This window comes from Canis lupus, chromosome 10 (genome assembly GCF_003254725.2).
Source record: "Canis lupus dingo isolate Sandy chromosome 10, ASM325472v2, whole genome shotgun sequence".
Classification (NCBI taxonomy): Eukaryota; Metazoa; Chordata; class Mammalia; order Carnivora; family Canidae; genus Canis; species Canis lupus.
The window spans coordinates 19,060,024-19,130,527 of record NC_064252.1 but is presented as its reverse complement, the minus strand read 5'-3'; the positions used below and the strand labels follow the sequence as shown (position 1 = coordinate 19,130,527).

The 70,504-nt window shown below is 54.5% G+C and overlaps 1 protein-coding gene and 1 long non-coding RNA gene across 7 annotated transcripts; one reads left to right on the top strand and one right to left on the bottom strand.

Moving 5' to 3' along the window:
- Window positions 1-23,129: 23,129 nt before the first annotated feature.
- On the bottom strand, window positions 23,130-58,432 carry LOC118350071 (uncharacterized). Of its 6 annotated transcripts, none has more exons than XM_049115232.1 (7): window positions 58,202-58,432; window positions 46,369-46,427; window positions 44,426-45,130; window positions 40,628-43,803; window positions 37,706-39,628; window positions 24,313-24,604; window positions 23,130-24,195 (listed from the first exon to the last, which is right to left on the bottom strand). In XM_049115232.1, exon 4 carries the CDS (start codon window positions 42,144-42,146, stop codon window positions 41,037-41,039), a length of 1,110 nt encoding a protein of 369 aa, XP_048971189.1. In that variant the 5' UTR covers window positions 42,147-43,803; window positions 44,426-45,130; window positions 46,369-46,427; window positions 58,202-58,432; the 3' UTR covers window positions 23,130-24,195; window positions 24,313-24,604; window positions 37,706-39,628; window positions 40,628-41,036. The 6 variants fall into 6 exon arrangements, 5 of the variants coding, with proteins under 5 accessions (XP_048971189.1, XP_048971186.1, XP_048971185.1 ...); XM_049115229.1 differs by having other exon boundaries at window positions 23,130-24,604; window positions 40,628-43,142; window positions 43,577-43,803; XR_004803218.2 differs by having other exon boundaries at window positions 23,130-24,604; window positions 40,628-41,434; window positions 58,202-58,421.
- LOC118350070 (uncharacterized) lies at window positions 43,033-48,445 on the top strand. The gene is made up of 3 exons (XR_004803217.2): window positions 43,033-43,855; window positions 45,366-45,510; window positions 46,436-48,445. It is a non-coding gene; the product is annotated as an uncharacterized LOC118350070 (long non-coding RNA).
- Window positions 58,433-70,504: the final 12,072 nt, after the last annotated feature.

Here is a 70,504-nt window from a genome sequence, read left to right as displayed (position 1 = left end):
GTTGTCCTCCTCCCCCAGGTGACATCTCACATGTGAGATGCGTGTGAGCTGTGGTCTGGCTGCTGGACTCAGCCCACCCCTCCAGCCTGCTCTGCTTGAAGGATCTCCAGAGCTGCCTGGTGCTCCTGGATGTGCAGAGTCAGCGTCTGCCGCACAGACCCGCAACTCCTCCAGCAGCCCATCCCCTCTCACTGGGAAGCCTCTCCAGGGCCTGCATGCACTCACCTAATCTGCACTCTGAAATGCAAACACAAGCCAAGTCCAGTCTGGTCAGCGAACTCGAAGGTGCCCCTTTGTCCACAGAATAAATCCCAACTTAATCAGCAGATCTCCCCATTTTCTAGTCCTCGGAGGGGTAGCCTCAGATCCCAGGCCTCCCTCTTCATGTGCAGGGGTTTACAGCCTCATATGTGGTTGGCAGTCAGACCACTGGTGTAGACAACACCTGACAGCATCTGCGTGGACGAGGAAGGAGATGCAGTCTTGTCCATCACAGGGTGGTTTCTGACTCACGAGTGTGGCTTATAGTCACTGAGTTTGCACAAGATGCTCTTTGGTGTCTGCAGAACATCCTTTGTTTCCCAAACTCCCTCCCTCCTAAGGGCACCTGGTTTGACCTCCCTCCTGTGGCCACAGGGTGCACTGAGGGAAGGGAACACCTCCCTCCTCTGAGCCAGGTTGTGCTACACCCTAAAGATGGTCCAGGCCAGTGTTGGGTGAGGTCTGGATCCATGAAGAAACAGCCCCACATGCCCAGAAGATGCTCACTGATGAGACAGGACACAGAAAAGCAGGAGATACAGAGGGCTGGAGACAGGAGGCCCCTGAGGCAGGCACCCACGGAGGGAGAGGGATCCAGGTGCCCACTGCTGTGCTTCCCTGCTCATGAGTGAAATTCCCAGTGGTACTTTGGCATAGGGGAGAGCGCCAGACTTCAGGGAACCTTATTGCCTCTGGAACCCCCTGTCCCCCCAGTGCTGGGCAGTCCTAGACCCGGGAATGCTCTAGCCTGGAGCTGCCATCCTCTGCGAAGGCTTCTGGGCCCCTGAGTGGGGACTGGATGTGAGGACTGGACATCACCCTAATAAACCAGGAGGAAGTATGGTCATTGAGCCAGGGTTGGAGCTTGGGAACACCTGATGGCCCACCTCAAGCTCTTCTGCTAACAGGGCATCTACGTCCTCTCTACACTTTGACCATGACTCTCATCCCACTGATGGGCCAGGAAAGGCAGCAACGTGGTCCGTGCAGGGACCATATCCAGGACTGCTCTGCAGGCTTCCCACATCTATGGGCTTTTTTGTTCTTGGAAAATTCACCCAAATGCAAATGTGGTGTATTAAACAGCTGAACAATCCTAAGTAAACAAGACCCATCCCCAAATGCTTAGCCAGGGCCAACTCTCCCTGCACAAGATCAAAGACCTGCAGATTTCTCACATGTCAAGAATGACATTTCAGGTGAGTTGTAAGAAGATAATAATAATAAAAAAAATACTAGGGAAATAAAACTCCCCCCTCAGCATGTTTACCTCTTCTAAACTAGGTAGAAACCATATGCAAACACAACAAACTATCACCTTCGGTTTCCTGTAAGACGGCTATCGAGCCTCACGTGGTGCTCACGCAGTGCAATCCCACACACTCTGTGCACCCACTATGAGCCCCCAGCAGCTTTGGGCCTTGAGGAAGATGATTTGTAAAAAGACAAAAATGCCCTGGGAATTCATGAAATGACAACAGCAGCCAGGACGGGCACGTTCAAATGAGCGTTGCCTTTCAAAGTCCTCCCTTGAGGAAGGCAGGATCCCTCCTTGCTTGGGGGTCAAGCCAGCATCCGCAGCTAATTCTGTTCAGTGCTCTTCGCCTTCCACATGGAGTCCAGAGCCACTGACCTGTGGGCTGATGCTGAAGGTCTTTCCAAAGAGAAGATCCTGGAGCCCCTTGGCCAACTCCTTCCCTCAGCCCTGGGGCAAGTGCGATAACACTCACCAATGCCTTGCGCAGATCCAGGAGAGCCTGCACTCCCCAGCCCCTGCAGCAAAGGGTACAAAGGGTCTGCCTTTGACTGATGGGCTGTACCTGGAGGTAACAGGTGCACTTACTGCAAATATGCTATTGTCTAAACTCACCCCCACCTCGTTCTGGTAGGGGAGACGACACTCTGCTTGGCCCAGCCCCAGAAAGATGGATTTTCCATCAGCCTGGGGCCCTGAGAGATGTTGTGGAGCAGAGTCCCTCCAAATCATGAGGAAAAACAGTCACCTGTGTGTGTGTGTGTGTGTGTGTGTGTGTGTTGTGTGTGTGAGAGAGACACTGGTTATTCCATGGTTAATTTGTTATTGCAAATAATAAATTTAACACATCCTAGCTGATCCATCCCCCAATACTCTCTACCTACATTTACTAAATGGAAATCCACCCGTCAGCTCTTGCCACATGCAGGGAGAGCTGAAACGTACCTGTAGGGGAATTGGGGCTGGTGGTCTAGTGAGGCTGGCTTGTTTTTAATTGAGTTTGTAGACGTTGTCCTAAGAAAGATGTGGAATAGGGCTAAGCCATCTGTAGAAACATCCCTGTGTAGGGAGTCTGTGCCGCCTTGAGAGTACATGAAACACCATTGCCTCACACGGTCTGAACCGGACACACTCCCATGACATGGGAGACAAGGAGCAGTGGAGGACCATTCCAGATCCAAGGAGGGTAAAGGGTGTGACAGCTGCTGGATCCTGGGCTGAATTCTGAGCCAGAGAAAAATATCATAAAAGGCACGATCGAGACACGGGGTGAATTAGAATCTGGGCTGTCGTAGATTATTTAATCTGGACAAATTTCTGACTGTGATGTCAGCACTGTGATTATTTAAGGGAATATCCTCAATCTTGAGAAACACCCTGAAGTATAAAGGATGAGGGGCCCGGTGTGCATGGTGCGTGGAGTGCTCACCAGGTGTTCAGGCAACAACCGTGGGAATAGTAACGTATAGAGAGAGTGCAAAGCAGACCACACAAAATCCTGCAAGTGGACGAGCCTGAGTAATGGAGGACCCGTCAGGGCTCATTACGCTACCCTTTCCATGTTTCTAAGTGACATTATTTCCAAATAAATAAATAAATAAATAATGTATAATATATAAACGAAATAAATAATTAAAAATAATAAAATAAATCATTTTTCTAAAAAAAGAGACACTGAAGGTAAGGACCCACCTGCTGCAGTCACTGTGGACTGGAGGGGTCTGGGATCGGGAGCCCTCAGCGTGCCCCAGGGTGACATCAGCCCCCAAGGGGGCCACGCTGGGTACGGGGAGGCTGGGCAGTGGGGACCTTGCATCGGAGCGTCGGAGCATCCGAGGGCAGGGCAAGTAGAGCTGGATGGGATTTTAGGAGCCCTTCACATGCAGGTGATGAAGTCCCAGGGATCCTGAAGAAGATGATAGATGGGTGGCACAGAAGGTGTGGTCTAGGTGCCCAGTGGAATCTTCCAACACCATCAGAAAAGACAAATACCTACATTTACATCGACGTGGAGGGACCTGGAGGGTATGATGCTGAGTGAAGTAAGTCCATCGGAGAAAGACAATCATGTGGTTTCACTCGTACGTGGACTATAAGGAACAGTGCAAGAGACCACAGGGAAGGGGGGGAAGGTAATGGGAAAAAAAACGAGAGAGGAAGATAAACTGTGAGAGACTCCCAATCACAGGAAACAAACTGAGGGTCCCTTCCCTGGAGAGGAGGGAGGGGGGCCGGGGCCCCTGGGTGACGGGCCCCGAGGAGGGCACGAGGTGGGATGAGCCCTGGGTGGGATACTGTATGTTGGCAAATTGAATTTAAATAAAAATTAATAAATAAATAAAAAATGAAAAATAATTTTAAAAGAAACAAACTTTAAAAATTCCTGAAGAAGACGAACCCCAGGTCTGTCCTCGCTTCCGTTTTCTTTCTCAAGTGAGAAGCCGCGTGGTGGGGCGGCGGGGGGGGACAAGGCGTGGATGGCAGAGCCGGTCTGAGGCTGGCTCTGGGCTCTCCCGTCTGCGCCTCCGTGACACGAGGGCGCTGACACCCCCCGGCCGCCGTGCTGGCTGGGGGACCCGCGGTGGCGCACCCGTGACCCCGACCGGCCCGTGTCACTCCCCCGCAGCCCCACGCTGTGGCCCACGGCGCGCAGGTCGGGGCCATGTCCTGAGAGGGTCGCGGTGACCTTGGCAGACGGAGAGCGGGTGGGTGCGGGACGGAAGCCTCCGTGGGGCAGGGAGGCCGCTGGCTTCTCCCAAGACCGAGCCTCTCATCATCGCAAGCTCTCCCAGGAAATGTGCTCATATTCACAAAATGCATCAAATAGAATAAAACTATCTAAACAAGCGTGACTCAAAAGCTCGCTCCTGACTTAGGCAAATGGATTTCGGTTTGCAGCCTGCAAATTCTTCCCTGGAGTTATATTTTGGAGTCACTTTGCACAGTCTTGCTCTTAGAATAGTTTTCAAAGAGAGAAAATGCCTAAAGCAAAAATTCTCAGTTCAACATCCTCTTCCCTTGCTCACCCTCAGCCTGGCTCCCACGGCGGGGAGGTGCTGCTCGGTGCTCTGCTCCCGTCTCCAGCCGGCTCTGCACGCGGAGGGACTGAGGGGCTCCCGCGGGGCAGCAGGACGCTCAAGCGACGGCCACCCAGGGGGCCCCGGCTGTGCACGCGGCCTGCACATATGGATGCCAGGGGCGCACGTGGCACGCGGCACACAGGATGCGGGATGCGGGACGCTGGCTGAGGACACGTGTTTGCTCCTTGTTTTAGGCACAGGTGCTTGACTGGTCCTGGCAGGGTCAGAGCGGCGGGGTGGCAGCGCCGAGTGCCTTACAAGCGCGGCCAGCGCCTCTGCCCACACCCGGCCTGCCCTTCCGGCCCCTTGTGGACTCTCGTGCTCTCAGAGTGAGGACCACCCCCGACACCACGGGCTTGGGGTTTTTGCACGAGTTTTGCACTGTCACCACCCCTGGTCCCGTGTGTTCGCATTCCCTGTTTGAGTTGACAGGTGCTTGCTGCAGGTTCAGGGCACGCACGTTACCCCCACGCTGGAGTGAGGCGGGAGGCATCGAGTGGGGTGCAGAGGGGGGTCTCCCACCAGCACGTGGTCCCACGACTATCCTGCCCCACTCCCAGCCGACACTGGACTCCATCCAGCTCCATCTCAAAATGCTCCTTCCTCTGCCTCCTGCGAGCTGTCCCTTTGTCCCTTCCATCCTCCCCTGGCCCCCCGAAGCGCGACCTCAAGCACGACCTCTGCTGACCCTCACCTGGACATCTCACCCCCTCCCCGGGTTCCCATCCCGGGCTCCCGTCTGCATCGGCGTCTTCCCTCCATCCCCTCCCTCCTTCCCGTCGCCCCGTATTCACAACCAACACCCCACATCTCCAAGGCTCCCTACGACCCTCACTCTCTACTTCTCAAAACCCACTTCTCCGCCATCCTCCCTCTTCTGCAAATGGGAGCTTCTTCTTTCAGCCTCCCGGCCCAAGTCCTGGGGACCCCACCCTTGACTGAATCACCTCCCGAGGGCCCGCTGCCTGAGACCGTCATGTCCGGAACATTCCACATGGATGGGGGGACGGGTGATGCAGCCACGCAGACCAGGGCTGGGACCCTTCAGGGATCTGCCCGGAATATCAGTTCTCATTTATAACAAGAGCTGCCTCTCCCCCAGGGACCCGAGCTCCCCCACCCCCCGCATTTGCATCCCGTGCTCGGAGGTACTCCCCGGAGGGACGCTGAACAGGTACGAGGATGCCACGAGCAACTCCACGCCCCCTAACACCCAGACCTTGCCTCCCGCCCCCGCCACTCATGAGACGTTTGTTGAATGAATGCGTGAGGGCATGTGAGACGTGTGTCCCGAATGTTTCACGGAGACCCGTCGTGCACATGCGTTCTGAAGGGAGGGACGGGGGAGGATCAACGCAGGGGTCCCCCAGGGTGTTAGAATTTGGGGAAGGAAGCAAGAAAGGAGGGAGGGGGGATTTGCTCCCAAGAGACTGTCAACTCCACGGGAGCAAGGATGCGACCATCCCCTTCCTGCCGTGTTGGGCTGGCAGGCGGGACCATATTCCCGGGGTGAGGGCCTAGCTGGGGGGAGGCTGCAGGGAGGATCCCCCTTCCCTGCTGCTCCTCCCCTGCCTCCCCCCATCATATGGAATCAGAGTCTGAGGACCCCAGCGATGGAAGGGACTTTCCTGAGTCCACGTTTGGCTTCAACCCCAGAACCATCTAAGTATTAACCTTCCCGAAGACGCCTCGGCCTCTCTCCGGGAGACATTGCCTCGGGCACATGGGTCCCTTGGGAATTACAGCCCTGGGTGCATGAATGTGTCTCCCCTTGGGAAATAGGCCAACACGGTGGTGGGGGAGGGTTGCTGCGGGGTGTCAGAGCTCAGCCCTGAAATATTCTCATTTAAAGCCCCCTGGCCACCGGCCATTGGAAGGTGTACCTCTTACCCCGGGGACGGTGAGCGCTTACCGTCCCCGCCATCAGGAGGGCGCATCAGGCAGGGCGAGCGGCGGGGACGGGGAGGGGGGGTCACAGTTTTCGGGTTGGCGGTTCAGGAATCGTGGATTTCACGCTGCTGCTGGGAGGGGTGCAACCAAAACCCCTGGAGCAAGGCGGTGAGGGGGCCCGTGCCCAGGTCCCCACCGGCCACCAACCCACAAAGCTGCCTCTGAGCCCACAGGGGTGAGCGGGGGGGCGGGGGGGGCAAGGCACCTTCCTGCATAACCAGCGAGTTCATTTGAAGTTGCATTAGATATGCAATAAATACGTGTATAAATAACCAAATAAAAAAAGAATAGATGATAGTATAAATGCAACCTACAGACACCAGCCCCGGCCCTTACTAGCCGTAGGATCGGGCAACTCTCTCCCTTCTGCAAGCCTCGGTGGGCCTCGCCGAATAATCTGGATTGGCTCCTGATGTTGCCCAGGGAATTCAGTGTTTGTCCTGTGAATACAGTTGTCCCTGCAAGCCACGGCAGACGTCTGCTCTGGAAGCACAGGCAGCGCAGGTAAGGGTGGGTTTGGGGAGATTGCCGGGGTTCGCCCCAGAGCACACCCTCTGACTTGCCCAGAGCTGAGTGCAATGTGCGTCTGCGCCTCGATGCACCTGCTGCCGGGAAGGGAGGCTGGTGTCCCCTGAACAGAGACTGGTGTTCCCTGAACGGAGGCTGGTGTCCCCTGATCAGAGGCTGGTGTCCTCTGAATGGAGGCTGGTGAGCCCTGATCGGAGGCTGAAGTCCTACGCCTTCGGGTCGAGGACGCCCTGCCGCAGCGCTGCCGGCCGGCCCCGCGCCACGACTTCCGCAATCAGGAGCTGGAAGTGTCTGGGCTTCGCATGGGCTATGACAGGGACGGACACCCAGCACCGGCGATCCTCGGCGCTCTGCCCGGGTTGCTTCACTGAAGGCAAACCTCTTACAATAAACAAGCCAGCTGAATCTACGAAGACGCTTTCCCACAGACCCCACTCCGTGGGTTTGCCGCTTTTCCCCCAGCAGCGAACCTTCCGGATTCTGCTCGGCCTGCGAGCCTGCGGCATCTTCCCGTGACTGCGGCCGAGTCAGCACGGCGTCCGCCCGGGGCCCGCACATGGCCTGTGCCCACGACGGAGGCCGGGCCTCCCCTGGCTTCCTCCTCTTCGCTGCCCCACAGCAGCTGCCGGTGGACACCTGGACCCAGAAGCCCCCAGGCCCCTTGGGCCCAGCTTCTTGCTTCTGGCACCAGCTTGTCTTAACCCTGATGAGGCAGGGCCTCCCTGGAGCAGCTGGCCTTCCGGGGGGCGCCAGACAACACCAGGCTCCCTCTCCGGGGAGCCCAGGACACTGCTAAACTCAAGGGAGGGAGAAAAGAGAGATCTTATCCAACCTCAAGAGGCCTGGGCTGGCAGGCCGCAGCTCACTCTGTCTTAGGAACTGCAAATGTGGGGCCATATGTGAAATAACCCTGCCGGCCTGGCCCGAGGTCCACGTGGCACAAGGACCCCGGGATGACAGCTCGGCGGCTGCTGCTGCTGCTGCTAGAACGACGGACGGGCGTCAGCGACCTCAGCCAATACCCCTTTCCTTCGGGGCAGGGCCTGGGACAAGCGGGGACCACACGCAGACCGAGGGGCCAGCCGGGGTGAGGAGGGCGAAGGGAGCCCCGGAGCAAGGGCAAGCCTCACCGTCCAGCCTCCCCCAAGGCCGTCCGTGCAGACTGACCCTGGACAGGAAGGTCTTGGGTGATGGGATTAAAGAACACAGAAGCCTCGGGACCGTGGATGCTGGAATCTGACGCTGGGGAGCACAGCGAGGCAAATGTATGGTGTTAAGCTTTAAACCCTGAGCTGCTTCCCCGGGGGAGACAGGGTCCTGTGGCCAGCGAGGGGCAAGGCAGGTGTCGCCAATGCCCTCGCCTGGAGGATGAGCCGTGAGGTCCCAGAAGCACCAAGGACAAGCACCCCAGCCGGGTCCCCTCTGTGACTCTCCTGCTTCTAGGGGGGGTGGGGAGCAGATCTTAGGAGCTGCACCTCCTCCTGGCCCGTCCGGTGCCGCCACTGCTCCCGTGCAAATCACGGCCTCTCGGACCCTCTTGCTCCTTCTTTAGACCTGACCTGGATGAGGTGACCGCCGACGGCACCCAGCGCCCCACGCTTCTCCCCTCACCGAACGCGGGGATCCTCTCACGTATCGTTACATTAAACATCTGAGTAACCAGCTCGGGTCTGCGTGCGGTTGGTTAGGGTTCTCCCAGAACCACGGACGCCCACGTGTTCCAAACCCAACGTTTGCACAAATCTGACTCGTATGGGAGATGTTGTGTGCGCTGTTTCCATGGCAACCTCCTCCCCCACCCTACCGTCACCCGCCACTCCCTTGGTTTTAAGCTTAATTCTGTAAAAACATGCAATTCAGCTGGCAGGAGCTTTCAGATTTAAATATAGAGATTGGATTAAATGCGAGTTGAAGCTGTGTTTGAATCCATAGCGCACGGAAGGAATAAAATCCGATAATGTTATGGAATGTGGGGGGGAAAACTGAGATGGGGAGGTAGGGCCCCGTCAGACGTTTCTTCAATGTCAAATTATGCTTGATTTAGCTTTCCTTCTCGGTATCTCGTTAACATGTGTGCGAAGACATCTTTAAGGGGGAAATTTAGTTTGGGTTTTTTTTTTTTCTTCTTTTAAGTGAGACTCTGCATCCTGTTTGCATAACTCGTTTTTTTCCGTTTCGGTGTGCGGTGGGACGCCCGAGTGAAGGCTGCAGCTCCCGCCGTCCTCGGCCCTGAAAGGTGAGTGAGTCGGCCTCGGGATACGCTGGCCGGGGGCAGAGGGGGACAGACGTGCAAACCTCGGCCTGGTGTCGTGAAGCCATGCAGGTTTCGGTTCTTACTTTGGGAAACCCACAAGCACCCCCCGCATGTGAGTGAGCTCCCGCTACCTCCAGGGCCAGAAGGGGACTGAGGCCCAGCTGGGCCGCAGTCCTGTGAGGAGACCCTCAACCGTCAGCCCACCGCGGATGCCTACATTAACCGGGCAGGCCCACGAGATGTGCCGAGCGGAGCCCAGCCCCCAAGCCCATGAGCTGCCCAAACGTTTGATCTTCTGACATTGAGTTCTGCGGCGTTTTGTGCAACAAAAGCTAGCCGCTACTCTGTCCAACAATAAAGCATTCGACTGTCTTGGTTGCATGGGAATAGACTTTTTTTTTAATCCCTGCTATTCCTGCTTTTTAATGTGGCGTGTTGAGTGGCTTCTTGGTGAAGAGGGAGCCTTGATCCTCACGCAACCCTGCGGCGTGCTGATCCTCTGATCCTCCACGCGCCGGCTTGCTCCATCCCAGCAGACATGTGGGGCCTCGAGCCAAGGCCTCCAGGGCCAAGCTACTCAGGGCTCCAGCTGCCGCCCAGCCCTTTTGCTGATCTCAACCTGAAGTGGAAATGGACCACAGGTCACATTTAGGAACATTTCTCCAGATCCTTTTGTACAGGCTGCTACGGTCGTGGACCTGCTTGCACGGGGCTTTGGAAGCCACAAAATAGCAGCAAAATGACAATTGCAGGCACACGTGGCACTTCGTAGAGACCCGGCTGTGGGCACATGCTGGGCACAAGCAGAAGGAAGCTGGGGATCAGAAAGCGTTCCAGGTCCTGGTCCTACTGCCCGTGACCGCCGGGGTGTGGGTCGGCCTCGGTGTCCGGGCACGTGCGTGATGGCCGACAGTCCCTGCACCGCCTGGGCACGTGGGGTCGTCATAAGCACTTTGCAAAAGTCACTCAGTGTGGGAGAGGCAGTTTTAAACACTAAAGACAGTTAGGATCCCTTCAGGAGTTTGACTTTTGCGAGCAGCCCCGGCATCTGCGCAGGATTACAAACGTTCTCATGGTGCGGTGTTCCCATCACACACTCGAGTTACACACGGCTCATCCACACCTCCGCTCCGCATCATATTTTATATTTTATGTCTTTCCCATGGAAATGAGCCACTCTGTGGGCAAGAAAGCAGGCAAACAGCCAGGGCCTGCTCCTGCGGGCTGCTGCCTTTTAGAGACGCTCGGATGGACAATTTGGCTCCGGTATTAACCGTTTTTACTGTTCTGAGTACGGAGGGCATCAGACATTTCATATTTGTATGGATCCGCCCAACAACCCTGCGAGGCAGATGGCATTATCCTATTGTAAAGATTAAGACACGGAGGCTCAGAAAGGATGACGCCCTGCCAAGGTCACAAGGCAGGAGGGGGAGGAGGCGAGATGGGAACCCGGCAGGGGGAGCCCAGCCGCGTACCAGCAGTGCCCGGTCTGTGGGTCGGTTTGCTGCCGAGCCTGCCTCCTTTCCAGAGGAGCCTGACCCTCTGTGACATCCTTTCCAAAGTACCGAGGAGCCTCCAGCTCAGAGAGGACACATCCCGTTTGCATGTGTCTTGAAAAGCAGCCATTTGCGGTTGTGCAAAGAATTTAGGATCCAAACAGGCGTCTCAACATGATTTGGTAAAGCACATTCGTGACAATCCAAACTGCTTCCTCAGGATGGATGCGTTGGGCGAGTGTTCAGGGGCGACCATAGACCATCTGCCACGGGGGCGCCTGTGCCAGCTCGTATCCTTGACAGGCCCGTGAACGCCGCGGCAGGGAAATGTCCCAGCACAGTCCCGCAGCATCTCCTTCCTGTACGTTGCACGTTCCTGCGCCGGCCACCAAAACGTCGAAATGTTTCTCTCACCAAATTCCAGGAAGGGATCCAGACTCACCAAAGCACGTTGGATTCACGTGGGCAACTCCCACATTCCGGTTATTTTTATAAGGCTAAGATATTATTACCAAGCGGCGGAACAGCCAGCGCTAATTATCCCCCGGCTGACTTGCCTGCCTTTGTCATTAAGGCAGGAGCGACATCTTGCTAATTCTATGTTTAATTCCAAGAAGCATCCCCATTGCACCTGCTCCCTCTCAGGAAGCCCGGCTCCGCGAAGAGGCGGGACGTCCTCCAACCTCACGTGGGCAACGGCAACGAGCCTACTGTGCGTGTGTCGCTGTGGGGCCGCCCGAAACCCTCGCCGCTTCCTCACCCTCTCGTGCGCGCACCCCAGGGAGGGCTGTCCTACCAGGTGACACGGAGACAAGCAACCCGAGGCGGGTGAGACTCCTTCAAGGGAGCATTCGGCGCAGCATGATGTCATAACCTCGTGGTGCATCATCGAGGCCTCGCACTAAGGGCAGGCGTGTGGGAGCTCGTGGTGATGATGCCCTGCACCCCGAACGAGGGACGGGGTAAACCAAGTGGAGGCACCCAGTCAGGCCTCCAGGTCACGGATGGGTCGTCCTCCCCCTCGGCCTCCCTCCCCCTCCTCCCTGCCTCTCCCACTCCTCACCAGGAGTGGCAGGCAGGCTGCAGAGCTGGCTGCCCCGGTTCCTCCCCTGCTGACACGCTCCTGGGCCCGTCAAGACATAGACCCTTCCTTGATTCCGGGCTGGCCTTCGTGACTTCGTCGCCCTCCCCGTCTGCCGCCGTCTGCAATGCCAGCAGGAGTCCCCTCCCCGGCTGCTGGTGTAGAGCCCCTGGGCCGTCCTGATGGAGGGCTGTCCTCAGGGGCTCCGTGTGCAGACGGGCAGGCAGTGGCCGGGCCCAGTGCTGGCCCCGTCACCCCCTGCTCTGACCCTTTGACCTCCCAGGACTCAGTTTCCCCCCTTACAGAACGGAGGCACTCATGGCTCAGGCTGAGGCAGCTCTGGTGGGGACTCCATGAGGGAAGTGAGGGTGGAAGACACGGCCTCCGCGATGGTGTTTGATGGGGCACGTGGGACCGAGGGGGCATGGGGACACTTTCCGTACTCAGGGGACGGCCGGGGGGTGGGCTGGGAGGGAGCTGCGGGACATAGGGCCTTGCCCATCCCATCTACACCCCACACGGGATGTGGATCTCCCGAGCAGGGAGACGAAACAGGCGACATTTCGTGCTCGGTGGCCCTCCAGGCGACATTTATTCTCCCCAGTCCTGCTTGTTTTCCTCCAACGGCCCAGCAGGTGGTGTGACCCAAGGGCCCCAGGACCCGTGCAGTTGACCCGGAGTGGACCTGTGAACCCGTCCCCGCCTCCCGAGGGCCGGCCTGCTTCTAGCGGCTGGAGGGACACCCGCGCTCAGGACCGTCCTCGGGACACGCAGGGCGTGCACTGTCCAGGCCGTGGGCCGCCGCCGGGGACCCCAGGGCAAGGCCATGTCCCTCAAGGAACAGAGCGTAGTCTGAAGCACAGATATAAAAGTGGCACCTGCTGGCTCTTCTAGCTCTGCACGGAGTGCCCACCCATGGGGGCCTGACCACCGCAGGCGTCCCGGCCGCAGGCCCCAAGGTGCCTGGACGTGGCCTTTCTGATGGAGCTAGAACCTGTCCATTCTTCACTCAAAGGGGGAACAAGAGTCGAGGCAAAGGGAGGCCCTGGGAGCAGGTGACAAGCAGAGCCCAGAGCATCCTGCATGCAGCACAGTGGGGTTGCCAGAAATGCCAAAAATGCAAGCGTGCCTGCCCCGGGCGGGACGCTGTAAGCCGGGAGTCGTGGCTGACATGTGTATGCTCTGGGTAATAGCAGAACTTTATACTTGTCGAACACTCAAGTGGGTTTGAGTATTGTCATAAAGTGCAGGGAAATAAAGGAATACTTGATTCTTCATTAAATCCTAGAATGGTCTGACTCTGGGGTAAGTGATTTTAGGACAAATAAAATCAACCATCCAACCAACAAATATTTTCTATGTAGAGATGAGGAAAGTGGGCAATTGGGTGAATTCAACCCAATTAAGCAATTATATCCAAAGGCGTAGACGTGTAAATTGAGCTCAGACCTACTGTAGAATGAATCCTAATAACACCGTCCGAGGTTTTGCCTAATAAATGCCTTTTGCATGAGCAGAGAAGTAAACGGACAGGGAGCTGATGGCCAGTAGAGAAGGGGATGCGTGGTGCATGCCGGTCGGGTGTGCAGGGGAGGGAGCACGCACACATCACGGGATGAGCCAATGAGAACCAGGCCACCTCAGGAGCAGGGACCTTTGGAGGAGCTGACATTGAGGCGGAGTGGATGTAAAGATTGAAGCTCGAGGGGATCCCTGGGTGGCTCAGCGGTTTAGCACCTCCTTCTGCCCAGGGCGCAATCCTGGAGTCCCGGGATCGAGTCCCGCGTCGGGCTCCCTGCATGGAGCCTGCTTCTCCCTCCTCCTGTGTCTCTGCCTCTCTCTCTCTGTGTCTATCATAAATAAATAAATAAATCTTTTTTAAAAAAAAAAGATTGAAGCTCAGGTCTGGACACGGTTAGAGCTTGCCTGCGATATGACGGGGCACTGGACGCCTTTCCGGCGTCAGGGGCCCGGGAGGCATCCGTGGCTGCAGACGCAGTGGGAGCCGGCGGTGCGGCCACATGGACACACACACACACGTGCACCAGGGGCCCGGGTGAGCTCCGCTCCTGCCTGCACGGGTGAAGGTCGGTGGACACCGCGTCTCTCCTTGTTCGCAAGGGGAATCCAGCGGGAGGAACTTCCACTCCCAGAAGGAATCTTTCTATTTCCAGCCGGAGCAGAGGCTGTCTTGCTCCACATCTCAAGGGAGGCAACCGTCTGAAGGAGGAAAACGCTCTTCTTGGTCTTGGAGACATCCACGCGGGAGGACGGGAGAGGAACAAGGCAGTCCACTGACATTTCAGGGGGGAACCACATCTGTGGCCTCTTTGTTTCGATTTCCGGCTGGAAGCGTGAAGCCGGCCTGCCCACGGCACAGGGTAAGGACATGTGTGTGGGCCGTGGTCACCACGAAGATTCGGCCCCAACGGGAGTGCGCTAGTGTCTTGAGCCCAGGTGTTCCTCAGCACCGTCGGGGAGCCCACGCTGACATCTGCCGACGACACCCCGGGGTCACGGCAAAGGTGCCGCGAGGGCCAACGCCCCGTGCTAGTGTGGCGACCATGGGGCATCGCCGACACGCCACTGCTTTGGGACCTTCACAGATAACAGTTCCATAAACCTCAGACCCAGGAGAACGTAAGGGAGCCGAGATCCAGGCTTAGGTTTCCTGAATATAAAGCTTAATTCTTTTTTTTTTTTTTAAGATTTTATTTATTCACTCATGAGAGACCCAGAGAGAGAGAGGCAGAGACACGGGCAGAGGGAGAAGCAGGCTCCATGCAGGGAGCCCGACGTGGGACTCGATCCTGGGTCTCCAGGATCACGCCCTGGGCTGAGGGCAGACGCTCAACCGCTGAGCCACCCAGGGATCCTCTTAAAGCTTAATTCTTGAGGAGGAGATGACTAATCCTCTGGGGAGCCAACTGGGATTGTTTCCCTCCCTCCCTCCCTCCATGTGCCCTTGGGGTGCCTCAGACACATTGTGTTGCCCTAGTTGGGCCGCAGGCGTGGGACAGGCAGGCGCAAGCTCTGAAGGGGACACTGGCACTGGGGTGGCCGTGACCTGGCGGGGCCTGCCGCTCCCCTGACAAGGGGCGCCCCCACTGCTGTGACTCCTCAAGTCGGCCTCCCTCACGTCGTCAAACGTTTGCACTACTAACCCCACAGTTCTTACCCGTGATCACGCCGCCTACAGGTGGGAAGCGGGGGGTCACTGCCCCGCAGTCGAGAACTGAAGGAGGCGGATGTGTGCCCGCGCCCATCTGGCTCCCAGACGGCACATTCCTTGTCCGCCTTCCACGCGGCCTCCCGACCCGCGGGCCAGGCTCCCTGGTGACCGCAGCGTGCTCCCACCGAGAGGAGCCGGACGCTCACCGCCCCGCCACCCACCCACCGGTGGGGTGCCACGTGGAAGCTCCTGGAGGCCCTGGACCCGGAGGGGTGTGCAAGGCTCAGCCAACTCCAAACACAGACCTATCACGTGCGTTTCATCCATTTTCCTGCCCCCCACACAGTCCTTCTTTCAAAAGACTCAGCTGCGACTGTTTCCCGCGATCGTGACTGACCTTATTGCATCTCCGTGATGCCCCAAAGTGGAGCAGAGCCTCCCGGAACGACCTCCTTGCAAAACAGGCAAGTGATATTCCCCCATCTGACACGCAATTCCACGTGCGATCTGTGTCAGGACCGTGATAATAGTTGGCACCACCCTGGGAGGGGGCCCAGCAGCGCCGGGCGAGCCAGACCTGGCGGGTGTATGGGTGACGACCCCCCCGGCTGCTTGCTGGTAAAGGACTCACAAACGGGCAAATGCAATCTGGACGGGACCCAGGGGGGCGGGGGTGGGGGTCAGATCCTGTGAGGGTCGTTAGGGTCGCAGGGAGCCACGACGTCCCAACGCGGCCCTGTGCCGCCCACCCCGGGAGCATCCCCAGCTGCGGCTCCCTCGTCCTCACGGCCAAGCCATAGAAGAGCCTCTGCCCGGGGTGCCGGGCGCACAGCACGGTCACGATTGTCGGTCATGGTGGCCTTGTTCTTCTCTATTAATCTTGGTTGCAAGGATGACTGACTGTCCGGTCGGTAGGTCAGGCCCGACGGAGCTCTCTGCTGAAGTATCTGGCCTTCAGGACACCAAGGGCGCATCTCCTGTCACACGCTGGGCCAGGTGGCCACCCCTGCCGGCTTCCTCTCAACGCGCTCACCGGCGGGGAGCCGAGTCCACAAAGCGTCCCTGCCCGGCCCTGCGCCCACCCCACGGAGCCACAGTGCAGGGCCCCTCACAGAACCATTCCTGTCTCCCCAAAGGTCCTCGGACCTGGTCCTGGCCCCCAATACCCTGCCAAACGCATTCATCACGGGAATTAGAGACGAGGTGCTGCAGACGCCTTTTCGCTCACCGCTCACGCTCTGTTGAAAGCAGGACCCTGGGGGCAGGGGGAGCGTCACCCTGGCCTGGTGGCCAAAGGGGTGAGCGCAGGGGGGTGGGCAGAGAGAAAGGAGCCTGAGGGAGCCGTGGCTATGTCCCTTCCCTATTATTCAGGGCTCTCTGCGCAGAGAGGGGCCTGCTCAGGGCTTCAGGCAGAGCCGGGAGGGCGGGTTCCCGGAGTCCCGGGTCAGGTCCACGCCATATGGACCCGTTTCCACGAAGAAGCTTCCATCACATCCTGCAGCCTGCCCCTGAGCGTCTCCCCAAGGATGGCAGGTGGGGGCGTCCCCACGGGCAGTGCCCTCCAAGGGGCGGCTGAGGCCTCTGCTCAGGGCCTGTCTCCTCGTTCCCCCGAGGCTCCCACTAGGCAGGATTTCTCCTCCCTCCTAGCAAGGGTTCTGCTCACGGGGCAGGCTTTCCCCAACCCGGAAGGCTCTGCAGAAGCGTCCCTCAGGGTCCTCATCACTTTAGAATCCAACAGGGGCCCCCGGGGGGCTCAGCGGTAGAGCGTCTACCTTTGGCCCAGGCCTTGACCCTGGGGTCCTGGGATCGAGTCCTGCATCGGGCTCCCTGCAGGGAGCCTGCTTCTCCCTCTGCCTGTGTCTCTGCCTCTCTCTGTGTCTCTTATGAATAAATAAAATCTTTTTAAAAAATTTAAAAAATAGAACTCACCAAGAGAAAGAGGTGCAGGTGGGTATCACCCCCCAAACTCCAACACACAGCGTATTTCCTGCAAACACTTGGTCATGACACCTGACAAATAGCCTGAGTTTCGGAAACAAGAGTATCAAGGAGGCCGCACGACCTGTGGCACAGGCAGGGGGCAGGGAGCGCGTGTGGCGCTGGCTGGGAGGGACACGAGGCGGCTGCCCTAACCCTGCTCCTCCTGGCCTTGTTTGGAAAATTGTCAGGATCCAGAGACGGGGATGGGGCGGGGATGACGTCTTACCGCACAGACTCCTGAGGTGCCTCCTGCTGCACAGTCTCAAGGAGGCCCCGAGAGCCTGGCAAGTGCTCGACTGAGGGGCTGGGGGACCCCAGGAGGGGCCCTTGCATCCGGGATGTGGTTTGCTCTGGTCCAAAGCCCCGGCTGAGAGCCATCTACCCGCAGGCCAGCAGGCTGAGGGAGAGAGAACCTCGGAGGCAGGTGAGGACATGGCCGGGAGTCCAGGTGAGCAGGGGAAGGCTTCGGCCCTGGCGTCGGGCTCTGAGGGATGAGAGGGCCCCTCACCAGCAAAACTGGGCAGAACGAGGATGGAACGGCACAGGTCAATTCCCTTAAAGCTGGGGCGGGGAAGGGCTGTATCTTCACGGCACGTAGGACTGAAATAGTCTTCCCCCGTCGCAAGGAATCGACCTTATGGGAAAGCACCCCGGACACGGCATGGCCCAGAGCCACCCTCAGATGTTGGACATGCAGGACGATAGCCCGTGGCCTCCTGACAACAGGGGAAGGGGCTCCCGGGCACGCTGGCCACGCGGCTGGGCGGCAGGTGCAGCACGATCCCCGTGCACGGGCCGGGAGGGTGGGCGTGGGGGGCAGAAACACCCCAGAGGGGAGCCCTGCAGGCGGGGGCCACTGCGGGCGCGAGTGGGGTCTACAAAGGTGCTCTTAGGGCCCCGTGAGCAAAGGACAGGCAGCTGTGTGAACCCCGGGGGCTTGGGGCAGACCGGGCTCTGGGGGGCATGTCTGTCGATGCAGCAGAGCCAAGGGCAGAAGCCAGGGAACCCGCGGGAACAGGCTCAAGAGCAGGCGCAAAGGAAGAAGGCCTAGGACCCAACACCTTGGCCTCCGCAAGGGAGAGGACAAAGGGGATTTCACGGCAGGTCAAGGTGAGCAGCTCAGTTTCGTGGCTGAAGAACAGGAGCAAAGAGAGGCGGTGGGGCTGCCAGCAAAGATACCTGATCCGTTCCCTGGAGCCCAGCGACCGGGGGGCAGGGGGGGCGGATAGCAAGAGCTCGCCGAGGAGGGATGGAGCCCGGGGCCTCGGGGGCAGCGGCGAAGGTGGGGTGGGAGGCAGGGCCTCTGGGCAGAGACCAGCGTGGGACGCAGTGACAGCGGCCTGAGCGACTCCAGAGCATCAGCGACTGGTAGGCCACCCTGGGCCCGCAGCACGGCGGCCACGAGGAAGGAGGAGGCTGTCGGGCACCAGGAACTGGGAAGCTTCAGTTCAGGGGACCCACGGAGAGGCAGCTTACACAAGTGGAGGCTGAGAAGCTCACCTTGCGGATTTTTACCCAAGTGGACTCTGCTCTGTCCCTCCCCTCGGACAGGGTGACAGCTGTGATGTCACAGCCACCTTCCTGCAGGAAGGTCTATTCCAGCCACTCGGGCTCCCCACAGCTGGACGCCAGGGTCAGCACCCGTCGAGGCCGGGCCCGGAGCACGTTGCTCTGTCCTGTGTCCAGCCACCAGTGAGCCGCCTGGTCAGCCCCGCTGCGACTCTGCTTGGGACACCTGGTGATCTGCCTGGAGCTCCCCAGGTTCCAGGAGCGTGGGGTGGGCTCTCGCCGTGAGTGTGTCTCTCTCTGCTCATATTTCCACTTCTCAGGAGGACACCAGTCTTGGGGGGCAGGGCTCACCCAGTGGCCTCCTCTTAACTTACCCCCGATTCCAAATAAGGTCACGTCCCACCTAAGAACTTGGCACAGCTCAGCTGTGACGAGGACCCAGCCCAGGATGAAGGGGAGCCCTCAGCTGTGGAAGAGATGTCCCGGGTAAGAAGCCAGGACAGCCGAACCCTCCGCACACGAGCATCGCCCCCCCCTCCCCGGGGCCACCACCAGCGCAGGGAGCAGCAGACACCCCTCTGGATGAGGGACGCCCCTGGGACCTTCATGCCCACCCACAGCAAACCTTGTCCGCCCGCGCTTACAAGCCAAGACCGTGTGGACGCGGACGCTTCCCAGGCTATGCTCCCCTGGTCCCCCAAAGGCTGCTCCCAGGTTTTTAATTGAATGTTCTCAAATTTTGTACTCGAGACCGGAGGCACTGAGCTCTCAGAGGGCATGATTTTACAAATTGGAGAAAAAATAAAATAAAATAAACGGAAGGTCTTCTGTTCCCTCCCTGCCCCCGCTTACACCTTACGGCGAGTCCAGTGTGGGCAGGCCAAGCCCCAGAAGCCTGTGACCTGGTGTACGAGCCCAGAGGCGCCACGTGGGGCCTTGGCATCCCCACAGCATGCTCACTTCTCGTGCAGGCATCAGGGTGCCCGAGTGGGGCCAGGGACCCCCAGGACCCAGCATCCTGACCCCCGCCTTCCCCCTTCCCCGAGGCTGGGTGCGTTTGCCAGAGGCTGGGCTGACTTGCTTTAAGTGTGTGTGACTCATGCCCGAGGGCGGAAGGGCTGCCGTCAGCAGGCCGTGCCGAATCTGGGTGCCTGGCTCATGGTGTGGACGGCCAGGCCTCTGCCCAACACACGCACGGGACGGACGAGGCTTTGGCGCGCTCCCCTCTGCGAGCTGTCAGATCCGCCCCGCACTCACTCCCCAGCCCCCGAGGGCCCAACCAGACCCACCTGACACCTCTAGGGTCTCCCAACTGGGTCTCGCGGAGTTGCAAAGATGCAAAGGAAAGCTCGGACCTGCTTGCTGCCTCAGTGTCCCGCGTGGAGGAAGCCCGGCGCTGCCCACCCACCTCCTTCCCTGAAACGCTTGATGCGTAGCCTTCTCGGAGACCCAGGTCTCGAGCGGGGTGGGGACTCGCGGTGGGGATGCTGGACGTCAGCCAGTCACACATGCCAGTGGACAGAAGGTCGTAATGTCTTTAAGAGGACCCCCCGCCCCCGTTTGGACCGCGGGCCTTGCTGTTTGCAGCTTGTGCCTTTAAGCCGAGCAAAGGACACACTCTGGTCCTGACCGCCTGTACCCCGGTGGTTTCTCCTTTATTAAAACCACAGGTGCACCCGTATCTGGCGGTGCCCCCTTCCACTCCATGCAGCCCGGCGGGAGTCTGTGCTCGCTGGAGTGGCCGAGTGCGTGGGTGGGGACCACGAGGCCCCTCCAGACTCTGAGAAAGTGGACCCGATCCCGAGTGAAGGGGTGACACGTGGCACCATTGTTCCCCTCTTTGACAAGTAAGAGATCCCGTGAGCCTGGGAGCTTTATTAGAATACAGGGAAGGAGTTAGCTCCATCCCACCCGTCAGGGCTGGTGAGGAGGCACCTCCTCTGGTCTCCTCTGTGAAGTCCTGTGATGAGGCCGCGTTTAACCACAGTCTCTTGTAAGCGCGAGGCAAGAGCAAACGAGAATAGAAGTGACACGAGTCGGTGGGTGGGCAGGAAACCTACCTGCACATGGCACCTCGCAGCAAAGACAGGTCAAAGCCCTGCGGCGACCCTGGGCGAGTCCCTGGGGTCGGGGTCCTCATCCGCACTAGATGGAAACTTCAGACGAGGCGCTGGATTTAACAGACCCGCAGCCACAGAGGATGGACAAGGGGTCCGTGAGAACCACAGCCTTCTTCCCGAGCCTCACGGACACTCGTGTCCCTTGTGACGTTAAAGTGATACCCAAACTAAACCTGCACATGCATGCTTACGGTGACACCATTCTCCACATCCCAGAGGTGGACACAACCCAGAAGATGCTCAGATGATGAGTAGAGAAACAAAATAGGCGCTTGCCATGCAACAGAGCATGTGGCACCGACAAGGGCTACAATGAGGGGAACCTTGAAAACGTGGAGTTCGGTGAAAGGACCCAGTCACTAGAGACAGCGCGTCCCACGATTCCTCTGATAAGCGGTGTTCAGAGGTGGCAAATCCATGGACCCGGAGAGTGGGTTCATGTCCGCCAGAGGCTGGGGAGGCAGCGAATGGTTGCCAGAGTGTAGGTGCAGGTTTCTGTCTGGGGCGATGAAGTGTGGAAGCAGACAATGGTGATAGTCGTGTGACCTTGTGAATGCACCACCTGTCACTACTCGTACACGTCCCATTGTGTGTATTTTACCACGACCAAAGTGACTCCTATACCCAAGCGTCCATGGATAGAAGAATGGGTGAATGGGTAAAGAAGATGTGCTGACCGCTCAGCCATAATGTAGAACGGGATCCTGCCGTTGACAGCCACAGGAATGGACCTCTAGGGCATTATGCTAAGTGAAATAAGTCAGACGAGAAGGAAAATACTGAATGATCTCACTTCCAAGAGGAATCCAAAAAAAAAAAAAAAGCAAGTAGCAAAGTTCACAGACACAGCACAGACTAGTGATGCCAGGGGGGGGAGGGGGGGAAGCAAAAGAGGTGAAAGAAGCGGCCAAAGGTATAAACTTCCAGTTATAAAATCACCAAGTCAGGAGGATAGGAGGGATGTGCAGCATGGCGACTGCGGCTAACACCGTGTCGTGTATTTGAAAGTTGCCAGGAGGTAAAGTCTTGAAAGTTGTCATCACAAGAAAAAAATGTCTGCAACTATGTAGGGTGACAGGTGTTAATTAGATTCACCATGGTGCTCATTGTGCAGTGTATACGAATATGAAGCATCCCGTTGTACCCCTAAGTAATGCAGCGTTAGATGCCAATCGTACCTCAATAAAAATAAATAAACAACAAATAAAAATGGAGACTAATATACGGGTGTTATTTGTCGAGTCTGTCCACACCGGGCGCTGTGCTGAATGCTGTTGTGCTTTCTCTTTTTATGTCCCTGAGATCCTATCCCTGTTTCATAAATGAAGATGCAGGGCAGTGAAGCTGTCTGCTTGGTAGGAAACAGACCCCGGATTCTAGCCCAGGTCTATGCAACACCCAAATCCAGTGTCACCCACTAGGTGATGTGTTTCAGTCCTGAACACAGAAGGGCTTCATGGTCAACTAATTTGGGGAAGCCTTCGTTACATGGGTTAGTTAGCCTGATGGACCCATTTTAGAGCCTTAGAAGTGCTAAGGAGCATTTCGAATCTCCAAGAGAAAGACCTAAGGCACTATTTTTGTTATTTCTCAGGCCACCTGTCACTACCTGAGGGGCGTTTGGCAAACACTGGTCTCAGCCCTGCTTTGCTTGATTGCACCACGGAAGGAGAGGACGGACCTGAGTCCAAGGTGACAACCAGTAGAAAGGAGCAGGTGCTTAGTCAGGAAGTGGATGTGGAGAGGACAGAGACAAAGGACCCCCTAGGGAGCCACATCAAGTTATTCAAGATCAAAAAGCTGCAGAAATAATGCAGTGAAGGAGGCAGATCTTAGCAGGCAGATTCCATCATTGAATGAAACCTTGGAGGCCATCTAGTCCAACAATATCCATCCACCTTCCCATGCACCCACTCACTTACCCACCTGTCTACCCACTCACCACTCATTCATTCATCCATCCACTTATCCATTCATCTAGCCTTCCTTTGATCCACCTGCCTACTTATCCATCATCCATCCATCTATTCGTCATCACCCACCTACTGATCCATCCATCCATTCACTCACCCACTCATTCATCCATCCATCTATCCATCGATCTATCCATCCATTCATCCACCAGCCTACTTATCCGTCACCCATCCATCCACCCATCCACTCACCCAACCACCTAGCCATCAGTCCATCCATTGATTTATCCATCATCTATCCATATATGCATCCATCCACCTACCTGTCCATCTGTTCCTTCACAACATGTTATTTGAGGGCCTTCAATGCATGCATCATAGTTCGAGTAACTGGAGTTTTAGTAGTGAAAAAAGAAATTCTTTCCCTCTACAAGGAAAGAAAGACAAAAATAAAGACACACACGTGTATAATATATTGGAGGTATCCAAACTGTGAAGCAAAATAACCAGTGATAGGAACCAGAAAGTGATGATAAAACTCTTGCTTTTAATCAGTCATTCCCAGTGGAAATCCTTCTTAATTGAAAGTTGTCCTTTTTTTTAAGATTTTATTTATTAATTCATGAGAGACACAGAGAGAGGCAGAGACACAGGCAGAGGGAGAAGCAGGCTCTCTGCAAGGACTCCGATGCAGGACTCCATCCCAGGTCCATGGGATCACGCCCTGAGCTGAAGGCAGACACTCAACCGCTGAGCCACCCGAGTGTCCCGAAAGTCTTCCTTAATGGAACCGAAATCAATCTACTCTAGGTTTTCGCTCTTGGTGCAAACTTTGCTCTCTGAGATGCTCCTCTATCCTTTGCCAGGTATCCAGGAATCTGATTGGAACCTCAGTGAGCCTTCTCTGGCCTGCATGAGGTTCATGACCTCTGCTCTCCCTGACTGCTCACCACTCACTCAGTGTTCAATCTACGTTCACTGGATGACTCCTGGGACCAGATTCTGTGTGAAGGCTTCACTGTACAAAATTGAGTGAGGCAGAGACCTTGGTTTTGAATTGTTCAGAGTCACAGGAGGAAGAGAAATAATTACAACAAAATGTACAATGGACATATGTAGGCATGCTCTACCCAAGACTCCATTGCTGCATCAGCCTCCAATTAGCCTCCCAGACTCCAACTGGGCCTTCCCAAAGGCCCTGTCCAGTGGAGGATCCAGAAGGTTCTTTTTCGAACATGAGCCAATAGACAAGAGCACGTCAATGGTGTGTTTGTGGGAGGGTGGAGCAGAAAGTAAGTAAATTATGACAAATCTACTTGACGGGCTATTAGGCAGCATTTACAGTCATTGTGAAAAGTTCCATGTAATAAAACAAAAAGGGCTTTTCATATAACATTGAGTACAAACATAAATTGCCAAATTGAGTGTGTACAGTAGCATGACAGTGTAGGGTCTGTGTCTGTCTGTTTGTGGAAGGAGCTGGGGTTTGCTTACACTGAACGTGGCACATGAGAACAGGTCCAGAGTGCAGAGGCACCCCATGTCCGTGTTCAGGGGCCAGGAGCAACCTCCCATGTGCAGCATCTGAAGACACTAAGGAGATCCCGGGCACAGCATGAGTTCTCCAGTTGAAGAAGAAGTCACGTTTACCCCAAAGATAACCCCACTGCCCAAAGTCCATTGGGAACAGGCTGCCATTTGCAAACTCACCAAGTAAGGGCTGGGGCTGGGCTGGAGCTCCGTGCAGGAGCAGGTCTCTCATCCGAGGTCAGGAAGACTCATAGGGAGACACAGGTGCCTTCCAGGCTTCTGCTGTGCGGCATGGTCACTTCCTCCTTCAAGTGGGCTGGGGGTCCCGCTCAGTGTTGAGTCCTGTGTGCTGAGGCGACCACGTGCTCTGCAAGGGCAACCCTGGAGCATCTAAGTCACCGAGGTGCTGCTACTTCCCAGGGTCTAAACAGCACAGAGGAACTCTGGCCACAGGAACTGCTCCAATTGGGGGCTGCATGGAATAGAAATAAAGCCAAGCACGGGAGAAAGGACATGTATGCAGCTCTGGCTGGATCTTGAACGAAGCAGATGATTCCTTGTCTCTGAAGAGCTTTTGCCATGGATGGGATGGGGTTGAGGGCTCAAAGAAACAAGAGACAGCCTTCTGTCACCAACAAACGCACAGCCTAATGAGGATGGCAAGAATGACAGCAGCCAAGCCGGTCCCTCTGGGTGTTGACTGGCACCGGCCCCTGTGCTGTGGGCCCGAGGAAATGGCAGACTGGGGCAGGACCACCCCAGGAGGACCTCAGAGGAGCACCACGTGACTTGAATTCCAAGAGATCTTCATCACCTGAGTGACAAGGCAGGTGCATCAAGGGCCGACTCTGAAAACCAAGGACAGGGAGCCTGCCCTGGGGAAGACAGTCACTGGGCCCTGGGCGCTGGAGGATGCTAGGAGGGGTGGATGAGGCGCCCAAGGGCAAGGACAGGGGTGTTAGGGGTAGGGTCTCAGGGTCAATGTGGGAGGCTTGCCGGTGAGAACACCAGCCTGGGCCTACACCTCCCTGGAGTGGCGGCTCTCCATTCTCCACTGAGACATGCAGTGCGATGGGAGCATGCACACGCACACGCACACACACATGTACACACTCATGCACACACAGCCACAGACACAGGTACACACATGCACAAACATGAACACATGTGCACACATAGTCACACACATACCCAGATGCATACACTTACTCATACACATGAATTCACATGTGTGTACAAATGTGCAAACACACACATAAACTCACACAAATGCATACACTTTTGTGCATGTGCACATGCGTGTGGATATATACATCCTCTTGTGTGTGCACATGCACATGGATGCTCAAACGTGTGTATGCACGTACATACTTTTGTGCTTACACATACTCGCAAATATGCACATGCACACATATGCTCACACACTCACACATATGTATACTCACATGCACACACACACACACACACTGAACCTCAGGCTGACGAGGAGAAGGGCACCTGCCCTGTTGGTGTGAGCCGTGGAAGCAGCCCGGCCTGGCAGCCCGCAGTCAGAGCTCAAGCCCCTGCACCTGGGTGTCACAGCATGAATCATCACCTATGTGACTGGCTGCCAGGGGACAGGCAGTGTCGGACACACGAGGACACTTTGGCATGCTCCCTTTTTGTAGTGAGCCTGACCGCAGAGAGCCGCTAGGGAAGCCTTCTGGTCTGGGAGGGAGAGGAAGGGGCAGCTGGGGGAGGGAGGAAGAGAAGGAGGGGAGCCTCTCCTCCCTGGCTCTGGCCCTAGCTCCTGCCCTCCAGCCCCTGGGCCTGGACACGGGGACCCCAGCGTCCTGCGCAGCCACTCACTCTCGATCAGTCCCATCAGCTACATGAGCGAAGCGACTCTCTCTCCTTAACAGCTGAGGCCCGGCACTGGGCGGGAATTGGGGGGTGGGCAGCTCACCAAAGGGGAGCAAAATGGAGCCCAAAGTGGAGCATGAGGGATCCCTGGGTGGCGCAGCGGTTTGGCGCCTGCCTTTGGCCCAGGGCGCGATCCTGGAGACCCGGGATCGAATCCCACGTCAGGCTCCCGGTGCATGGAGCCTGCTTCTCCCTCTGCCTGTGTCTCTGCCTCTCTCTCTCTCACTGTGTGCCTATCATGAATAAAAAAAAAAAAAAAAAAAAAAAAAAAAAACAAAGTGGAGCATGAGATCATCTGGGATCCACCCCCAAGTTGGTCCTGGGAGGGAAGAAGTTTCTGGAATAGACCGCTGGGGGTTGCTGTGGACCAGGCCCGGCGGCTCGGTGGCAACTTCATCCCTGCCCGCAGAGAGCGGGGTGGGCAGGCCCCAGCTGGCTCCCTCTGAAAGCAGCTGCCCGATTCCCAGGCCAGCCTGGACACGGAGCTCCTTCTCCAGGGGCCTCCTGCCCAGGGCCGGGCGCCCAGGGATTATCCCGCTTGCAAAGGGCCTCACGGGTGTTGGCGGCTTTGGCAGTTACTGAAAAGGAAGCATGGTTACTATTCATGTCTTGTGTTGAGAAATCTCTATAAAGTTTTACAGCCGCAAATGTAAAAGGGGTTTTTATCAGCTCGACATCCTTCCCTACTTTCCTGCCCCCACCCAGAACCTCGCCTTTTGTCTCCAGCCGCCCGAGAGTGGGGGTCTTCAGACAGCTGCCGCTGTGCCCGGGGAGGTGTGGAAGCACCTGCAGGGAATGTGGAGCCGATCTGCGAATCCCACCCAGCAATCCCACCCGAACCTGTGTGGTCTTGTCCTTCATCCACTTCCAGCCCCACAAAGGAGGCCAGTGTCTCTGCCAGCTTCATTCCCAAGCTGGACAAGTGCACTTGGAAGGCCAGGTGCTCAGAACACAGATGTGAGCGTGATGGACATTTATTTTCTGCGCGAAAATAGAAAGATGCAATAAGAAAGCAAATCAATGCACATACAGGGAGCGGGTCTGGCTCAAGAGGACCCCGTGCTGGGCTTCGTGCTCTGCGGTGCGGTCTTGAGATGTGTCATAAATGTGAACACGCTCTCTTCTTGCATGAGGCCTGACAGGGTGAGGAGCAGTGTGAGGGCTGGGGCGTCGGGCTGGGGAGGACAGCGGTACTCCCCGCAGGGTGGTGGGGAGGCAGCTCGAAGAGGGAGGTCCCTGCAGAGAGCCAGCATGCATGCACGGCAGGACCAGAGGAGCTTGCAGAGTTTGAGGAGAAGCAGAGAGGCCACATGGCTGGAACAGGGCCGTCCAGCGGGTGAGCCCACGGGGGCCCAGGAGGAAGGACCAGAGAGGCCCAGGACTCGCCAGCCAGGGCCAGGGCCCGGGGCTTTAGTTTAGGGATAGCGCAAGCTCCAGAGGTGTGGAGCAGGTGAACAGCAGTATCTGATCTTTTCTCTTACAGACCAGCCTGGCTGCAGAGCAGGAAACAGAGTGGGAGGGCGGGCGGGGCAGGGAGCTGTGCAGACGGCGGGCTCTGCAGGTTGGAGAGCGTGCAACTCTGAATGTGTGGGTGCAGAGCAGGAGGCATGAGGAGTGAGGGAAAGGAGCCCGCGGAGGCCTGCTCACAGCACTCAGATCAAAGTCACAGCTCTCGGCCCTCACGCCCACCCGCAGTCCACCTGCAGAGCCAGCGTGCCATCCTGACTCTTCCACTTCCCATCACACACGTTAGGTCACAGACAGACACAGCCAGGACAGGTCCTACAGCCTTGAACTAGGGCAAGCACGTGGCTCAGCTGAGGAATCCTGGGACAGAATTCTACCTACAGAAAGTCTCAGCACGAGGCCATATTCCAACCAGACCTTGCAATGCCATCCGCCTCTTGTGCTCATGGCGGCCTGTCTCCACTGTGCCATGGGGCCAGGAAGGAAGGAGGGTGGAAGGCAAGTCAGCAGCAAGGAACCTGGCGCCAGCGGTGAGCATCTCTCTCCCACTGGGGGGGGGCCGTAGTGAAGCACCTGCCAGGGTGCTGGGATCCCACTGGAAAAATACAGTTCATCTCCAGCATGAAAAGAGCTTAAGGATCGTCACTCCTATCTTCACAATATGAAAATACAATGAGCAAATTGAAAATCAACAACTTAGGTCTATCAGAGAATTGAGGCCCCACGGCACAGTGCCGCCCTGACAACCGAAGAGAGAAACAGGGAGGCAGAGAATCACAGCTGAGGCTGGCTTCCTGGGAGCAGGAGCTGCGGGCCAGGATCCGGTAGGACATTCATGCAAGGATGGATGCAAGTCTGGAGGCTGCCCCTGGAGGGCTGAAAACTGCTGGGGGCCCAGGTTTTGTGGCATTTCTCTCAGCTGGGTCTCAGGGTGAAAGTCCTAAGACGAGTGCACTAAGGAAGGACGGGGCAGGGGAGTGGGGGGAGTGGCCAGCTATGCCTGAGGGGTTCTGTTCTCCCTAACGAAGCCTGCCTGTCCTCAAGGGAAGCTACTTTCCCAGAGCCTGACCTGACTTCTAGCACTCTTATCTCAGTAAGGGGAGAATAAACAGATAAAAAGCACATCTGAAGGTCATAGCTCAAGAACTCAGGCCCACTAAGAAAAAAAAAATTAAACATGGGGTGCCTGGTGGCTTAGTCAGTGAAGCATCCACCTTCAGTTCAGGTCATGATCCCAGGGTCCTGGAATCGAGTCCCAGGTCAGGCTCCCTGCTCAACGAAGACTCTGCTTCTCCTCTCCCTCTACCTCTCTCCACCCCCACTCATTCTCTCTCTCTCTCTCATTCTCAAATAAATAAATAAATAAATAAATAAAATCTTTAATTTTTTTTTTAATTTAAAAGTCAAATGTAATCATAAAACCATGAAACACTTGCCTTCCTCAATACCTTATTACCAATCAGGCTCCAGTATGATGGTGGAGGGGGGAGGGTGGTTAAAGAAGAAGGAGCGTCAAGATACAGACTCTATTTAAGAAGGAAGTGTTAGGGAAACCCAGAAGCAATGGGGGCGGGGGGCGGCAAACGAACAAAGGAACTGGAGCCTCTGGCACATGAGCAACCACCAAACACAGTCCCACTCTCCGGCAGAACAACTTAAAACCTCACTCTAAAAGCCTGATTTCCTCAGTTCCTATTACCAGATATGCCATTTCCAGCTTTCAAGAAAAAATATTAAAAGGCATGCCAAAAGGCAGACAAAACCACAGTCTGAAGAAACAAAGCAGACTCAGACACTGCACAGATGCTGGAATTATCAACCTGGGAATTTAACACATCTATGATTAATATGCCAAGGGCTCAGTGGAAAGAAGACAACATTCAAGAACAGATGGGTAATTTAATGATAGAGATGAAAACTCAAAGAAAAAAAATCAAAGGGAAATTACATAAATCAAAAACAATTTAACAGAAATGAAGAAATGCCTTTGATAGGCTATCAAAGTAGACCAGACATGGCCAAAAAAATAAATAAATAAATCAGTGATCTTAAAGATACATCAATAAAAATTTGCAAAATGAGGGCAGCCCAGGTGGCTCAGTGGTTTAGCACCACCTTCAGCCTAGGGCCTGATCCTGGAGACCTGGGATCAAGTCCCATGTTGGGCTCCCTGCATGGAGCCTGCTTCTCCCTCTCACTGTGTCTCTGCCTCTCTCTCTGCCTCTATCTCTCTCTATGTCTCTCAGGAATGAAATATTTTTGAAATTAAAAAATAATAAAAATAAAATAAAATAAATAAAAATAAAAATTTGCAAAATGAAATAGAAATAAGAAAACAACGTGGAACAGAATACTCAAAAACTACAGAATAATTACAAAAGAAGTTGTATATGGGTAATGGAATACCAGAAAGATAAGAGAGAGGAAGGCCAGAGAATATGCAATATTTGAGGTAATCATGGCTAAGAATCTACCAAAATTAATCACAGAAACCAAACCACAGATTCCAGAAGCTCAGAAAACACCAAGCATAATAAGCAACCAAACTCTATCTATAGGCTTATTATATTCACACTGCAGGAAACCAAAGACAAAAAGAAACCTTGAAAGAAACAAACCAGAGGAAAAAGCTTACCCTTCATGCAACAAGGATAAGAATTACATTATTAGATTCCTCTCTAAAAACCATGAAAGTAAGAAGAGATTGGAGTCAAATATTTAAAGAGTTGAAAGCAAAATGCACCGATCTGGATGTCTGTATTCAGCACAGTTAGCCTTCAAAAGTGAAGAAGTACTTTCTCAGACAAATAAAAACTGAGGACACTTGCCGACAGAAGACCTGCTCTTCAAGAAATGATAAAAGACATTCTTCAGAGAAAAGGAAAATTATATAGATGAAAACTCAGATCTACAGAAAGAAATGAAGAGCACCAGAGAAAGAAGAAAAGTCTAATAAAATATTTTATTTTGCTTATTCTTAATTTAATAGATAACTGTTCAAAGTAATAATAACAATAAGGTACTAGGTGATTAGAATATATTAATGAGTGAAAGGAATGACAGCAATATTATAAGGAGTGGAGGGGGGAGATCCAGAATACTCTGCTATCCCTACACCACCTGCAACCTGACTACACGGTGTCATTTGAAGATAGATAAGTTGTGAATGCATATTGCAAAGGCTAGGGAGATATATACGTATAAATGTATACTAACAGAGGACAGAAATGGAATGATAAGATGCTCAATTAAAACTAGAGAAAGCAGAAAAAGAGAGGAATTTTTTTTAATGTCAATAACTGGCAAGTGTAATGAATAGAAAACAGTTAGAACCATGGTAAGTAGTGATCCACCTCTACCTATAATTACTTTAAAGGTGAATAGTCTGAATACACCCAAGGAAAGGCAGTTACTGTCAAAGTGGATGACAAAGAAACTATAGGTTATGTATAAGAAACCCTTTTTCAATTCAAAGACACAGATACATTGAATCAAGAGGTGGAGAAAGATATACCATGTCAATACCGATCAAAAGAAAACTTAGGGGACTTCATTAATTTCAGACAAAGCACCCTTCAAAATAGGGAAAATTATCAGGAATAAAGAGGAGCATTACATCATGATAAAAGGATCAATTACCCACAGATACATAAGAGTCTTTAACGTGAACTCACCTAACAAGTGTCAAAATATGTGGGGCAAATAACTGAGAGAAATACAAGGAGAAACAGACAAATCCACTATTGGAGTTGAAAACTTCAACACCCCCCATTAGTAATTGACAGATCCAGCAGACACGAAATCAGTAAGGACATAGTTGAACCGAACAGCACTATCAATCAACTGGATATAATTGACATTTATAGAATTCTTCACTCAACAACAGCAGAACACATGCTCTTCCTAATCTCACATGGGACGTTAACCAAAATAGACATTCTTAGCCATAAAACACACCTTCACAAATTTAAAAGAATATAAATCATAGAAAGTATTCTTGCATACCACAACAGAATTAAACTTGAAATCAATAACAGAAAACAAGTTGGAAAATCTCAAAATGCTTGGAAAGTAAACTACACACTGCTAAATAACACATGGATCAAAAAATATCTCAAGAGAATTTTTAAGATATATTTAATTAAATGAAAATGAAAGCCCAATCTATCAAAATTTGTGAGATGCATCAAGAACAAGGCTTAGAGGGAAATTTATAGCATTGAGTGCATCTATCAGAAAAGAAGAAAGACAGAAAATCAATATTCTACCTTAAGAAACTCTTAAAAGAAGAGCAAATTAAAGTAAGTAGAATAAAATAAATAATAAAAATTGGAGCAGAAACAAAAATTGGCAATCAATTGAGATCAATGAAACTAAAAGCTGGTTCTTCAAAAAGATCAATAAATGTGATAAACTTCTAGCTGCACTAAGCAAGAACTAAGTATAGACACAAATTACTGATCAGAAATCAAAGCATGATCATCACTGATTCCATAGACATTAAAAAGATAATAAAGGAACTCATGAGCAACTCTGCCCACTACTATTTATCAGATGTAGTCTATCACCACTTCTATTCAAATCATCCTAGATGTCCTAGCTAATGCAATAAGACAAGAAAAAAAAAAGCTATACAGATACAGATAGGGAAAGAAGAAATAAAGTGGTTCTTGTTTACAGATGACATAATTGTCTTGCAGAAAATCCTAAAAAATACACACACACACACACACACACACACACACACACACACACACCACCTTAGAAGTAATAAGTTATAAAGCAAGGTTGCAGGATACAGGGTCAGTATATAAAAGTCAATTGCTTTTATGAGCAACGAACAATTAGAATTTGAAATTAGAAACACAATATCACTTACGTTAGCAAAAAAAAGTAAATACTTACATATAAATCTAACTATATCTATACAAGATATACATGAGGAAACTAACAAAATTGATGAGAAGAATCAAAGAAGACCAAAATAAATGGAGACCTTTTCATCTTCATGGATTGTTAATATGTCAATTCCTTTCAACTGGATCTATAAAGCCAAGGCAACCACAAAATTCTACCGTGTTAGTTTGTGGATATGGAAAATCGATTCTAAATTTTATCTGAAAAAGCAAAGATCCATAATAACCAACCTAATATGAAGAAAAACAAAGTCAGAGGACTGATAATACTTGACTTCAAGATTTATTATAAAGCTTCAGTAATCAAGAAAATACTGTATTAGAAAGAAAAGAATAAAAAAAAATAGATTAGAGCACCTAGATGGCTCAGTTGGCTGAGTCTCTGACTCTTCATTTTGCTTCAGATAATGATCTTGGGATCATGGGATCAAGTCCCAAGTTGGGCTCTATGCTGGGTATAAAGCCTGCTTGGGATTCTCTCTCTCCCTCTGTCTCTGCCTCTCCCTACTGCCTTTTCTCTCTCTCTCTCTCTCTCTCTCAAAAAAATCAATAGAACAGAATATAAAGCCCAGAACAGAACTACACAAATATAAGCAATTGATCTTTTCAAATGAGCAAAGGCAATTTAAAGGAGAATAGTCTTTTCAAGAAATAATGTTGAACATTTGCACATCTATACACAAGAAAAATAAATTTAGACACAAATCTACTTCACACACACACACACCTAACTCAAAATGGATCATGAACCTAATTTTAAAATACAAAACTACAATTTTGTTTTTTTTAAAGATGTTATTTATTCATGAGAGACAGAGAGAGACAGAGGAGGCAGAGACAGAGATAGAGACAGAGACAGAGACAGAGACAGAGGGAGAAACAGGCTCCATGCAGGGAACCCAATGTGAGACTTGATCCCGGGACTCCAGGACCATGTCCTGAGCAAAAGGCAGACACTCAACTACTGAGCCACCCAGGCGTTCCAAACTACAAAATTTCTAAAAGATAACATAGGAGAAAATCTAGGTTACAGGGTTTAGAGATGACTATTTAGATACTACATCAAAAGCATTATCCATGAAAAAATTGACAGGTTGGATTTCACTGAAATTAACATTTTCTACTCTGCCAAAGATACTGTTAAGAGAATGAGGACAAGCCACAGACTGAGAGATAGTTGTTGCAAACTACATATGTCATAAAGTACTCATATCTAAAATACACAAAGAAGTTGTTAACACTAAGTTTCTCAAACTTATTAAAACAACAGTAAGAAAACAACCAACCAAGTTTTTAAAAATGAAGAAAAGATCTGAACAGAAATCCCACCAAAGAAGATTTACAGATAGCAAATGAGCATTTTAAAATATATTCAACATTGTATGTCAGAAAATTGCTAACTAAATCAACAAGATACCACCAGACACCTATTAGAATGGCAAAATTCCAGGACACTGACATTCTGGTGAGGATGTGAAGCAACAAGAACTCTTATTCATGGATGGTGTGGGAATGCAGAATAGTACAGCCTCCGTTGGCAGTTGGGCAGTTTCTTACAAAACCAAACATACTCTTACCAAGAGATCAGTAATTGTGCTTTTAGGTATTTACCCAACTGATTGGAAAACATGTCTATAATAACAACAATGACAACAACAACAAAATCTAATAAATGTTTGATGTGATCTTATTCAGTTTCCAGTCCCCCCCCCCAAAAAAAAAAACAGAAGAAACTAAGATTTTCTTCAGTAGATGAAGGGATAAAAAAACTGTAATACAGCTGTATATCGTAATGCTATTCAGCAATTTAAAACAAATGAGTGATCAAGCCATGAAAAGACACTGAAGAACCCTAAATGGACATTGCTAAGTGAACATAGCCTCTCTGAAAAGGTCCCATAATATATTATTTCAATGATGTGGCATTATAAGAAAGGCAAAGCTATGGAGGCAGTAGGGAGAGATGTGTAGGTGAAGCACAGGTGATTTGCAGAGTGGAGGAAGTATTCTGAAGAAAAGTGTAATGGTGGGTGATGACATTATGCATTTGTTAAAACTCAGAGAACTTTACAACACAAAGAGTGAACCAAAGTGTAAACTATGGACTTTAGTTAATAATAATATATCAATATTGGTTCATTAATTGTAACAAATGTACCACACTAATGCAAGATGTTAATAATAGAGGAAAGTGTATGGAGATGGAGCCATATGGGAGCTCTATGTGCTATCTGTTCAATTTTTCTGTAAATCTAAAACTCTAAAAATTAAGTCTATTAATTAAAAATGTGTATACTGAGAGACTGTCAGGTTTATGAAGATGAAACAATTAAGCAGACACAGCCACCGCCTTTAACGACTCACTGTCTGGTGGAAGAGACAGCAACATAAGTCAGCAATTATGGAGTGTGGATGGATGTAAAACAGGAAATGTAGGAGATGGGGGGTACCAAGGATAAAACAATTAGGTCTGTGGAGAAAAAGAGGTCAATGAAAGGCTTCTATAAGCTATAAAGGGCTGTAAAATATAAATCTGTTATTATTGTGGTGGTTGTTATTAGTCTTATGGCATTTCATTTACTTTCTCAGACAAACAAAACAGAGAGAATTCATCACCTACAAACCTGCTCTGCAAGAAAGGTTTAAAAATGTATTTCAAGGAGAAGGTAAATGACATAGGTCAAAAACTTGGATCTACATTTAAAGAGGAAGAGTAACAGAGAAGAAAAAAATGAAGGTAAAAGTCTTTTTTTATTCTTAATGGATCTAAAAGATAATCAATTTCTTGAAATAATAACAATATATTGAGTGATAATAGCATATGGAGAGTTAAAATAAATGACAGCAGTGCCATAGTGATGGGAAGGAGAAAGTGATACCATAAGCACAATGTATGTAAAGCAGTATAGTATTACTGGAGATGGACCCCAAATATTCAACTTTATATTAGAAACTCCAGGACAACCACTAAAGAGTATAATCATTTACTAAGAAATGAGAGGAAATTCAATCATATAAAATGCCCAATTAAAACCATAATAGGCAGAAGAAAAAAGAGAAAAGAAATGAAAAACAAATGCAATAAATAGAAAATAATTACAAACATGGTAGAAACTAATCCGACTACACCAATAATCACTCTTAATGGGAATGGTCCAAATATACCAAAACCAGAATGTCATAGTAAATAAGAAAAAAGAGGGAGATCTAACTATAAGCAGTCTCCTAGAAACCCACTTTAAATATAAAGACACAGAGAGGCTAGAAGTAAAGGGATAAAGAAAGCTATATCAAACTAACAATAATAAAAATAAAGTTGGAATAACTACAAAATTTTAGATGCATCCAACTTCAGAACAAGGTAAAGGGGTCAATTCTCCACAAACATATAACATTCCTAAACATGTATGCACCTACCAACAGAACATCAAAATACACAAAGCAAAATCTGATAGAATCACAAGGATAAATAGACAAATCCACTATGACTGTTGGAGACTCCAACACTCTTCTGACCCAGCATATTAGTGGGGACATAGTTGAACTGAGAAGCACCACTGATCAACTTGATTTAATTGACATTCATAGAATATTTCATCCAACAATAGTTCAATGCATATTCTTCTCAAGTTTTCCTGAGACTCAGCAAGACAGACCACATTTTGGCCCATAAAACACAGCTTAACAAATTTTTTAAAATAGAAATCAGACAGAGTATGTTCCCAGACCACAACAAAGTTAAAAATAAAATGCAGAAAAGTAGCTGGAAAATCCCAAATGACTTTGAGATGGAATAACACACTTTTAAATAACACATGGGTTAAAGAAAAAGACTCCAGAAAAGTTAAAGCCAACTAAATGAAAATTAAAATACAACAAATTAAAGGACATCCCGTAAAAGACCTGATTAGTATTCTTCAAAACTGCCAAGGTCATTGAAAACAAGAAATGTCTGAAAAACCACCACATCCAACAGGAGCTAAATATAATGTGGGATCCTAGGACATTGGTTAACAACAGAGAAAATCTGAGTAAAGTACAGATTTTAGGTAACAATACTGTATCAACATGGGTTAGTTAGTAGTAATAAATGGACCACATTAATGTATATGGTTAAAAATAAAGGAATTGGGATGTGGGATATATGGGTCCTCTTTGTATCTGTGATTTTCCTGTAAAACTAAAACTGCCCTAAGATTTTAAAAGTTTATTTAATAAAAATGTACAATCAGAATCTGCGTTACACAGTGAATAAAGTGCTTTGAGGGAAATTTATAGCTATTAGTGTATATATTACAAAAGAAAAAAATCTAAATTCAGCAAGTTACTTTCAACCTTAGGAAACTGGAGAGAGCAGAGTAATTAAAACTCAAACAGGAAAAAAATAATAAAAATTAGAGCAGATCAATTAAGTCAAAGAGTAGAAATCAGCAGAGAAAAATCAATGAAACCAAAAATAGATTCTTTTAAAAAAATCAATAAAATTGAAAACCCTTAGCTAGTCTAACCAAGAAAATAAAGGAGAGGACATCAATTATTAATATCAGAAACAAAAGAGGATCCATCATCCCTGATCTCATGGATGTTAAAAAGAAAATAAAAGAATCCTACGAACAAGTTTATGCCCACAAATTTGATAACTTAAATTCAATAGACCAATTAATTCCTCGACAGACACAAACTACCAAAACATCCATAAGGAGAAATAGATCATCTGAATGGTTTATATCTATTGAGAAAATTGAATAAATAGTTAATTCATGTTACAAAAAAAAAAAAAAGCAGGAAACAAAAAACACAGCACCAGTCCAATTGTTTCACTGGTAAATTCTGTCAAACATTTAAGAAAGAAATTATACTGGGGCCCCTGGGTGGCTCAGAGGTTGAGTGTCTGCCTTCGGCTCAGGGCGTGATCCTGGGGTCCTGGGATCGAGTCCCGCGTTGGGCTCCCTGCATGGAGCCTGCTTCTCCCTCTGCCTGTGTCTCTGCCTCTCTCTCTCTGTGTCTCTCATGAATAAATAAAATCTTTAAAAAAAATTGCCAATTCTTCACATCCCTACCAGAAATTAGAAGCAGAGGAAATATTTCCAACCCATTCCATGAGGTCCGCGTGACCTTGATATCAACACCAGCCAGACAGTATGAGAAAGGAAAGCTACAGACCAGTGTCTCTCACGAGTGTAGACGCGACCCTCCCCTGGACCTGGTCAATGCAACAGCACATCGCGCTCCAACCTTCAGCCTCCATTTCCCCGCCTCCCCGGCTGATGGAGCAGGGGACAGCCCACCTGGCATGGTGTTGCTGCCATCTGGCAGATGGGGCCTCCAGCAGACCCCGGGGCCCTTGTTGGAGCAGCGGCCTGGGACACGGGGAGCACATCTGCCCTCAAACAGCGGTCTCCGTCGCTGGCGTAGCTGAGCGTGGGCCTGGCTCTGGTGGTCACCCCAGGTGTCAGCTGTGGCTTCAGCACCCCAGCCGGGACGGGCTCCCCAGGAATGCCCGGGGCCCCAGCAGGACCTAGACGGGGCCTTCTGTGATCTGCTCTGCTCAGGCAGCATCAGCGGAGCCACCAAGTCTGGTCCCCATCATCCCTGTGCACCTGCTGGTACCTGTTCCCAGTCCCCAGCCCTGGACGTGCAGCCGGCAGCTTTGAGAGCCTCCACACCGTTTGCACGCTCCTGAGGACAAAGCATCTCCAGCTTACACGACACCCACTGGGAGGGATCGTCCTGGGCACCCGGTGTCGCCCCCACATTCCCCTCCTGGAGCCCCCCACCCCACGGCCCGGCGTTGGTGCTCCCTCTGCAGACACCGCACTTAGGGCTGATCTTGCTTGTGCACTTATTTACTAGCTTGTTGTCTGTGGTTAGACGCACACACCCACACACACACCACAGCACATATGGTGCACACAGCACACCACGCACGTGAACATAAGCTCCTGCTTGCAGGGGGCTTTGCTCATCTTGCACACTCGTGTTGACTCCACGCCCAGCTCAGCACCTGGACAAAGAAGGAATGAATGATGAGTGAGTGAATGAATGAGGTGGGAGGCACCCCTGTCTGCAGGGAGGGGTGTAGGGTTTGCAGCCAGCTGGACCTGTGTCCAAATCCTGGCTCCATAATTTAGCAGCTGCATTGACAGGGACAAGGCCGCCATCGGAGATTTGTGTGCGGAGCAGGGGGAGAGACACCTGCCACTCCTGTGACCCCGCGGGTGCAGATGCCATCAAGGCAAACCAGCCGCTCCGTCCGACTGTCATCACGTGATGGAGGAAGTCCCCTGGTCTGTCCTAACCTGAAATGCCACCAAGAAATAAAGTGTTCCCCGCCACCTTGCTGACCACTGAGAGCGTTTGGAAAGACCCGGAATACCCAGCCATGGGGGGACGGGGCACCCAGGTCATAAACACGTTCACAAAGAGTTGAGCCCAAAGACACACTTCGTGTGTGGCCGCCCTTCTGTTGTGGGAAAGCGCTGGGCCAGGCAGTGACCAAGGCTCCGTCTGCGCAGTAGGGACCCCGGGCTCCTGTTCCTGCTCAGCCCGACTCCAGGGTGCTGGATCGCTGGGCAGCTCTCCCCCAGTAGGACTCCACGTGGTGGGGGTTCCACAGCTGCTGGAGGGAGCAGGGGACACGGTCTGTGGGGCACTCAGAATAGGGCCTGGCCCGCGGCCCCATCAGCTCTTCCAGTTTAGAGTTTGGAGACAAAGGAAAGGTCCAGAAGGAAACAGAAAAAAAAAGGGGGGGGGAAGAAGAAAAAAGAAAAGAAAGAAGAAAGAAAGAAAGAAAGAAAGAAAGAAAGAAAGAAAGAAAGAAAGAAAGAAAGAAAGAAAGAAAGAAAGAACAAAAAAAGAAACCTGGAAAAAAAAAGAAAAAGGTAGTAATAGCTTTTGCTTGAGTGACTGGATTAGGATTATTTTCTTTTCACTCTTCTCTGTTTTCTATAGTGTGCATGTAATGCTTTTGGAGGGAAAAATACCACTTAAATGGAAGTGAAGTGCCCCGGAGCTGGTGGCCGGCCGGGCGGGCGGGCGGGCGGGCAGGGGGTGCAGGCGCCTGCTGAGAACATCCTTCCTCTTGAGACAAATCCACTTGGAACCACTTCATCCCCGCGTAGAGCGGATTGCAGCTGAGACCAGCCGGAGGACGCGCCAGTTCCTGCAACACCTTTCTGGAACACGCCGCCCGCCCGGCGCTGCTCGGCAGCCTGGGGAAGACAGGCAAGCGGCTGGCTCGCTGGCTCAGGCTCTGAATCTCTTTGTTAGTTGAAGCCAAAAAAGATTGTCTTCCCCAGACATTGTTCTAATCAAGCTCCTGGAGGGTTGGGGGGGGGGCTCTCCAGGTGCAGAGCCTGGGACTCCCTCATGGGGGTCACCCAAGTCCACCCGGCATGTCCCTCCCGCGGCTCCACAGATGCACAGACGGGACCCCGACAGCCTCTCCAGTCGGAGAGCCAGGGCCCCGGGAGGGCAGAGGCGTCCTCTGGCCGCGAGCTGCTGGCCGGCCCGGGGGGCCTGTGCCCAAGGGGCTGCTGGGCAAGTGTTTTCAGTGCCCTATGCCTTCGGATGCAATTTTCTGACACTGAGTCACGAAAGATTCGGCGCCCTTCGTAGGTGCCAGCCTCGGAGAAAGACACCGTGGACTATTTTTAAATGTGCAAGACAGGGCCCTTCCTTTGAGGAGCTGGTGGTGGTCATCCACGGATGTGCGTGAGAAGCGAGACACCGCCCCGTATCACGAAGGCCCCTCCATGGGCCGGCCTGAGGCTACCCCGGCCTGACCCCTCCGCTCAGCCCAGGAGCACTCGCTGGGTGCTTGTCTGCACCGGCTTTGGGCACAAAGCAGGCCACGAGTGTCCCCAGCCCCGCTGGCTAAGCATTTGGCACCCGTGCGAAGCCACAGAGCTAGTGAGTACGGAGACCCGAGGCGGGGAGGGCTGCCCGCCAGCAAGGAAGGGGTCGGAGCACCGTAGGACTTAGCTCGATGTCACAGAGGGGACAGTTGTAGTGGGCTGGACACGGTGCAGATGGGAGGTGAGTGGGCACAGCCCCAGCTGCCTCACGTCCTCCATGCCCTGCCCGACCCCGTCAGGATAGGCCTGATGTCCAGAGCCCTCAGGAGCCCACGCGCCACCCCCTGTCCCCCCGGAATCCAGGAAGGGACTTCTGGAGGCTGAAGCCCCTGAAGTGTCCCAGCGTGGACTCACCCGGGGAAGCCAGCAGGGCTCCTGCCGTCACCGCCGCACCCAGCACCTGCGGCCTCAGAGCGGGGCGCGTGCACTGCTGCCCAGGACTCGCTGAGCTGGGGAGCACAGGTCCACAGAGGGGACGGAGCACCATCGGGGCTTGCACACAGGGTGTCAGCGAAGTCACAAGCGGTCAGAGACACACGTGGATGGCATGATACGATTGGCGCTGACGTAGGGGACCTGGGGAGTGGCGGAGGCATGCCCGTGTACGTCAGCACGATGGGAGGGCTGAAGACCACCCCCGCTCAGGCTGCGGGGCCGGGCGAGGCCGGTGAGGGTGCAGGGCCAGCGTCCCTGGTTCTAACTATTTGCGTTTATTTTCACAAACAGGGACCCGAACTGCAAGACTAGCGACGGCGACCCCGTGTTAAAGCCACACAGTGTTGCCCGGCAGCTTATCGGCCATGGAGACTGGACATTTCCTACACCCCAGGCCAGAAGGTTCTGCAGGCTGCTCCTCGGGCTCCAGCAGACCCAGGGCAGGGCGCAGGTGCTGCGTGTGCCCCGGGCGTGCACTGCACGGATAGCGGGTAAGCCGGAAGTCTGTGACGCAGGGGCTGGACGGTGAGGGGCTCACGTGGCAGACGGGGACGCAGAGACGTCGGGGACCGCGGTTCCTCCTCACGAAGCACAGTTCCTCGGCAGGAAGGTGCTGGCTCTTGGCCCGAGGCTCTCGTGTGCATGACTCCACGGCAGAGCAGGGGCGGGCGGGGGTTCGAGAAAGCAGAGGCCGGGACGCGAGCTCCCGGGGCCCCCTGGCCCGACCTGCGGACGTGGGACACGGGAGTGGGAAGTCGTGGCACAGCCACCCGGCCGCAGGCGTGGCAGAGGGACAAGTGCCTGGGAGGCAGACGGGGACAGCGCTGAAGCCCTCCTGACCCCGACGGGAGACAACGGTGCTGCGTCCCCATGAGCGCACCTCCCTGGTCCGCACCGGGTCCGGCCGGCTTCGGGCTCCCGCCCCACAGGCCCCACACACAGGCCCCCGGCTCCGCCCCGAGGAGGGCCCCGCGCGTGCAGCCCTCACGGTCGCCCTGGAGGAGACCCTGCCCCCGCCCGGCCGAGCAGACACGGGGGGCGGCCGCAGGCCCGGGAGGAGGGACAGGTGTCCGAGTCCAGAAAGCACCTGCGGGCAGATCTGGGCGAGCACCGCCCAGGGCCTCGGAGTCCTGGCGCCCTCCTGAGTGGCCGGTCCCGATGCTGTGTCGTGGGTCAGGAGGTGGCGCCGGGGCCAGCGCAGGTGCGGCAAAGGGCGAGCGGCAAGGGCGTGAGCCCCGGGGGGTCCTTCCCTAGGAACCTGCCGACCACCTACCTCGGGGCCACACAGAATCGGGGCCAGCGCCCCACAGCTGCTGCCAGGAGCCCAGCATGAGGCACGTGCCTGGAACCCTCCCCGGTCACCCGGCCAAGCCCACGGAGAGGCCAGCTCCCTCCCTGACACCTCGTCTGCATCCTCCTCGAGCACCCGCGATGGCATTCAGAGCCTACAGCCACCCCCGTTCCTCTCCGTGTCTCCCTGTGTCCTCCCCGTATCTCTCTGTCTCTCTGTGTCCTCCCCGTGTCTCTCAGTGTCTCCCTGTGTCTCTCTGTGTCTCTCTGTGTCCTCCCCATGGCCTCCCGGTGTCCTCCCTGTGTCTCCCCGTGTCTCCCCGTGTCCTCCCCGTATCTCTCAGTGTCCCCCTGTGTCTCTCTGTGTCTCCCCGTGTCTCCCTGTGTCTCTCAGTGTCTCCCTGTGTCTCTGTCTCTCCGTGTCCTCCCCATGTCCTCCCCATGTCTCCCTGTGTCTCCCCATATCTCTTAGTGTCTCCTCGTGTCTCTCTGTGTCTCTCCATGTCCTCCCCATGTCTCCCTGTGTGTCTCTGTGTTTGCCTGTGTCCTCCCCGTGTCTCCCCGTATCTCTCAGTGTCTCCCTGTGCCCAGCAGGGCCGCCGGATGGAGGCGAGTGGGGACAGGTCACAGACACAGGCCACGGCCAGGCCGCAGCCTAAAGGGAGTCGGAGCCGCACACCCCTCACCAGAGCAGCACACGGTCTCTGCCCCCCAGTTCTGAGAGCTTCCCGGTCCCCGTGGAAACAGAGGGACCCCCAGACGCGTGTTCATAGAGCGACACCCTCCTCCCGGGGTGTCCGCGTTAAACGGACGATCATTCTCGAGAAACTGAGAGACCGTCCTGCTGGTGGATTTCTGCAGCCACGGCGCAGGCAGCCCTTTTGTGGATACACGGTTAGGAACTGTTTTTCCATAAATTAGCACAAGAGAAAAACCCATAAAATTTGTCAGGAGGCTTCAGAATTGTGCTATTTTCACAGAGTACACATTGGGGCGTGCGGGGAGCCATATGGCATCTCAGGGCTGGGAAGGCGGGCGGCCCACAGACCCTGCCCTCAGCCCCGCGGCGCCGCCCGCAGAGGGACTGGCGGTCATCGCTCACCACGCGGTCCAGCATCGCTGGGGTCCCACCTGCTCCTCCCAGCTGTAGGGAACATTAGATAATGGAACAGACACCACAGCGCGAGTGTTAACTAGGTGCCAGGTGCCGGGCGAGGTCCCCACGCGTGTCCCCGGTGCAGGCAGCAGGTGCATCATGACCTCTTGGGCTGGACAAGCCCAGTGGGGGCAGCAGCTGGGAGTGTCCCTGACAGTCAGGGGACAGACACCAATGGGATCAGTGCCAGTGGTGACCTGCGCCCCCGACCTCCCCCGACCGCTTCTCTCTGCAGCCATGAAGGGTAGGCACGTGCCCATCTGGGGCTGGTAAGCCACGCACAGAGGAGTGGGACCCGGTGCTCGCAGGACACCTGCTCCATCCCGACGGCCAGCTTGACTCCCAGGCAGACCCCTGAGGTTGGGAACATCATTACCACGTTCCGCACAATTGAGTGCTAAAGCTCAGAGAGGTTAGGTCACCTGCCCAGGGTCACATGGCTCGTGGGTGGCAGAGTGGATCCATAGCCACTGCGTCCCAGCAGGCCGGCTGGGTTGCACGGTCCACTCGATTCCTCGCTGGCCTGCAGGCTGCGGCCTCCTACGAGGGCAGGCTTCTCCAGGGTCCCCGGCTCATCGAACAGACTCTCAGCGGAGGGATGAAGGACAGAGGGAAGGCCACTCGCCGTGTTGTGCTGGGTTCCCAAGGACTGTGCCAGACAACAGGGGCTCCAGTGACCCCACCCTCAGTCCAGGATGAAGGTTGGAGGGGATAGGAGGAGGGGAGAGGAGAGGGGAGGGCAGCAGGGGTGGGGAGGAGGGAGAGGAGGGAGAGGAGGGAGAGGGAGGAGGGGAGGAGGGGAGGGAGGAGGGAGGGAAGAGTAGGGGAGAAAGTTGGAAGGAGGGGGAAGAGAAGGAGGAAGAAAGGCAGAGGGGGGAGGAGGGGGAAAGGAGGAGGGTGAAGGGAGGAGGGAGGGTGCAGGGAGGAGGGAGGGAGGGGGCAAGGGGGAAGGGGTAGGAGGAGGGAGGTGACAGAGAGAGGAGGGAAAACAGAGAGGAGGAGGGAGGAGAAGGAAGGAGAGAGGGGAGGAGGGGAGAGGAGGGAAGGAGGGGAGGAGGGAGGGAGGGGAGGAGGAAGAAAGAGGAGGAGGGAAGGGGTGTTTCCAGAGGACCCGTTCCCATACATGTAGCTTCCCGGGCCCCTTCTGGAGCGTGATCTCCAGCCCCGCAGCTGACGGCGCGCAGGGTCCCCGAGCCCCCGGAGCCCCTGAGCCCCCCAAGCCCCCCTAGCACAAAGGCTCTGCCCCCCCACCCCGCAACCTCGCTCCTCACCTGTGCACGTCCAGGGGCTCGCGGCCATCGGGCCCACCCCACCCGGCCGCCGCGGCCGCCCCTCCATCCAGGCCCGGGCCCCTCGGCCCACGGGAGGGAGTGCGCCGCCGGCGAGCACAGGAGCTGGCGGGTGTCGGCCCGGCCGGCCTCCGCCCGCCCCTGGGTGTCTGCTGGAGGAATGAGCAATCCCGGATGAGAACTTGACAGTGGAATTTGAAATGATGTTTCCTCACAAATGAATTCTAAAATAAACACTGGAGCCGGCGTACATTTCCTGCGCCCCGCTTCTCCGCAGCCCAGATTCACTGACGGTCTTGTCGGTTATAAATTGCAGCCTGCATTCCTCATATCAAAATGCACAGCTAGTGATATTTAACTCTAAAGAAATATATCCTCCGGCAATGAATACAGTCAGAAATTACTCACTGAATTTAACCAAGGGGAGAACGATGCCGTCGAGATGTACTGCATAAATTCAGAAATGTGGGACAATGGCCGTCATTTATTAACATTTTATCTCCTCCTGGGAATGTTTGACCTTGCTTCAGCAGTTTTATTGGGAGCAAAAGCTCTGGAAGCTCCCATGTCCCCTTTTCGGAAAGCAACCTGTGCCGTTCAAAGTAGTGGAAACCACCCAAGTTGTCTTGTTCATTCCTGATGTTTTCGTTAACCTGGAAGTGGTGGGGGGGAGCAAAGCCCTCTCCCCTAAAAAAAAAAAAAAAAAAAAAAAAAAAAAAAGCGGCCTTTGGATGCACCGTGTGGAAATTCAGGTCCTTTAAACATGCTTCAGTTCATAAAGGGAAATGAAAGCAATTTAATTGTGATAGGCAGGGTTTGTGGCAAGAGCCGGGCCCCCCCGAGGATGGCCGGTTGGAGGCAGAGAGTGGGGGGCCGTGCACCAGGCGGGCACGGCCAGATTGAAGCTGGTCGTTCCTGCCAGGGCCGCACGCGAACACGGGTGCTGCGAGGTGCCAAGGGCAGCGCACCAGGCTCTCAGACACGTGGAGGGACGGCGGTGGCTCCTGGCCTCTGCTGCCAGCTGTCTAGGGCAGAGGCAATGTAGGTGGGCAGCCGGTGGCCAGGAGGTAAGCATCACATTTCAGGGGGTGTGCAATGTGCCAAGATGGGGACCACGGCGGTGCCCCGGGCACTCAGTCCATCCTTCGCCCACCCCCTGCTTCACACACACACCTGCCCGGAGGTCCTCTCAGCCCACCTCCTCCCTAGTGTGCACAAGTGCACGGGGCATGGGGAGGCAGCCCAAGGGGTTGGGGACCTGATGGGGACCACAGGGCCCTTCATCCCCATAATTTGCTGAGGTGAAGATGGGGGACGCACTCGGCCACTGTAGACTTTCACCCCACATCCCAACATCCTGAACACGGCGGACGAGAGTTCATCAGGCAGGTGCTGAGTGCCCAGCAGGTCCCGCGATGGCTTGAGGTGCTGCGCCCACCACCCAGACCCCCTGCCCCAGACACACTGCAGGGAGGGGCAAATGCAGCTCCTCTGTTTCTACATCGAGTGACCACACAGGTTTTGCAAATGTAATATTCGCTTATGGTAAAGAACTAGAGCTACTCCAAACGTATGAAGAAGAAAGCACACGGGGGCACCTGGGTGGCTCAGTGGTTGAGCGTCTGCCTTCGACTCAGGTCATGATCCCGGGGTCCTGGGATCAAGTCCCACATCGAGCTCCCTGCAGGGAGCCTGCTTCTCCCTCGGCCTGTGTCTCTGCCTCTCTGTGTGTCTCTCATGAATAAATAAATGAAATCTTAAAAAAAAAAAAAAAAGAAGAAGAAGAAAGCAACCAATCACTGCAAACCCTTTCACCCAGAAACACCAGGCGGGGATAAAAACTCCAGATGGCTCTTGATAGAGAGACAGGAGATGCAGAGACGGAGACGAGCAGACAGGCAGCTATGGGATGGAAATAACCATACCTCCCAAGATGAGGGTCCTGATGGCATCGGCAGCAAGATCGTGATTTTCCTTTACTTCCCTTAAAAGGATAAGAGAGAAGAGAAGAGGGATTGAAGAAACCGCTGAACTTAGCTGTTCCTTGACCACCGGCATTATTATCCTGTTACCTCCAAGAAGAAGGAAAACAAGCACATTGAAACCTTAGGTGGACCTTGTTCCTTTTCCCTCTGCACATTTTCGTTTGCACATTTTCACTTCATGCTGTACCCATGGCCCCTCACAGGGGGCCACCCTGTCCTCACCTCCAGCTCCCCTGACGTTTCTTCAACCCTGCCTTTCATTCTTGCAGAGGTCGATGTTGTTCCAAGACAATAGTTCATGCAGTAGTTTTTGTTTCGTGATAATTTTTAAAGGGCTGTGTGTTCACTTCCTGTCCCTGGACCTCCCCCCACTTCCTGCCCACTCCCACCCCCACCCTGCCACCCCCGTCTCCAGAACCATGTTATTCAACTGGACTCTCTAGCAGGTGTTTTATCCATGTCTCCTTCCAGGGCTCCCGTGTTGGGGAGGTCATGGAGGGATTGGACACAGGGAGACAATTTAGCTGGGTATAATAGTTCCGCTCGATGCATCTTCCCCCGGGGATGACTGATTCATGTCTGTGGGCCCCTCCCCTGGGCTCTCAGGGAGGCTATCCTTGAATGTTAATGGATCAGCAAAACTTCAGTGCACGGGCTCCCCTTCTGCCCCGAGTCCACGTTGTACATCTGCTTCGTTAAACAAAAATATGTGAAAAGGAGCATTCTGAATGCAAGATAAAGAAGGAACCAATGTCCTTGGTTCCCATGAGATTAAAGTCATGCAATCCTGCATATCCTACAAACTTAAAGGCCTGCAACCTTCTAATAATCTGTAACTTTTTATGTAAAAACTGTGCATGACCTTCACCAGACGCCCCCTTCCCAGAGCAGTCTTCTTCACGAAGACTCTGTATCCAGACAGCCATCCTGACTTGGGCTGGAATAAAATGCTTCCCTTGTTTCAGGAATTCTGAAAGCTCTGTTCATTTTGTGTCCAAATAACTGACATCCGTTCTCCTGGGTTGGTAGACCCTGAGTTGAATTGGGTGTCTTCATTTTCCTTCTTTTGATTTGCCCAAATTATGTATTTTTTTCTGATTATATATATTTTTTTCAAGAAGCCGTCCTTGGTCACCTGTTCCCTGTGTTCATTCGTGCTTGAGCACAGCTGACTCTCATATTTCTATTTCAAAGAAAAACATAAATATAAAATTCTGTATGTAAATGATAACACGCTCAGGTCACAGTGAGTCCCCTGGAGATGCCACAGGCACGCAGATCCCAGTGTCTGACTCCCTGAAGGCAGAGACCTGGGTTCTGCGCTTCACCCACCGTGCTGGGGCCTGGTACTTGTGTCTGGTAGGTGACAGCGCTGTTCCGTTCCTGCCGGCACATCCAGAGAATTATCTTGTCATGTCTCTAAAGCCCAATAACCTAATCGAGATTCATCTCGAGCTGTTTCTGTGTCAGATTTTCGGATAACGCTGTCCACTCACTCAGCCCTGGGGGGCTTCATCTCCCTGGCGTTCCATGCCAGTGCCCGGTGCGCTTGCCTCAGCCTCTGTTCCAGGGCCCCCGGTTCATCAGATGTCTTCCGTGGCTAGCACCGATGGCCTCATTATCCTGCCTGCATCTTCCCCACGTGCTGCTCTGATGATCTGGAGCTCTGCCTTATGCCGGTAATTCCAGGGAAGCCAGCCTCGCCCGTCCTTGTCACTTCTGATTTATCTCCTGGGTCTCTGTGAGTGTTGTGTTCCTCGCCATGCCCTCGGCCTTCCCTCCTGGATGCAGCTTCCCTGTTTGCTCTCATTGTTCTTAGGAATCTTTTCCCAAATGATCACGAAATGCACCCCGTGCTTAGGACGCCCGGATGGCTCAGCTGTTGAGCATCTGCCTTGGGCTCAAGTCGTGATCCCAGGATCCCGGGATCAAGTCCCACATCGGGCTTCCAGCAGGGAGTCTGCTTCTCCCTCTGCCTGTGTCTCTCCCTCTCTCTGTGTCTCCATGAATAAGTAAATAAAGTCTTAAAAAATAAAATAAAATAATTCTGCCCCATGCTAAGGTTCTCTATGGAGCGGAGCTGCAGAACTGTCCCTGGCTGCAGATCTAGCTCCCCTGCAGGGTCTCCACATGCTCTTCCTTGCTGCTCCCGCTCTTGCTCAGGAGGGGAGGGACACCTGTCCACCGCCCTTTACACCTTAAGAGCAAGTGCCTTCCCTTGAGCTCCACCTGAGGCCTGCGGCTGCCGGGCCCACTCCATCAGAGCTGGGCTGTGGTTTTGTAAGACCTGGTGGTCCTCTGGGATGGTCTGCTCTTAATGGTGCTTCTCACCAGGCACTGTGTCCCATCCAGGCCTGGGGATGCCCTCAGGCTAAGGTCACTCTGTCCATCCAGACAATCAAGGTCCCAATGTTCGCTTCCCAACAACAGCTTATAAACAAAACATTAAGGTAAAAAGAGCCACTCGGATGACCCATTAGAGAGCCCCTCCCTGCCACGGCCACACCGTGAGGACTCCTTCCAGCCTCCTCTCTCGGGCCTCCTCACCCCATGGACTTTGCTCCACAGACCATCACACCACACAACACCCTACATCTGAATTTGGTCAGTTATGGTCTCCTCGATCCCAGCTGCAACCTGCAGGCAGTAGCTTTTGTCTCCATGGGCTGCTCTGTGCCCGTCCCCGGGGGCTGCAGCTATCTGAGCCACAGGTGGGATATCTCAGCTGGGACCCATAGAAAGTCCTTCCCAAAGGGGCTCCTAGTGGCTGTGCATCCACAGCCACCCCACCACTGGTTGCCTGCTGAGATGCTGTGCAGGTGTCTCCCCAAGGCCCAGGCTGTGGATGGAATCACTGCAAGGAGGCTGGCACCGTCACTACCTGCAGGTCCCCTCAGGGGCCCTGACCCCAGGCTGCTACCCTGTCCAGGTGTGTCTCAGCTGACCGGGAAACTGTCCCTTGAAACCAGCAGGCATCAAGGCAGCACATGAGCCCCTGCAGACCCGGAGGCTGGCCTCTGGTGTCTCCCGAGGGTCCGATCTGGCCCTTGGCATGCTGTCTTGCAGGCTTTGCACCCTGGTCCTCCGAGACTTCCCAGACCCCCTTTACTGAGAGATCTAGCACTCGGGTCATTCATCTAACCAGCCACTCAAAGCCTGAACCCACACTTCTGACGTGTGGGAGGAACATTCCAGGCAATGAAGCAACAATCTTGCAGGCTTGGGGCCTTGTGATAGCCCGAGGTCCTGTCCTCCCGGGGAGGGAACAGGTGACCCACATCACTAGGCCACCTTCCCTGGGGAGGGGGTGTGCAGTCTGCTCTGCCTGGAGACGGTGACCAGTCCCCCTCCCCTTGCCCCACACCTACCAAGGTTAGGATTGTCTTGGGTAAGATGGTGTAATGGGCTGATTTCTTCAGCATCCCTGAGGCAGCTCATAAGTTCTGCAGAAGATGCAACAGCTTTGAAATTGGAGCAGAGCAACAGGGGAAGGGGGGGACATGAAGGCACAGAGATCTCTGTGGACACGCTGAGGATGCAAATTGGCACCTCCTGATTTAATAAAACATGAACATATAGGGCCAGGATCCAGGGCAGCGCATGGTGACCCTTCATCCCCTGGGTCAGTGGGGACAAAGGAGCCCAGCCTCGGTCTCCACGCCACCCTGCCCCCAGCAGTCCAGTCCAGCCCTCTCGTCCCCAAACCCCCAGAAGACCCTGGCAGATGGGCCATGCGCCTGAGTGCTATGGCCACACAGGGAACCCAGATTGTCCCCTCCAGGGGCAGCACCCGAGACGCAGATGCTGGATTTGAACGACAGGTTGTGGGGTTGGGGGCGGGCTGACAAGACAGCCTGGGATGCCCCCCCGCCGCCCGGGCTCAGGGTGTCCACCTGAAGCCTGTGCTCTGTTCCTGGGTGTCTGGACAGAATGCACCTGCCCAGGGGGTGTGCCCATGGCACAGGGGGAGGACGCCCAGCTCTGGGTGCGGGTTGTGGGTGGGGGTCCCCTCAGTGGGTGGTGGGAAGAGGCCTGAGCTGGCCAGTCACATCGTCTTCCTTGTGAAAAAGGGTCAGGAAGGTGAGCCACAGGGTGACCCTGAAGCATGCCTGCTGCTGCCCCCAACAATTATCCAGAAAATAAAAACTCAATGGAAGGGTTTCCAGCAGATGGGCCACGCTGACGCACCGAGCAGCAAAGTGCTCATCCTGGAAGCTTTGTGGCCCCCTCTCTGCCCGGGCCCCATGGGCTCCAGAAGGTCAGTATATGTGGTGTGGGGGGGTGTGGTTACAGCAGAGAGACAAATGACCCGCTGCTCCTGCCCGACCTCCCACCACCCACCTGCCTCCCACGCGGCACCCCCGTCGGCCCCCTAACCACGGCCACTCCTCCCCCTGGACTATGGTCACGCGGCTCCACCCAGGACACCCCCTCTCAACATCCACGGCCCTTATCCTGCCCCCATGAGAGGGAAGGAGCCCCTCAGAAGCTGGGTCTGAGCACTGGCTCCACTGCTCATCACCCACAGTCTGGGGCAGGACACAGCCTTCCTGGGCCTTGGGGACCCGGTCTCTGGGGCTCAGAGGAAATCCCCGAGGTCCTTGCCCACTTCGTGGAACACGGTACACGCCCTCTGTGAGCTCCTCCCAGTTCCCCCATGTGCATCCTCCCTGAAACGCCTCACCCTCCGCATCCCCACATGCCCCCACGTCGGATCACGCACACGGCGGAAGCTGGGTATTTTCACGGGATTATTAGACAAACGCACATGGTGATTTGTATGCAGTTGTGAGTAGAGACCCTGCAAAGTCCTCTGCTTATGCACAGTTCGTGGCTCTTGGTCCCGCAGCCATGTGTGGGCTCCATGACCTGTTCAACAGATGGGTGAGCAGATGAGCACGAGGGAATGAAGGAACGAGTGAATGAGCTGCTTTCTTCTGCAGATAAAACAAGAGAAAATGAGTGTGTCCAGCAGCCGGGCACAGCTGCCGGGAGGGAGGAAGGAAAGAAGGAAGGAGAAAGTAAGGAAAGAGGGGGAGAAGGGGGAGATGCCCTCTCTGGCTCCCGCCGTCCTGGGTGGAAAAGAACAAGCGGCAAAGGCCGACAAGCCTCCCCGAGCAGGTGCAGCGCGACGGGGCGTCCCAGGTCCCCAGGGCCCCAGAGGCAGAGAGGAGAGGCCGCTGCACCCGCAGAGCAGCCAGGGTGTCCTTGCCGCGCCCCGCCCGCGAACCCCCTCCATCCGCAGCCTGCTGCCCGGTAATGGCCCGTGAAGCCAACTAAACAACGCGACGTGAAGCTAATGACAAAATCTGGAGGAAAATCCACCTTCCTGGTCTCCATCGAGGCGGGCGCCGTACGTGGGAGCAGATGGGAGGATGAAGCGCTTGTGGATTCTAACCACCATCTGGCCGCAAGCGACGGCCCATCTGACAGCAGGTCAGCATTGTTTCCCCAGCGTCATTAGAGGTGTGTTATTTATGTCCACGCGCCACCTCTGGGCCACACTCGGGACCTCCGGAGAGCCCACGGCGCTCTCTCCGGGCTCCGAGAATTCACCAGCGTCCTCTGTCCTGGCGGCGGTGTCCTGAGGTCCCTCTGGCCACCCTCGCCCTCTGCCAGGGGACAGATGAGTGGCGCTCTCCCTCTCCTGGGCTCCGCGGCCTTGGCTCGTGCGCGGAAGGCACTTGCTCACCGAAGGTTCTTTGTCGCCCGCCGCGCTGAGCTCCCAGAACCTCCGGAAGATTCCAGTCCTCGTGTTACTCTTGACGGTGTTTCAGCCCGATTAATCCCCGTCTTCTTTACTTTCAAGTTTTCTCAGAACGTTTTTTAATCTAGTCTGCTCTCTCCGGGCCCGGGGCTCAGACCGCGCCTGGGCGATGCCACACATCGTGTCCTGGCTTCTGCTAAGCAGGTGCGCAGAGGCAGGGGGCTGCAGACTTGGGAGCGTGTGTCACTGGGGACAAGGCACTTGTGTGATTGATTCCCGTCTGCTGGAAGCCATGAACGCAGAGCTCGCAGGGGAGGGAAAGGGAACCCGTTCTCCTTAAGAAACCATTTAAGTATAAAAGCTGCGCTTAGTTCCCCAATCACCTCTGAGAACACACTTTCAGGCGGTGGGGATTTCACAGAAAGAATCTCTCTCTCTCTGCGCTCAGCCGTTGAGCGTCTGCCTTTGACCCAGGGCGTGACCCCGGGTCCTGAGATCGAGTCCCACGTCGGGCTCCCCGCAGGGAGCCTGCTTCTCCCTCTGCCTGTGTCTCTGCCTCTGTCTCTGTGTCTCTCATGAATAAATAAATACAATCTTTTAAAAAAAATTCTCTCTCTCAGTCATGTGATTTTAAGAATGGATGTGGCGTGTGTGTGGCGTGTGGCTCAGGGTGGTGTCTGTGGCACATGTGGGGCTCCCGGCCTGAGCCGCGTCAAGCAGAAGGGAAGCATCCCTTGGTGGGGATGGCTCCACACAGACCCAGCTCTGCTCGATCCAGAGGCTGGAGGAAGTAGCGGGGGCAGGGACCCCGGCTAAGCGTGGGGCCAGGGCCCGGGTGCATGGGGAGAGTATTGCCTTGTTGTGCGTGTGGTAAAATATAAAAAGTTACATTTGACCGCTTTACATGAGCCGCTCAGGGGCATTGGGAACACTCACCCCGCTGTGTGACCATCATCACCACCATCTGTGGCCAGGACTTCTTCATCCTTCAGATCTGAGACCCTGTCCCCGTTAGACGCCTGCCCCACCCCCAGCGTGGGGTCCCCATCCACTCTGTCTCCACGGGCCTCACTTCACTGCTCTGTGTGCTTCGTGCAAATGGCACCGCACGGTGTTTGGGTTCTTTTTTATTTTATTTTCTTTTTTTTTTTTTTGGTGTTTGGGTTCTTCACTTGGCACCTGTCCTTCAGCTCCACGCATGGTGTGGCCTGGGTCAGAGTCCCCTCCTCGCTAAGGCTGAGGCAGCCCCCATTACCCAGATGGACCTCATTTTGTCTGTCCTTTCATCCGTGGATGGACACTTGGGTTCCTTCTCCCTCCTGGCTACTGTGAATAGTTCTGCTGCAAACGTGGGTGTGCAAATGTCTCGCAGTCCCTGATGTTCAGAGTGAATCCGCAGGAGTGCAAAGCCTGGATCTCAGGTGACCCTGCGAGGAGCTACCATCCCATTTGCCACCACCACCACTGCCGCCACACCAGCTATAGTTGCACGGGCTGTAGTTGCACCGACTATAGTTGTACCAGCTGTTGAATGAGCTGTAGTTGCACCAGCTGTAGTTGCATGAGCTGTACTTGTGCCAGCTGTAGTTGTACCGACTGTAGTTGCACCGGCTGTAGTTGCACCGACTGTAGTTGCGCCAGCTGTTGCATGAGCTGTACTTCTGCCAGCTGTAGTTGCACTAGCTATGCTATACCAGCTGTAGTTGCACCAGCAATGCACAAGCGTTCCCAGTTCCCATCTCCCCAGTATGTGTTATTCTGTGACTCAGTTGAGCAACTCCCAGGAGCCGAGTGGGAATCCAGCACAAGCCACACCAGGAGGTGCAAAGCCACCAGAGCAGCACGTCACAGGGGCGTTGGGAAGAGCACGGAGAGGGGCCCCCAGACCAAATGGGCATGCTGCCAGCTGTGGACGCAGCACCGGGTGTTAGGGAGAGCCCTGCACCTTCTCAAGTCCACACCCTGCGGGTCTGCTCTGAGTCCTGCTCTGCAACAGGGGACACCCTCTGCCCTGTTCACTCCTCACTCCACAGATCTCTGGGCTTGTGTGGAGACCAGGCCCATCCCAACTCCAGAACTCGCTCCCCTTTGCTGGGTCCCCACCACTGCCCTGGAGCCTGGCTGCAGAAAGTGCGCTTCCTGAGCTCACATGCCCAGGGTCACCCCAACTCTGCCAGCAGAGTGGATTCAGCAGCCCTGCTGGCTGGCCACAGCTTGCCCCCCAGGACCGCTAAGGGGAGGCTCAGCGTGGGTCACCTGTGGGGGTCTCCAAAGGGTCTGCTCGCTTGGAGCAGATGTGATGCCCAGCAGGCTGACCGGGTTTGTCCTATTTTCTGGTACATTCATCCCCTGTGCCCACAGCCAGCAGCTTCTGGTGTCCTGTGGGTTGTAGTTCATGGAGTAATTGGCAGGAGCAAACAGGGCCAGAGAATGGGACCACCGGAGGCCAGAGACCACTCCAGCCTCCATGAACCCCACATCCTACCCCCTCTGCCAGCCCCGTGGAGCCCGTATCCTGGCAGCTTCCGTATTGCCCTGGCGCTACATGGCCGGGCAGCCAGCTTCCCCTGCAAACCTGTGGGGGCACGCAGCAGGCACGCCGCCCTTGGAAGGGAAGCGAGGCAGGTGGCCTGGGCAGCAAGGTGGCGGGAGGCAGGCTGCCAGTAGACCAGGTCCCGGGAGGGCCCTCGTCCCTCCTCCCTCATGAGAACCAAGGGAGGCCAGGGTCGAGCCAGCACGTGGCGCCCCAGGCAGGCATCGTCCTGCAGAACCGGGTACCGGGAAGGGAGGGGCCCAGGGCTGGAGGCCGACCTACTCTCTGCCAGGAGCCTGGATCCGGCTCTAATCAGAGCTTATTGATGATCCAAGTGGGCTTCTACCAGCAGCCAATTGGGCAGGACAAGGAGAATCCGTGCCCAGCCTGTGGCAGCGGGACAGAATGAGACAGCTGCCACCTGCCGCCGCTCACCTGAGCGCTGCCCCGGGAGGGGGAGCAGCCAGCCCCTCGGGGCAGCCCTGGAGCGTGGAGGTCCATGGGAGCGGCCTGTCGCGTCAGGCCTTGATGGCCGTGCTGAGGGGTGTTCCCAGGGGAGCAGGAGTGGGTGCCGGGGAGCAGTGGGTGGAGGAATGTGGGTGGCTCTGGCGGGAGCAGGGCCTCAAACCATGTGCGGCCCATGACCCAGGCTCTCCCTGCGGCGAGGGCACCCAGCGCCCAGTGCATGGATGGCGAGCGGGGGGTGCACAGGCCCCCCACCCTGCCCAGCCCACCAGGTGAGAGGGCCCCCGACACAGAAGACGGCACCCGCGGGTCAGCAGGGGCTCCCGCCGGGGAAGCCTACTTGCCGCCCTGCCATGGTTCCAGGGCATCCTGGTGGATCAAAGTTCCAACAGGCTGGTGCCTGGGGCACAAGACTAGGAGCGAGGCAGGGGGATGGGGCCCGGGCTGGTGAGGGCGTGACGGTTAATTCTATGTGTCAACCCGGAGGGGCCGTGGCGCCCGGATGTTTGGTCAAATCTTATTCTGGATGTTTCTATGACATGTTTCTTTTGGATGGGATTAACATTGAAATTGGGGGCTTGGGACGCCTGGATGGCTCAGCAGTTGAGCCTGAGCAGCTCAGGGCATGACCCTGGGGTCCTGGGATCGAGTCCCACATCGGGCTCCCTGAGTGGAGCCTGCTTCTCCCTCTGCCTGGGTCTCTGCTCCTCTTTTTGTGTCTCTCATGAATAAATAAATAAAATCTTTTTTTACATTTTTATTTATTTATGATAGTCACAGAGAGAGAGAGAGAGGCAGAGACACAGGCAGAGGGAGAAGCAGGCTCCATGCACCGGGAGCCCGACGTGGGATTCGATCCCGAGTCTCCAGGATCGCACCCTGGGCCAAAGGCAGGTGCTAAATCGCTGCGCCACCCAGGGATCCCAATAAAATCTTTAAAAAAGAAATCGAGGGACTTCCAGGCAGCAAACCAGCCACCCAGGTGTGGGTGGGCTGCCTCTCACCAGCTGAGGGCCCCAAGAGAAAGAGCACCGGCCTCCCCAAGCGAGGAGGAACTCAGCCAGCGGACGGCCCTCAGACCCAACAGCAGCCTGTGCTTCCCGGGCGCCCCTGCCCCTGTGCCCGCGCCCCTGCAGACTTCAGACCCGTGGCCTCCAGAATCTCGGGAGGCGATTGTGTATGTGTGCGTGTATGTGTGGTTCGGTGTGAGTGTTGTGGGGCGTGCGTATGCATAGGTGTGTAGTGCAGTGAGGGCGCGTGCACCAGTGTGCGTCTAGTGCAGCATGTGTGTAGTACAGTATGCACGTGAGTGTATAGCGTGCTGTCTGTGTGTAGTACGGTGAGCGTATATGCATGGGGCTGTGCAAATAGTGTGGTGTGTGTGCACGGGCGTGTGTGTAGCACAGTGAGTGCGTGTGCACAGGTGTGGAGTGCGCAGGCTGCGTGGTCGCCCAGGTCTGCAGGGTTTCCCTTGGGGGTGGCGGGCGGTGGCCATGACCCCGTGGCTACAGACGCAGGACACGGGCATACCGAGTGGTCAGTCCCCAGCACCGGGGGCAAAGTTAGGGGGAGGGCAGCAGGTCATATGGGTGGGAACCGCCCCCCTCCGGCCCCCCTCCTCCCTTTCTCCCCCCCCAGCTCACGCTCTGCTCCTCTGGGGTCACCTGACGCTAGGCCTGGGCCCTGCGCTCCTGCTTCCACCCAGTCTCGGCTCCTCCGCGGCGACTGCCCTGCACCCCCAGTGATCGCGTGGCAGAGCTCAGGGACATGACAGCTGTGCCCTCTGCGTGTCAGACAACCGTGTTTGTGAATCAGCCTCAAGAGATCACTTTAGAGGGCGAGCGGGAAAAGAGATTTCTTTCCTCGCTCTGGTCGAGCCGAGCACCTTCCTGCCTCCATCCTGCGGCCGGCTGCACCCCCGACGGCGCCCGTGTCCCAGGAGAGGGACTTGGTGAGGGAGCGCTGGGCGAGAGGACAGAGGGAAGCCCAAGGGCAGAAGGCAGAGCACGCGGAACATGCTGGAAGCCGGGGCCCTCTGCTTCCCTCCCCACGGAGCACGTGAGCCTGGCTCCTGGCCGGACGGTCATGGCTTCTGCCTGGAGCCCCTCTGGAGGGACCCGGCGACGACCCGAGCCACGCGCCTGTCCAGGCAGGTGTCCTGCAGCGGGGACCCCAGCTTCCGGGGCTCTGCAGCCCCCTCCCGCCCTGCCCTGCCCGCAGCTGGAGAGCTGGGGATCCCTCCGTCCCAGGAGGGCGCATGTGCTCGGGTGAGTGAGGCCGGGTGTCAGGCCCCCTACACTTCACCGCACCTGCTTTCCTTCCTTTGCTCACCCTGTGCTCACGCTTTCCCCACTGAACAGTCCCTGGATGACCTGGGGTCACGTGGGGCTCCTTCTTCTTTAAAAAATTGTGATAAGGGGGATCCCTGGGCGGTTCAGCGGTTTGGCGCCTGCCTTTGGCCCAGGGTGCGATCCTGGAGACCCGGGATCGAGTCCCACGTCGGGCTCCCGGTGCATGGAGCCTGCTTCTCCCTCTGCCTGTGTCTCTGCCTCTCTCTCTCTCTGTGACTATCATAAATAAATAATTTTTTTTAAAAAAATTGTGATAAGGGCACTTGGGAGGCTCAGCGGGTGAAGCGTCTGCCTTGGGCTCAGGCCGTGATCTCCGGGTCCTGGGATCGAGTCCCTCATCGGGGCCCCCGCTCAGCAGGGAGTCTGCTTCTCCCTCTATCCCTCCCCCCTGCTCCTGCTCGCTCTCTCCCTCCCGCTCTCTCACGCTCTCTCATGCTCTCTGTTTCTCATGCTCTCTTTCTCAAACAAATAAAACCTTTTTTAAAAATTGTGATAAAACAACACATATAAAACTCCCCATCTTAACCGTTTCTAGGCATCCAGCTCAGTAACACTTAGCGCAGTCACCCTGCTGTGCACCCGCCACCCCCATCCATACCCAGGACTTTTTCATGTCCTCACATGGAACCTGTCCCAGTGAAGCACTCGCCCCCACCCCTCCGCCACCACCGTCTCCGTGGACCTGGCTCCGCCGAGACCCCAGATACGTGCACTCACCAGGTCCTCGTCCTTCTGTGGCTGGCTTACTCCAGGGAGCACAGCGTCCTCTGGGCCCGTCCGCGCTGCAGCAGGTGTCACAGGTCGCCCTCTTGGTGAGGCTGAAGCCATCATACCCCCTTGTGTGAATGGAGCACATTTTGCTTATCCGGTCGCCCATTGATGGGCACTCGGGCTGTTTCCACCTTGGGCTGTCGTGAATCATGTTGCTATGAATGTGGGCGTAGGAATATCTGATGCGTCCCTGCTTTCAGCTCCGTCAGGGATTCACCAGGCGTGAGGGTGGCTCGGCTCCGTCTTTTGGCCCAGTCGCCATGCCCGCCCTGCCCCGCAGCCCCGGGGAGGCTCCTCTGGCCCCAGGTCAGCACGGATGCCTCACCCGGGAGCCCGTGCACGGCCTCTGAGCTTGTCTCCATCTCGCCGGCCTGTGAGCATCCACTGCTCTGCTCGAGCCCCAGAAGAAGGCCTGCGGGGCCTCTGGGCCCTCAGATCCCCGGGTCCAAGACCCAGAGCGTGGCAGGAGCCTGCAGCATCTGCTGAGCTGAGCAAGCGTCCATCACGTCCTCCTCTGCCCCCCTGGGCAAGCCCGGTGCCTGCAGCAGAGTGCAGCAAGGACAGAGGTCCCCCCGCAGACCACACCCCGCCCTCGGCATCGCCGGGTGCCCCCCGCCCAGGCCTCTCCCGAAAGAGCCCTCCGGTAGCCGGCCCTTCGGTTTTGGGCGGCCGGGGGTTCTTATGTCAGGGGCTGGAGGCCGTGTCCTCCAGGCCGACATCAGGCTCTGAGTCAAACAGACCTGGATTCAAAGCTGAACCCCCCACACGTAGCCTTTTTGGGGCTCTTGAGCGTGGTCTCTATCTATAGAATGAGGGTCAGTGGGCACCTACCTCGTGGGGCTATTTCGAGGCCACTGCCAGTAGCCCAGTAAATGCCTGGTAAATTGTCCCTTCATCAGTCGCGGCAGGAGTGACAAGCTCGGCAGGCAGAAGGTGCCCGGAGGACCTGAGATGAAGTCGTGGATCGTGGTCCTCCAGCTGGGAAGAAGCGCTGGGGGGCCAGTCTGCTCCAGATGCTGTAGCAAAGTGAGGCAGAGCCACAGGCACAGAGGCAGGCGTGCACACACGCACACACACATGCACGCATGCACACGCAGTTGGGTTTCCAAGCCCACCCCAGCTCTGGAGCTGCCTGGGTGAGGGCTGCTTCACCCTGACTCTCCGCCTCAGAGGGAGGACAGGCCTTGTGGCTCCCGCTCATCTGGGTGCCGGCAGCCCCGGCCTCTGGCCCCCGGCCCCGGCCCTCCCTGGACTGCGCCCCACCCCTGCAGTGAGTGCCCCCCACCCGCTCCCTGGGGCCGGCTCTGATGTCGTGCCCGGTCCAGGCCCGTCTGTCCAGACCGTGGCCGTCCCAGCCACTGCCCAGACCACCAGCCACAGACTCCGGCCCCCTTCTCCCTGAAGGCCCGAGTCAGCTGCCGACCCTTAACCTCTAACTCTGCCACAGGTTAGACTGGGGCACAGAGGTGCTGGTTGGGGTGTCTCCTTCAAAGGGCTCACAGATCCCAACGGTTGCCCTACACCCTTGGGCCAGGCCAGCTTACCCCAGCCACCGCCCTGGTGGGCTGCGCCCTGACTTGCAGGATGCTCCAGCTCTCTCTGCACCCCTCAATCCACCCAGAGAGAGGGATGCAGGTGGAGAGTGGGTGGGGCCATTAGCACCAGGAGCCACGTGCATGCTCTTGTGCCCATGGAGTCCCTCCGGGAAACCCGTCCCTCCAGGCAGCCCATTGGATTCCATTGCAGGAGATGTCCCAGGTTGTGTGCTGGGGTGTCCCCCACTAGCGGCTGTTGCCCCAAGTCAGCTGAGAAGACCTTGCCCCTGACCTTGGGGGAGGGTCCCTCCCCTCTGTGGTTTGCTCTGAGCTGTGGTCAGGAAACGGAGGGCTTGGTTGAGGGAACCTCAACCGCCGCACTCCTGCTCACCCCTCAGGTCCAGCCAGGCCTGGCCGGGGCGTCTGTAAGCACCCAGGACACCTGCACCTGGGTCCTTTCCCTCCAGCCCTGGGTCACGCGTGGCCCTCACAGTGTCGGGGGATGAGATGGCACATCTCCCCATGGTCCACATGACAGGCGGCCAAGGCCGTAGCGCTGGCGCTTCCTTGAGTGAGATCAGCCCACCTGTCCAACAGAGGGGCACATGACAAGGGGAGAGCCCCAAGCGCGTTCAGTCCCTCCCCCAACACCAGTGCACGAGGCAGGGAGGGGCCAGGCGGCCTGGGGGGAGCCCTGGCCATGGAACCAGGACAGCCTGTGCCCGGGTCCCCTATGGCTGCCCCCAACCCCAACTCCAGGACCCTCCTGGGAGCCTGGAAAGCAGTGAGCAGCTGGTGGGGGTTGTGAGAGGCAGGGCCCTCTTTGTTCAAGGGTCTGAGTGCACTTAGGCCCGGGCTTCCTGACCCTCAGGGCTGCCCCGGGCTCCCCTGCCCGTCTCCTGCCAGTGCTCCTCTCAGGGCCTCCCCGGCTGTGCCTACAGCCCACAGTGTGGGGGAGGGGGGCTGGCACGGAGGCCCCGGGCACTGTGAGCAGAGGGGGACGTGGCCTCGGGCCGTCACTGTGTTTATTGCACATTGGAAGCTTCGAGACGGGCCTGACTCCTGGGCCCGGCGCACTCGTCTCCAAGGAACAAGGCCACTATGGATTCATTTTTAATGTGCTTGTAATGGAGCTTGAAATGAACACAGGCTTGTTATTTATTTTTCTTTTTGGTTCCTGGGCACCATCGCGGTGCTGGCCGCCGGGAGAGCCTGGGGCAGGGGAGCCGACACTGGGGCGCTCAGCCCCGCCACGAGCGAAGGTGCGTGTCCCCTGCCCACACCACCACCTCACCCCCCCGGATGCCCGCGGCCAAGGACGGACCCCAGGCCCCAGCCCCCAGCCCCCAGCCCCGGCCCCGACGGCCCTGCAGCCTCCACACTGTTGCTGGGTGAGGATGGACATTAGGGATTGACGGGGACCCTGCTCCCATCGACGAAGATGGGAGTCCTGGGGGAAGACAACGTGAATGCGCTCATGTGCCCAAATGATTAAGACGGTATACTTTCTGTTACGTATATCTTACCACAATTTTACAAAACGTTGAAAGAGAGGAGCCCGTTGAGGTTCTGGTGCCCTGGCTGCACCCCCCTAAGGGTGAGCCCAGGCCACTGCACTGGCCAGGGCTCAGGGAATGCCCAGGCCCCCTTCTTCTGGGAGCCTTAACTGTCTCTGAAGGCGGCCCTAATGTCACCCCCCAGCCGGCCCTCCTCGACTCCTGCCGACCGGACTGGGAGACCACATAGCCCGGGAACGACCATGGGGGCCGGAGAGGCTGGCTCAGAGTCGGCTCCACGTGCACCTGCGCCTAGGTCCCTACCTGGGCAGGGGGACAGCCTAACTTACAGTCCCTGGGACCCCACCCCCCAACGTCCCCCAGAAGACGGAGCCCCTGCTTCGTCATCCCAGGGGCCAGGAGGGTCTGGGGCGGGTGAACGAGGGGACGCCCGGTCGGGGTGGCGAGGCCCAGGGACCGGGGCCGCGGGAGGATTGCGGAGCCCCAGCAGGTCCCCCCGGCTTCTCTGCACCCGGAGCCCCGCGTCCAGCTCTGCAACTGTGCCGTCACCCAGAGCGCGTCTTGAAGACCCAGAGCTGAAGACGTGGCGCGTCCCTTCCTCCTGGGGGCCCGGCCCGCGGACAATGGGGTGCCGGCACACTCCGTGCTAAACAACATCATTCCCCACGACGCCTCGCACCACTGGGCCCCCGCGGGCCACACCGGGTATGAAAAACAGACTGCGAGTCCTGAAAAGACTGTAAAGACGTGATTTGTTCTTTTTCTGGGCCCCACACAGCAAGCTATACATAAATGCAGAAAGCAATGTTCATAAATTCTTTATGCTATTTACTTAGAGCCTGTGTTTATTAAACTGGTTGGCTTCCAAAATCTCCTTGTAGATTTCTTTCTCAAAAAAGTAAGTTTTATTCCTCCAGCCCACCATGAATTAAAAATGGGTCTTTGATATACTCAGCAGATCCTTCCCCACCCGTGAGCCTTACATAAGGGGTAGAAATAGACAATATTCATCAGCAGTTCAGACACACACGCGCACGCAGCTTGTCTGCAGCCCTGTAAGCCGAGCGGATTCTTAGACGGGCCTTCTTCGCCTGCAGCTTTTTCTTCCTTGGCTGAGATGTTTTGGAGTCTCTTTGGGATCCCAGCTAACTGGGATCAGGCCGTGAGAGACTCTCTTACAGGGAAAGGGCCTTCACGCCCCCCAAGCCCATTTATACGTCGATTCATATGGGATCTCGTCACGCCTCTTGAGACCAGGAGTGTGGACGAAAAAGCCCACTTTCCTGGGCAAGAAGCCGAGGCCCAGGGAGGGCCGGGGCTGGCCGGGGCCGCGGAGCCGGAGAGCAGCCAGGGCGGCTCAGAGCCCGGCTCACGATCTGGGTGCGTGCGCCCCCCGAGGTCTCGCCAGCTGGGCAGGTTCACGGGGAGCACACCTGTGTGTGCACCAACCGGCAGGCGGGATCCGCAGGGACGAGGCCCCGCTCTGAGGCTGGAGGTGCAGGACCAAGCCAAACCACGCAGAGGCCCAGCTCGTGTCGTCAAGCCCTCTCCCCAGAACGGGGAGGGGACCCCAGGAGCGCACGGCGGGTCTGAGGACACCAGGAGGGAGGGTAACTCCGTGAGCAGAGCCGGCAAGGGAAGGCCGAGTGATGCCTGCGTCAGACACAGGGCTGCCTTGCACCCCTGCAGGGGACAGGGTGCGAGCTGCATGCACCCCGTCACACGAGGGCGATTCCAGATGAAGCCAGGAGCTCAGAACCCACGGCACCCACACTAGGGCAGCCGTCCCACCCAGCACACCTGCCCCACCCCCCGACCCAGGCCCTAAACGAGGAAGCATCCTGGACCAGGGACGACGGAGGGCCCGCGCCTGGGGCGTGAGGCAGGTGCTACTGTACTGCGTTCGGCTTTTTTCTTCATTTGTCTGTTTTGATTCTGAGCTTCTGGGACTCTTACCTCTAGGGTGATCTTAGGATCAGGGCCAGCTACATAATCTTCCAGGCCTGTGAAAAATGCACAATTTAGGGGCTCCTGGGGGGCTCAGTCAGTGGAGCACCAGCCTCCGGCTCAGGTCATGACCCCGGGGTCCTGGGATGGAGCCCTGTGTCGGGCTCCCTGCTCAGCGGGGACCCTGCTTCTCCCTCTGCCTGTCTCCCAGAGCATTCTCTCCCCCACCACCCACTCTGTCAAATAAATAAATAAAATCTTTTTTTAAAAAAATGCACAATTTGGTGTCTCTTGCTCACAAAGCAGGTGTAATGATTCTAAAATATGAAGCCTTTCCCGTTGAAATGTTTTATTAACTCGAAGTCGCCACGGGGACACACAGGTAGCAGCAGAAACTTTCACGCCGCAGAGTATTAATATGTTGAGACTCATCATTTCACGTAAGATCATAAATAATAATATTTTATTAATGCAGTGTCTTGATCAGTCATAAAATGCTTTTTTTCTGGCTACCACTGTATTTCTTAGGTCATCAAAATCTGTGGTTCTGCCCACTTCATTGTTCCCCCGGGTTATTGCAGCTGATGGCAGATACAAGATTATAAATAACTTCTGATATTTTTTTACTTTTGAGAAGAATCTTTCTGCTAATGCAACAGTTCCTGGAGCTGCAAGGAGTATATGGGCTGGGACAACATTGGGATACATTTGATAAGTTAGTTTGAAATATAAACTGTGAGAGCATCTACAGCTGATAAATCCTGTGGGAGGATTTTTCTGCCATGATTCAGCTCTTCATACAAATTAATTCTGAAATTAATTGCAAATATGAAATCATACAATGCCTTTCTAGCTTCTCCTCCTCAGAAACTCAAAGGGCCCTCATGACTTGTGCATAATTCAGATGCTTGTTTCCAAAGCTGTGTCTTTGATTACAAGGAAAAAAAATCATTTTATTTCTTTAAAAAAAAATTATATATATATTTTTTATTTATAAATATCTTTTTTATTTTATTTTATTTTTTTATGATAGCCACAGAGAGAGAGAGAGAGAAGCAGAGACACAGGCAGAGGGAGAAGCAGGCTCCATGCACTGGGAGCCCGACGTGGGATTCGATCCCAGGTCTCCAGGATCGCACTCTGGGCCAAAGGCAGGCGCCAAACCGCTGCGCCACCCAGGGATCCCCTATTTATTTTTTTGAAAAAAATAGATTTTAGTTCTTTTCTGTTTTGAAAAAGATTAATTTTAAAGTGGCCTTCTTCACTAATAATCGCATTCTCTGAAGCTTCATATGAAAATAGTACATTTGTTTTTCCATGAAATGCAATGATTTAAAGCTTGGTTTCTATTTCTAAGATTGTGAATATCTGCCTTGCAGTATTGCCGCAGTTTTCAGAACGGGAGATCCTAAATTCTTTGAAGAACCCAAATACCTCCCCAATACGCACTACGGCAACATGCATGCAAGTGTTTTTATTTTGCACCAACCTGCCTGGCAGGACCGTCATTCCCATGCTGGTGGCCAGGCAGGAGTTCAGGCTCTTGCAGGCAGGCTCCCGGGACGCACCAGCAAGCCCACCCTCCTCTGTGGGTCCCCGTGCCGCCCCTGCACAGTCCCCTTCGCCCTGGCTGGGCCACCCTGCTCTCCCTGCTGCCCCCATCGCAGCTGCCACGGGGACCCAGGGGACACAGGCTGCCCAGAGGCATGCATGTGCATGTCGGGGACCCAGCCCATTGCCCGGCCCCCACATGCTGCCCGCGGCGCCCACGGGCCTGAGTGCACACATGTGCACACGCCACCTTGCATATCTCCGCTGCTCATGCCCTGGTCTGTCTTCCTGCTGTAGTTCCCTTGTAAAACTTCCACGTTCCAGGATAAAAGTTATTAAGTGCCCCCCATTTGCCAAGTGGGGGGCTGGGCATCACGAGGGCATGGTCACATGCCCCTTGGAGCACAGCCTCCAGCAGGACTGCCACAGGGGACAGGGCACGGGGGGGGTGGGCATCTCATCCCACTGGGGGTATCCAGGAGCAGGGCTGCCAAGCCCCGGACACTGGGGACAAACGGTCACCACCTTTTGTCTGTGGGATGTCTGCCCTGTACACGGAAGGGCCAAAGCCCTTTAGGAGGCAGCAGGATGAACGTGCGACCTGCGCTCAGGGACAAGCCACGTGATCACTGTCTTCCCTGACATGGTGAATTCAAGCCTCGTTGCACGCATAAACGTCACTCCCGGCGCACGGCACGTCTGCCTTCAGTGTCACCCTCTTGGAGATGGCTCCAAGACAGGAGGGGACACCGGGGCATGGAGGCTCAGAGCTCAGAAACAAAATTGGGTCTGAGCATCAGATTCTAGGGACCAAATGGAGGTGCCAATCTCTGAGCCGTCGCTCCCCGAGCCTTTGGCCTCAAGCACGTGACCCACGTCGCGGGCCACCGTGTGCTCCCCGGGGTGAGAGCTGCCTCCCAGAAATGCAGCCGGGCCCCAGAAACAACCGCAACGGCGACCGTCCACCGTTACATTCTTACCAGTGTCAGGGGATGGCGAGATTTCACGTTGCCTTGTCGTGATAAGGCCGCAGGGTGGGCACCCGTGTCCCCTTGACACAGATGAGACCGCTGGCCCTTCGTCAGCTAAGCAACCTGCCCCGAATCATCGGGCGATTTTGAGGACCCGCCCACTCCCGGTTTCAGCTGACCCGAGTCCCAGCTTTCTCCAGCCACACCACATTTTTTAATCACTATGGGTTTTTCATAGATGTCCTTTCTCAGTGCAGGTATGTTCCCACTACACCTACTTCGAGGAGGTTTTTATCAGAAACGGATGTTTGGCTCTGTCACATGCTTTTTCTGCGTCTATTGAAATGATCATAGGGTTCTTATCCTTTCTCTTGTTGAGATGCGATGTATCATGTTGATCGATTTGCAAATATTGAACCACCCTTGCAGCCCAGGAATAAATCCCACTTGATGGTAGTGAATGATTTTTTTTTTTAATGTATTGTTGTATTTGGTTTGTTAGTATTTTGTGGAGGATTTTTGCATCCATGTTCATCAGAGATAGTGGCCTGTAGTTCCCTTTCCTGGTGGGGTCTTTATCTGGTTTTGGAATCAGGGTACTGCTGGCCTCATAGGATGAGTTTGGAAGTTACCTTCTATTTTTTGGAGTAGTTTGAGAATAATAGGTATTAACCCTTCTTTAAACATTTGGTGGAATTTGCCTGGGAAGCTGTCTGGTTCTGGACTTTTTTGGGAGGTTTCCAATCATTAATTTGATTTTTTAAAGATTATATTTATTTATTCATGAGAGACACACACACAGAGAGAGGCAGAGACACAGGCAGAGGGAGAAGCAGGCTCCCTGCAGGGAGCCCGATGCAGGACTCAATCCCGGGACTCTGGGGTCACACCCTGAACCGAAGACAGATGCTCAACCACTGAACCACCCAAGTGCTGCTAATTAGATTTATTTGCTAATAATCAGTCTGTTCAAATTCTCTATTTCTTTGTGTTTCTGTTTGGGGAAGCTATATGTTTCTAGGAATTTATCCTTTTCTTTCAACTTGTCCAATCTGTTGGTCTGTAATTTTTCATATTTTCTTATAATAATCTTTTGTATTTCTGTGGTGTTGGTTATTAATTCTCCTTTTTCCTTTCTGAGATTTTGTTCATTTGAGGTCTTTTTTTTCTCCCTCTCTCTCTCTCTTTTTTTTTTTTAGAAACTGGCTAAAGATTTATCAATTTGTTGATCATTTCAAAGAACTAACTCCTAGTTTCATTGATCTGCTCTATTTTTGTTTGTTTGTTTCCAATTCATTTAAATCTCTATTATTTCCTTCCTTCTACTGGTTTGGGGGTTTGTTTGCTCTTCTTTTTCTAGCTTCTTTCCTGTAAAGTTAGGTCATTTATTTGAGACTTTTCTTGCTTCTTGAAATAGGTCTGTGTTGCTATAAACCTCCCTCTTAAAACAGCTTTGGCTGCATCCCAAAGGTTTTGGATTATCATTTCTCATTTGCATTTGTTTCCATATTTTTTTTAAACTTCTTCTTTGATTTCTTGGCTGACCTGTGCATTCTTTAGTAGCATGTTGTTTAGCTTCCATATATCTGTGCTCTTTCCAGATTTCTTCTTATGGTTGACCTCTAGTTTCATAGTTTGTGGTCAGAAAAAATGCATGGTGTGACTTCAATCTTTTTTAATTTGTGGAGGCTGGTTATGTGACCTAATATGTGTACTCTGCTGCTTTAGGAACACTCTGAATATATCTGTTAGATCCATCTGGTCCGGTGTGTCATCTAAAGCCACTGTTTCCTTGTTGACTCTCTGGTTGGATGATCTGTCCATCAATGTAAGTGGGGTATTGACATCCCCTACTGTGATCATATCCGTATCAATTAGTTCCTTTACCACTGCATCACCTTTTAATGCAGGGTGCTGGGTGGCAGGTACATAATGAGCCCCCCAAAACCAGTCACGCTCTACATTTACTAAAGTAGCTATAACAAATGCAATAGATTGGGGGGGTTAACAACAGAAATTTATTCTCCCTCAGTGTTGGAGGCTGGACACCTGATATCGAGGTGTCAGTAAGGTTGGTTTCTTCTGAGGCATCTCTCCTTGGACACCTTCCCATTGTGTCCTTACCTGACCTTTCTGTGTGTTCACATCTCTGGTGTCTCTACTGCTTCTTGAAAGGACACTAGCCATTTGGGATTAAAGCCTCATCCTATTGACCTCTTTCATTTAATTGCCTCTTTAAAGACCTTATATCCCAAAGTGGTGACATTCTGAGGTGCTGGGGATTGGATTGAATTTTAGGGGACACAGTTCAGCCCATAACATTCACTGTCTGCAAAAGGTCAAAGATATGTCTGTGAACTAATATCTGGATACTGTGATTGAGACCTTATTTGGAGAGAGAGACTTTGCGGATGAAATTAGGCTGATGATCTTAAGATGAGATCGTCCCGGACTAGGGTGAGCCCCAAATCAAATGACAAGTGTGTTTCAGAGACCCTCAGAGAAGGCAGCCAGGTAAAGACAGAGGCAGGGACTGGATGATGCCACCACCAGCCCAGAGCACCAGGAACCAGAGAAGACAAGGAAGGTTCTTCCCAGGAGCCTCCAAAGGCCCTGCGGACACCTTGATTTGGGGCTTTTAGCCTTGAAGTCGTGAGAGAGCACACATCTGTTGTTGTAAGCCCCCCAATTTATGGGTATTTATGACAGCAGCCCCTGCACAGACACTCCCGACTCACTAGTGTTGGGCTCTGGGAAGGAAGCGAGGCCCCGGGGTTCGGGCCCATGTATTCAAAGGCTGACATTGAAGAGGATGCCCGTCTGAAGGAAGGCTGAGCCCCAGCCAGAGTCCAGTGCTGTCTTCACGTGGCCTTCACCCTAAACAGGCCCAGCACAGCGTCCACTTTCCAGAAGCCAGGCACCACTGACTGACCCCTCTGCAGAGAGCGGCCTCCCACCCCCTCAGCCCCGAACACAGCCAACTTCTCGGTCCTCTGTCGGAAATCTCCTCTATGTCTTCCTGCAACTCATCTCTTTTCTTCCCAGAGATGAAACAGGTTTCCTATTCAGGACTTCATATTTAGAGGCCATTGTGTAAGTTTGCAGAAACCTTTTGTCGAGCTTCTGTGGGGTGACCGGGGTCGGCTTTAATATAAGGGAACACTGTCTGTGAAAAGCAGATTTGATTTGGCACCACGAGTGCATCTGCCAGGGATTTGGAAAACAGATATATCCTTGGGGAGAAGTCTAAGCGGATGGGGTGGGGGGGTAGGGGGCATGCGCATTAGAATGAACAATGAGCCCCAGGTGGGGTTCCTTACAAGGAGACTGCATCCAGCCCCTCATCCTTGGCTGGGGGTGCCCAAGACAAGGCTGTCTTTGGTGCTAATGGTGTTTGCACATTTAAATTTCTGTAAACCAAAACCAGGTAAACGCTATGGAAACCTCTATTTTAAGAACCTTAACTGTGAATCGTTTGGCAGAGCAGATAACGACCTAATGCCTCTACTTGCAAAGCTAGGTTTGCATATTTTATTTAGGCTTCGATTAAGTGAAGAAGACAACCCTGGGCAACCAGCGGTGAGGGCAGAGCGTGCTGACGACCCTGCTTCTGTGCAGCCCACCCACACTCGCGGTGACTTGCAGCTGGAGCTGGGGACGAGTGCCTCTCACTCAGAAGTGGTAGTAGCTCCGGGAAGCGCCTCCTTAGCCTAACGTCTCAATGTTCCCCATTGTTAATGGGACACACAAGGTAACATAGCCCTAGCCTCAAAGCCACAGACGTAGACATCAAGCCAAGCTTCGGTCCCTAGAACAATCATCCCAGGAAAACGGTCTTTGCAGAACCTGTGCTTGGTGTTGCCAAGGCCTCTGCAGACACGGGACATGTCAGAGAAGGACGGTGATGGAGGGACTCCTCTCGGCTTTGCTTTCAGGGATGCCAGCCAGTAGGAGCCAGTGGTCTAGCGTCCATGGTTTGGGATCACAGCCCCAGCCGGAAAGATGCTCTGAGCAAGGCATCCATCCTGAGAGCAGAGGGCGCCCATGACCCCGGGCATGAGTCCCGTGCATGCGGAATGGCCCCGCTGCTACCCCATTCACACCAGTGGTTACACTGGGACCCTGATAGCACCCCGCTGCCTCGTGATGTTTGTCCGTTGGCCCACCTCAGTCTGCAGCCCGCTCACTCCCACCTCAGCTCCTTGGCCCTGCTGCTTCCTCCCACCAGGGCCCCGACAGCAGGCTGCTTCCCACCCCAGCAGCCGCCCTTACCAAGGACAGACGTCCCTAAAATGTCACGGTTGCCCCTGGTAACCAGTCAAGGCTCTGTCGCTGTTCCCCCAGTTAAACACCTGCTGAAGGCTTCTGGGTGTCCAGCCAGGGCTGCCCGCTGGGGCCCCGAGGCCCCCAGTTCTGTCTCACAGGGGGAGGGGGAGGCAGGCCTCCTGCTGCCCACAGAGCCGCCCCCGGGACCCCGGGACTCCCCAACCCTCGATGCCCTCGCCGCCCTCCAGCTCTGGGAACTGCGTTTCAAGAGAAGGGCACAAAGTGAGGCTTTCTTTCACTGGAACCAGAGCACGCGGGCTGCCTGCCCAAGGAGCAGGACCCCCAGCTGGCCGGCATCCACAAGGTGGGCTGTTGGGGGCGCTGAGCACGCAGGCGGGAGCCCCAGGCCCTGGACTCTGCTCCGGGGACGTGCTGACCCGGGGCGCATCTTCCTCCGTCTTG

Coding starts and splice junctions, on each gene's coding strand:
- LOC118350071 (XM_049115228.1), bottom strand. CDS start 42,146: ATGCCATCGCGGGTGCTCGAGGAGGATGCAGACGAGGTGTCAGGGAGG.